The 64494-nt window shown below is 39.7% G+C and overlaps 1 non-coding gene and 2 pseudogenes across 1 annotated transcript; 1 reads left to right on the plus strand and 2 right to left on the minus strand.

The window, feature by feature from the left end:
- Positions 1–2920: 2920 nt before the first annotated feature.
- Positions 2921–49943, minus strand: LOC132625697 (uncharacterized; annotated as a pseudogene).
- On the plus strand, positions 27748–27854 carry LOC132625698 (small nucleolar RNA R71). Its single transcript, XR_009576968.1, has one exon. It is a non-coding gene; the product is annotated as a small nucleolar RNA R71 (small nucleolar RNA).
- A 4951-nt stretch (positions 49944–54894) lies between the features above and the next one.
- Positions 54895–55905, minus strand: LOC132625694 (transcription factor MYB75-like; annotated as a pseudogene).
- Positions 55906–64494: the final 8589 nt, after the last annotated feature.

A 64494-nucleotide genomic window follows, 5' to 3' on the forward strand; every position in this document is an offset into this window, starting at 1 on the left:
GTTGACCTCAAAGACTCTTCTATTGTTTATGTCTTACTTTTCCTTCAAGACATAATTTGAGACATTTTATGTATTATTATTCAGACCAGAGTCATTCGTATTTAGATGCTCTTGTATGACCAGACCAGATACTGGGTGGATTCATTTACTTTCGCATTTATCTATATTTTATTAGGCTAAAATGCGTTGTGACACCTTGTTGCCCAAGTTCATGTGATGGGCATCCACTTTACAATACTCCCCCTTGGATGTCCACTAATTAAATTATGTGCCTCGTTAAAACCTTATTTAGGAAAAAAAAAAACCTGTGGGAAAAAGTCCTACATAAAGGAAAAAGATTACACATATCTAATAATATGCTTTGAGAGTTGCCTCATTAAAAACCTTACCAAGAAAACCTAAATGGGACAAAACCTTGGTTAAGGAGAAAAGATTACAACGCGTATTTAACTCCCCCTGATAATAGTACACATAGTTCTCGAAGATGATGTGTTCCGATCTTGTATATACCAACTTATCATATCTTGAGGTTGGTACTGTGTTTGTGATCAGATCTGTTAAACGACCTGGCTGATAATCTGCATTTTCATTCCTTAGATAGAGTTGCATCATCACCATATAATATTGTTAAAATCACGTCAAGTACATTCTTGACTTGCTTCATAATCTATCTGATGTTACCATTCTATGGTTTGACTGTCATGTATAATAACATGGTTTGACAGTAATCCTTCATGGAAAAAGATAACATATTTGGATCGAACTCTTATGTCGATTAGATGAATGCCCTGAATATCCAAAACACTTGACAATATTTGTTAAGATAAACACATTCATGACATACTTTCATTAGCAGTATGCAATTGATCTTATTTCAATATCTCCATATAGGAGTAAATTATATCATGCTCGTAGTTATAGCAAGATATATAAGTGCATCAATTGCAAAAAGATTTGGTACTTCAAGGCCAATTCAATTTTCTTATTTTAACTTCTTTCAGCAGATAATGTACTGTTTTTGTAAACTCTTCAAGAGCTCCAAAAATATTCATATGAAAGGTTCTGACTATCATAAAGAGACAAGGGTAAACATAGTATATTTGTACCATTCGTCAATGAATATACATTAAGGCGATTTCAGTACATCAACCTTGATTCATTTAATCCATTTAAGGATTATAAACCAGTTTCCCAAGAATATGTATATTCTTCAAGCATTTTGGATCCTTCAGAAATTTTCATATAATTTTTGTCAAGTAAGCCATATAGGTTGTGACAACTTTCATCATTATAAATTGTGACATCTTCTAATGTCTGGACTACAGGTCCCATCGCTTACCAAGATGTATCATATCACTCAGTAATTATTTCTACATCAGCATGCTTTAAGAGACGTAGAACTCATATCCTCACAATCTTATACAATATTGTGCGCCATACTCACAATTCGACATAACTTACTGAGATCTCATCACTTCATTATTTTCAGGTACCTGAACCTCTCATAAGGTTTATGAAGTGTTATGTCATAGCTCTTCAAGAGCACATTGCCTTCTTATTATGATCATTTGCTCCTCCCTTTTTCAAGGATTATTATATTTGGAACCGATTGGTCTATCGTGCTCCGTGCATGCTGTAGACTCTGTCCTTCAGGGACATTAAGAGCATTTTGCGGATGAAATATGAAATAGTTGGGTCAGAAAATTAATGCTTCCAGCATTTGACTTGAATTATCTGAGGATCATACTGATGATAATTCACAACATATTTCTTAGCCGCTTATTGTCTCCCCTCATGTTAGGTAAACTAACATATATCCCCATATCATTTTGGTAATCCATCTTTGTGCACGTGGTAGTTTCATTAATCATATATCGCACATCAAAAGCTATTAGATGGAAATATTTGATTCCTGACCCTGAACCAATTGATAGGGAAGAATTTTGTCATAATCTATTGGTCTAAAGCATACAGTTGTCGTTGTATGCAATATATCATATCTCAGACCATCAGGCCAACATCTGAAGCTCTGTTCTCATAAGCAATGGTTTAGCTATATTATGGAGGCATTCAATGCCAAACCAGCTTAGATATAAACCAGCACTATTAAGATGAATTGTCTTGATTGCATATCTAAAAATTGTGCTTCCAACTCAATTTTGAGCAAACAAATTCGTAAATGTAAAACTTCCAGCTGACAATAAACTTATATGCGACAGTCTTATAGATGCATCTATTTAAGACATCACATTGCAGGTGAATTCAAAATTTTAGGGGATTCAGTCCCGACGCTGGTGTGATCAACATATCATGAGAACAAGCAACACAAAAAAGTTCTTAAAGAATCTTCTAGTTCTTCAATATGTTTAATACTCAATTAGCATGTCAGATTTAAATCAGGACGATCAAAATTGTCTTGTTAACTGATAAAATTATCTGTACCCGTAAACTTCAAGTTTACCATGACAAGTGCTATTTATTTTAATAAACTCCTAGTGCAACAATTGGGACAAGTTCATGGGCGGAGCCACCTTAGGTGAAGGGTGGTCAATTGCACACCCTTTGTCGGAAAATTATGCGGTGTACATAGGTAAAATGTTAGCGATTATGAGTATATATTTAATTTTTCACACCCTTAGCACAAGTGAGAACAAAATTTGCACATCCTTCCCCAAATTCCTGGCTCCGCCACTGGACAAGTTTAAGGGGCTGTGTATGTATTCAGCCTATTAGATAAGATCAAGACGATGCACCTAATCACATAGATAACCTAAAAATCACATGAATAATATCAGGGTGCATGCGCACTTAGTAATTATAGTATTCAAAATTACTTTCCTAACAACCTGTAGTAGGGATACAAAGTATAAACGGCGAATGTATCCCCATTACAAGTTTACAATAATGGCATATCATCTCTTTAATTAAGTAGATCCCAATATGTCAATATCAACAGAAAAGTCATCCCATCCATCACTTTGTCCTTTTAGCATGCAGTTGGCTCTACCATTTCATGGTGGTGATTTTTCTCGTGCAACAATATTGTTGGTGTTTTATCATCAGCTATAACTGCTTCCTCAATTTCACTGCAATTTTCCAATAAACTCGCCTACCATTGAACTCCGTTGTCTGTCGGTCGATGCTTTTGTAGCTAGTTTGCTTCTGATCACTAGTAATAGTCCTTAAATCTTTGTTGTGTTCATCTTTGTCTACTGTGTTTGTGATGCTTTTGTTGGTGCACCAATAAGAAACATTCTTCTTAGTGCTTGAGTAAGTTCCGAGGTTGAGGTCTTATTATTTCATTTTTAGTAATGGCTCTGAATTTTTTGTTAATCTTTTGATGAGGAAGAGGAGCAATAGTATTTAACTTCTTTTGAAAGTGAGTGTTGCAGTAGTTCCTCACGTGGTCTGCTGTTCTTCAATCCATGCACCCTTCCTCACTCCCAACGGTGTACATAATAATGGGTCACACAAATATTAGATTCTGGCAATGACCTAGTTTAAGCAAAGCACGTGACGAAGTAGACAACTATATATCAAATAAAACTAGTATAATGCTCTTTCCACAAATTTGATGTTAGTTTACTACCTTATCAATCTCTCTATATATAATACATGATTGCATTCTAGCAGACGATTTTTGAAATCCACTGACGTAAGTGCGTGGTTGAGTCCAAAATTTTACAAAAAGATGTCAAAACATAAAGAAATAGACTCAGGTAGAAAATAAATAGAGTCAACATATAAAATAATGTCAGTGTTTAACCTAGTTAAATAATGTCATTTTTTCCAGCTAAGGAGGTGTCAATTGACACCCCTTAGCATAAGGTGGCTCAGCCATTGCGTACGTGGAAGGACTCTAACCATGAAGGAGCCTTCCACAGACAGACACCTGCTATAAATTGCACACTCATTTTCAACGAAAACATCCAAATTCGCCACGTCCCCTCTGAGCTATTCTGCCGGCTGGTATCGCTTTTGCTTTTTCCTCTTAAATTTTCTTTTCCCATCATCCTCCACTTGACATGAAGATATTTGACTGAACGCACACAAAATTTTAAAAATTAGCATCGGACATTAAGTTGATGAGAAAAACGTTAAAAGCTGCTTAGTATTTTTTTTTTAAATGCAAAAATGCTTTTAGTAGGGTTTGATCCCACAATCGTAAGGGATTAAACCCAACACTTAACCAGTGCTCCACTCAGTCTAGTTTGATCATGTGTTCGTTCAATTAATATTAGATATATTTTAAGGATTATATACATAATATATCGAGTTTAGTCGAGTAATTATTGACGCGACCCATTTTTTATACATAGATTCGCCGCTGCTTTTAAAGAACTAAAAATAGCATTTCATCACATAAATAATGATGAAAAGCCCAACATGCATGACTTCACCTAAATGAATGTGATAAGAGTTCCAATAAGTCATGTGACACAAGGCGTAGGATGAGTCTAAACTAGTGGAATTATCTGCGCTTCGCGGAGACGAAAATCAAAATACTGCTAAATAGTTATTAATTTCTATAAGAAAAAATAATCTTTACTAATTAATATATCTTCATGATTCTACTCTATATGAAAATAGCTCTCATCTACGATGTAAAAATAGCTAATGTATGTCTTATTTATAGAAAAAATACAGAAATATATATGCCGAAAAGGTGGAATTAAAATGACCAATTTTTGAAATGGAAACGGTTCAAAAAACGCGCGGTTCGAATTTCAGCACAATTAAGATAATTAAAGCATAGCACATTCAATAAAATTAAGAGAATTAAAAGACCGATTTTTTAAGCTTTTTTAACATTACAGATTTTTTTTTTTTTTTTTTTTTATAAAAAGGAGACGCGCTTCATGCGGTCATCAAAAACCTTGGTTAAATTTAAGTAACTTTTTTTACATACTCAAATATTAATAAATAACTAGTTTGATTTTTGAAAAAAATAAAAGTATCTTTTAAATTATCACTCAAAATCAAAACACACATTGATACAAGTTTGCTATTCCAACCCATAGGTAGTCTCTGCAAAACTTAAATTTTCAGAAACTATCCAAAAGTAAAATTAAGCATTACTTATATCTTATTTTGACCAAAGAGCACATGAATGGATTCTGAAATATCTACCAATCAACTACATTTGTTCTAAATAGAAGACATTTTAACCATTCTCATTCCAAAAATCAAAAGTTACCATAAAGATATAATCTGGTACAAAAAAACAAAAAATTTAAAAAACTGAACTAAGTCGCTGACAAAATCAAATTGTAATATTGGACCTGAAAATTCATGAAGAGGTTTAATTAATATGCATTGCTTTTCACTATATAGCAGACCTCATTTTACAAAGAACGCAGGACATCTCTTCAAGCTTCAGCTTCTTCTTTTGCCATCTTATGATGCCAACTTCCTTTGCCACCTTAAGTGAACGTTTGTATGTTTCAACCTTAGAAATTCAGTAATCCTCCCGATAAAGCTTCTACTAAATTTGACTGCTTTATAGTTGTTACTCTTTAATTCTTTCAGTTGTAATTCCACATGCCGTTCTTGAATTTTCTTGAAAAAAGACTAACTTGAATTAAGATAACAAATTCAAAACAACAGTATATGAAAAATAAAGTATATCATTTGGAAATAAGACATGTAAATACATATGAAAATAAGGTACTACGTCTATGCATGTATAGCTGCAAAATCTAAGCAAGAAACCTTGCCATGCCAAAGCAAATGCTCCAAAGACAACTAAACAACCACAGGGCCAAAATATCCTACTCTGAAAAACCTGAACGTAACCTCCATTAGCTAAACATTTCAAATATTGGAGGGGAAGATGGAGAAGCATACACATTTATATGCATTAATTACTCCGTTTAATTAGATAGCAGTAGTTTTTTAGTCCCCCCATATTCCACTGCTTTTGTACTCAAATTCCACCAGAAATTTCATTTCAATTAAGCCTTAGCTGAAACGGTTGATTTTGTGAGAATTGTGAAACGGTGCTGTCTAACATAATTAAGGGAGTTAAATGAGTGTTTTTTATTTTATCTTACATAGCAGATAAATGAGAAAAAATAAGGGAAAAGCCAACAAAAGGAGGAAAAAGATAAGGCCTTTAGTCTTCCCACAGGTGCGGAAGAAGTTCTTCACCCGGCTCCTCAAAGGTCGATTGATTTCGTCGACATTTCAGCTGAGGCTTCCTCCGAAGAGACCCCCCTGCAACGGGCAAGTCGATTTGGGGGGCGGCTGCTGCCGAAGCTGCTCAAAGAACAGAGCCGGCCCCCGAGAGCGAAGCTCCACCGGTCATTGGCCCGTTGCCCGATTATGAGACCGCTGCAACTACGGAGCCCCCTTTCATTGTTGAAGCTGCTGAGGTTGATCCAAGTTCTTCAACCCCGGATCCGAGGCCTTACGAATTTGAGGATATGTTCTCGGTAGGGCTGGGCATAAAATACCGAAAACCGAATTACCGAACCGAACCGGCTATTTCGATATTTCGGTATTCGGGAATTCGGGAATTCGGTTCGGTATTCGGTACTGAACTATAAAATTTAGTATTTCGGGATCGGTATTCGGTATTTACAAATATACCGTTCGGTAATTCGGTAAATACCGAATACCGAAATTAAGTCCACTAGTGAGTAGTCCAGCCCAAATCCGAAATAAAGGCCCATTGTAAAAAAAATTCAAGTGCAGTAGTCCAGCCCAAATCTAATAAAAGTCCCTTTGCTAACACTGTAAATCCCTAATCCATCAGTTTACTACTTCACTTCACAGCTTCACCTTCATTCCTTCAGTACTTCAAATCTCCCCAAGTCTGATATTTTCCCTTATAAAAAAAGGTATCCTAGTTTGTCAAGCACAACCATTTAGAAAAGAATTTTTTTTATTATACAAGATTCATTTGAGTTTGAGTTTATTGCTGTTAATCTCTATTTATCGGACTGCATCTGTGTTTTACAGATACGGTAATGCCAACGTGTGGAAGATTTTCATAGATCTGTTCGATTACTTTCCTCTCACAGCTTTGGTTAGTATGCGTTTTTTGTTTTAGCGTATATTATGGATTTGTGTTTTTCTATATATATGTATATATTTAAAATACTCGTAAGTATTTAGCTGGTGTTAGTGCTTTAACCTCTTGGCTTCAGATATTTAAGTATCATCTCAGCTCCAACTGCGAAGTGTGAAGTCTCTTTTCTCACATTAGGTTTTTCTCATTCCTTCCTCAAGGAGAAAACAATGGTGAGATTCACTAATTTAAGCTTCTTTAATAGCTTCCGTATTGTATTTTTTGGTTTTGTTTTACCCTTCCAATGCTTCGTTGTTGTTGTTTTTGGGAGAGAAATATATGAATGGATAGTATCCATAGCAGTAGTATTTGGGAGAGAAAGAAAGATATTTGTTAAATTTGTCTCTTTCGTTTCTGGGAAATTAAATGGGTTGAAGATTTTTTTTTGTCTATGATGATTGTTATATTTGATTTACTGGACTTGAAATTGTAAAGATCTGTGAACTTCATTTGATTTAACATTAGTTAATTTGACCTTAATACTCCGAATCAAGCCGCATAAATTAAAATAGAGGGAGTATTTTGTTTCTTGTTTACTGTATTGCTTCTGGATTAATCATTCTCTTTCTTTATGAAGTTCTGGTTACTTCCTTTGTTTGATGGTCCAGCTTCACTGCTGGTTCATTTTGGGTAAATTTATTGAACGGTTGTGTCATGAGTAGTTGTGTGAAGCCAAAAGAACAGACGGAGGCCAATCCAGTAATGCTTCTCCATGGTTTTGATAGGTATGCCTCATATTAAGCTAATGTTTTGACTACTTTCTCTTGTTGTGCTATGTGTTTTTCATTATCCCTCATTGTTCAACTCATGTTTAGAGTGGAGGTACACATTTCCGATGCTTGAGGAGGCTGGATTAGAGAATGGGCAGTTGATATCTTAGGATGGGGTTTCTCTGATTTAGGTATTTCTTCTTGATGAGCAAAAAAATGGTATTACCGAATACCGTACCGAACCGAAATTTGATTTACCGATTCCCGAATACCGAACCGAAGTTTGAAAGTTCGGTATTTGGTATATACTTTCAATTACCGAATACCGAATTACCGAACCCGAACTTTAAAAATACTGAACCGAATACCGAGCGCCCAGCCCTAGTTCTCGGGCACCCCTCCCGCTACCGGCGAAGCTGCAGGATTCGGGCATCTCCCGATCACTCGGGCCACGAGGTCGGCCAGCCGGACCTCCGAATCTGGGGCCAGGGACAACTTGGTGCGTATCATTCCGGCCCCAAGCGTGGAGCCGAGGAGAACAAAATCGGTTATGGTCACTGTCCCTGAGGATTGCAGCTTTCTTTCTCGTCCGGTGGGTGTGGCGAGCTATCTGAGGCCTCTTGCCTCGGATTCGGACTAGCGGAAGATGACCGGGGTCTCTTGGCAGTGCCTCATTAACGAGGGTATGCATGCAGGCAACCGGGTAAGATTTTTAGCCGTCCTTGCATAACTTTACCGAGAATTTTAGCCTCGTTTTGTTCAAGTTTTTAACTTGATTTACTTGCAGAGTGTGGTGCTCGTCAACGAAGCCTTCATCCGTGCCCAGCAAGAGATGGACGATCTTAAGGGCCAACTGGATGCCCAGGGCCGGGAAACGGAGAAATAGCTGCACCTTCTTCAGGAGAAGGAGGAGGAGTTGAACCGAGCAGTCGCTCTTTCCAATCTCTGACCCAAGCTTGAAGCAGCGAAGACTGAAAACCGTCAGTTAAAGAGTGAGCTGGCCGCGATGGCCGAATACAATCGGAGTCTCAAAGCTGACAAGATCGGCCTTAGCCGAGACAACGCTCAAATTTCCTCAAGGCTTGGTGAGCTCGAAACTACCTTCTCCCAACTCCGGGAGAAGCTGGATTTGGTGAAGTCGGATGCTGCGAGCTTGGCCGAGAGGAATCGGCTGCTCGAATCTGAGAGTGCCCGATATCAAGAGCGTGCGAGGGTGTTCGAGGAGAAGGCGGAGAGGAGGGCCCAGATGTGTGATGATCTGAAAAACGAGCTTAAGGAGACGGCCGATGCAAATGACACTCTCCAGGCCGAGCTTCAATCCGCCATCCAAATGTAGAATGCTCTTGGAGAGGCTCGGGATGCTCTAGCGACGAAGTTAGCCCAGGCCGAGGCTGATTTGGACGATTCTTTGAAGAGCGTTGAGGCCGCCGAGGCTCATGCTACCATTGCCGCTGAATACGAAAAATGGAAATCTCGGAGGATCACCCTTGAACAAGCCGAGCATGGTTTTACGGATCTGCCGGCCCTTATTCTCGAGGCTAAAAGAATCGAGGAAGAGGCAAAGGGTGCCCTCGGGACCGACTCTGATGACTCCGAGCGGACAATGTCCGAGCACTCCGGCTCCAGCCATTCCGGATAGATTAGGGCCTGTACTTAGCCTTTTGTTATTTTTTGCCTTTGTAGGAGTTTTCAATGTAAAAATCCTTCGTTATAAATGGAACATGTATTTTCCTTGACTCTTCACTTTGCTTGAATGTTTTGTTATGGTTTCCGCCCGAATTGTCGGTTTCGTTTTTAAGGAGTCATTATTTCTACCTGTGCCTATATATCGGCATTTTGCCTCATCCGGTACATTTTGTCCGAGAATTTTATTGAGTTTTTGCCCGTGGGACTTATCTTATGCTTTGTGAATAAGGACATCTCCGAATCACAACGGGCATTTTTAGGGCCGGAATTTTTCCGCTATTTTTACCTTTTAGGGCCGATATTTTTCGGACACCGGAATCTCAGCCTTAGCTGAATTTTGATGTAGAAGTCCCCGTCTGTAGGGTTACCAATTTTGGCTCGGTTCACTATGAGCTTGTTGCCTTTGCAAAATTTCGACCGTAGCGCCCGGTATCGGGTATATAGGAATGAAGTAGTGCCGAAATACAGCAGTAATCCTTGGGGTAAGGTGTTTTACCAGAAAGACATTTCGATAATATTATCCAAACTTTCGATAATTTTTGCATTGCAAATGTTTATATACATGAGAACGAACTTTTTCCTCCTGCCTTTGTCGTAGCAAGTACTAAATGGACACGATTCATTCTGATCGTTTGGTCCTTGCATCGGAACCTAATGCAGAAGGTCCGATTCTTTGTTTTGCCGTAGCAAATATTGCGTGGACACGATTCATTTTGATCGTTTGGTCCTTATATCGGGACCTAACATTTTTGGTCTGATTTTGCTTGTTGAGGGCAGCCTCCGGCTTCGGCTAACCGGGGCAAACTTCGGAATGGGTGTGGTAGTCCCCTATCTCTTAGCCGAGCCGCAAGATCGGGTGAGTGCTATTAAGTCCCCATTCATTGGGTGTGACCCCGAGAATCCGGACGTTTGTCCTTTATCTTTGTCAAGTAACACGTTGTACTTGTTACCTCATTAAAAACCTTGTCAGAAAACCCATTTTGGGACAAAACCGCACTAAGGAAAAGAGTGCAACACGTGTTTTCAGAATTAGGTTCTTCTCTTTGCCCGGTACCCGATTTCCTGCAAAAAGAAAGGGTCAAAACAGAAAAACATGGGGAGTTCATACCTCAGCAGTAGTATCTTTTTAGATGAGCCACGTTCCAATTATTGCGCAACCGTTGCCCGTCCATGGTCTCCAGCTGGTACGATTCTTTACCCGTTACCTCGGTTATCTTGTAAGTTCCTTCCTAGTTCGGACGCAGTTTTCCTTCGTTGGGATTCTTGGTGTTCAAGGTAACTTTTCGGAGCACCAAGTCCCCAACTTGGAAATGACGAAAATTGGCTCTCCGATTGTAGCACCTTTCCACCCTCTGTTTCTGGGCTGCAATACGGACCGACGCGTTTTCTTGGAGTTCGTCCGTGAGGTCGAGTCTTACGACCATGGCCTCCTCGTTTGACTCCTCGGTCGTATATTGGAATCGGAGGGTCGGTTCACCAACTTCTACGGGAATAAGGGCTTCAGCCCCGTAGACCAATGAGAAAGGAGTTTCCCCCGTGCTTGATTTCGATGTAGATCTGTAAGCCCATAACACCTCCGGTAATATTTCTCTCTAATGATGCTTTGATGCTTCAAGTCTTTTCCTCAGATTTTGGATTATTGTCTTGTTCGTGGATTCCGCCTATTTGTTTGCACAACGGTGATACAAAGTTGATACAATTTTTTTGATCTTCAACCCTTCGAGGAATTTGTTGACTTTGCCACCCATGAACTGGGGCCCGTTATCACAAGTATCTCAGCGGGGATGCCGAAACGACAGATGATGTGATCCCATATGAAGTCAATGACTTCTTTTTCTCTGATTTTTTCAAAGGCCTGCGCTTCAACCCATTTGGAGAAATAATCAGTCATAAACAAAATAAAACGGGCTTTACCTGGTGCCCATGGTAATGGACCGACGATGTCCATTCCCCACTTCATGAAAGGCCAGGGTGACACCACCGAATGCAACAACTCCCCGGGCCGATGAATCATCGGAGCATGTCTCTGACACCCGTCGCATTTACGGACAAACTTCTTTGAGTCATCCTCCATCCGGTTCCAATAATAACCGGCCCTGATAATCTTTCGGACCAAAGCATCGGCACCGGAGTGATTGCCGCACGTTCCTTCGTGCACCTCTCTCATCACATACTCCGTCTCTCCGGGACCCAAACATTTGGCCAGGGGTCCGAAGAAAGACCGTCGATACAATTGACCGTCTACTAAGCAAAAACGTGCAGCTTTGGTTGTTAATGACCGTGATTCTTTTGGGTCATTCGGGAGCCTCCCATCACGCAAGTAGTCGACGTACTTGTTGCGCCAATCCCAAGTTAAACCCATTGTGTTTATTTCGGCGTGTCCGTTTTCTATCGCCGTGTTTAACAAGTGCACCGTTGTCCCGGGGTTGATTTCCTCCCTTTCGACCGAGGATCCCAAATTTGCTAATGCATCGGCTTCGCTGTTTTCCTCCCTCGGTATGTGTTGTATGGTCCATTCTTTAAATCGATGTAGTATCACTTGGATTTTTTCAAGATACCTCTGCATCCATTCGTCCTTGACCTCGAAGACGTCGTTCACCTGGTTTACGACCAAAAGCGAATCGCACTTTGCCTCGATTATTTCGGGCCCATAGTTCGGGCCAATTCCAAACCTACAATCACAGCCTCATACTCGGCTTCATTGTTAGTCAATTTAGCAGTTCTAATAGACTGTCGAACGGCATCCCCTGTCGGGGTTCTAAGGATGATTCATAGCCCGGAACCTTTGAGGTTCGAGGCCCCGTCCGTATGTAGCGACCAAATACCCGAGGCTTTCCCCGAGGTCAGCAGAAGTTCTTTCTCAACCTCGGGGACCAGAGCCGGGGTGAAGTCTACCATGAAGTCGGCCAAGATCTGGGACTTGATGGCCGTTTGAGGTTTGTACTCGATATCGTACCCGCTAATTTCTACAGCCCATTTAGTTAGTCTACCCGATAATTCTGGTTTATGCATGATTTTTTTAGGGGGTAAGTAGTTACTACACATATTGGATGGCATTGAAAGTAGGGCTTGAGCTTTCTAGAAGCGCTTACCAATGCCAATGCCAATTTTTCCAAGTGGGGATAACGGGTCTCCACATCCCCCAAAGTTCTACTCATGTAATAGATAGGGAATTGTGTACCTGATTCTTCTCGAACCAAAACGCCACTTACCGCTACCTCGAACACAGCAAGGTAGAGAAAAAGCGGCTCATCCGCCTTCGGTGTGTGCAGTAGCGGGGGGCTAGACAAGTATCTCTTCAATTCTTGTAAAGCTCTTTGGCACTCCGGTGTCCAAGCGAAGTCAGTCTTCTTCCTTAGTAAGGAGAAGAAACGATGACTCTTGTCCGAGCACCTCGATATAAAGTAACTCAACGCCGCTATCCTTCCGGTGAACCTCTGTACTCCTTGACGTTATTCACCACCTCGATAACCTCGATGGCCTTGATCTTGTCCGGGTTGATTTCAATCCCCCGGTTTGAAACCATGAAACCCAAAAATCTGTCGGACCTTGCCCTGAAGGCACATTTTTCCGTGTTGAGCTTCATGTTATACTTGCGGAGCACGTCGAAGGTTTCCTGCAAATGTTTTAAATGGTCCTCTGTTTCCAGGGACTTGACTACTAAGTCGTCAATATAAACTTCTATTATTTTCCCTAGTTGTTCTTCGAACATCTTATTAACTAGACGTTGATAAGTTGCACCGATATTTTTTAATCCAAAAGGCATTACATTATAACAGTAAGTCCCATACCGGGTAATGAAGGACGTTTTCTCTTGATCCTCCGGGTGCATCCGAATTTAGTTATACCCGGAGTAAGCATCGAGAAAACTTAACATCTCATGCCCGGCCGTCGCATCGATCATTCTATCAATGTGAGGTAATGGAAATGAATCCTTCGGGCATGCCTTGTTTAAATCCTTATAATCAACACACATTCGGAATTTATTACCTTTCTTGGGCACCACTACCACGTTAGCTAGCCAGTCTGGGTACTTTACCTTCCGGATAAAACCTATTTTTAAAAGGTTTGTTACCTCGTCTTTTACGAAGGCGTGCATCGCTTCCGCCATGGGCTTTCTCTTCTGTTTTACCGGGGGAAACTTCCCGTCCAAGCTAAGCTTGTTAGTTGCCACTTCTGGTGATATACGTGTTATATCTATATGGGACCATGCGAAACAATCTGCGTTAACTCGAAGAAATTCAATTAACTTGTTCCTGAGCTCCGGGGTTAGCCCCGTGCCCAGGTATACCTTCTTGTCCGGTAGGTACTCAAACAAGATGATCTGCTCCAGCTCCTCTACGGTCGACTTGGTTGCATCCGAGTCATCCGGTACGACGAATGACCTGGGTACATCGAAATCATCCTCTACATACCCCGGATCCGACCGGGTGTGCTTTGATTGCTATTTGGTGTCCTCTCCTCCGGTTAGATCTTCTTCCTTCTGAACCGAATCTTTAGGCCGGGTTATTACTTCCCCGACTGCGAACATCTCCCTTGCAGCGGGTTGCTCACCTCGGATGGTTTTTATCCCTTCCGGGGTGGGGAATTTCAGCAGCTGATGTAGTGTTGAGGGCACGACCCTCATGCTATGCATCCAGGGTTTGCCCACTAATACGTTATACTTTATGTTCCTTCGATCATATGGAACACCATTTTATGGATAGTGCCATCGACGTTTACAAGCAATGAGATCTCCCCCTTTGTGGTTTCGCTCGCCATGTTGAACCCGCTGAGTACCCGGGCTACCGGTACGATCTGATCGAGGAGCCCTAGCTGTTCGACCACTCTCTACCGGATGATGTTGGCCGAGCTACCTAGGTCAATCAAAATACGTTTAACCTTAGTTTTAAAGATAAGTACAGAAATTACCAATGCATCATTGTGCGGTTGAATGATGCCCTCCGCGTCCTCATTGCAGAAAGAGATAGAACCCTCGGATAAATAATCCAGGCTGCGCTTCTCGCGAACAACAGAGACCTTGGCCCGTTTCATCACCGGCCCTCGAGGGGCATCGGTGCCCCCAACTATCATGTTTATTGTATGCTAGGGTTCGACTGGCTCGACCCTTCGTTGCGGCTCCCTTTCCTTATAATGACTTTTGGCTCGTTCACTCAGCAGTTCTCGAAGATGACCATTCTTCAGTAACCGGGCTACCTCCTCTCTCAGCTGGCGACAATCCTCGGTTCTGTGACCTTGGGTTCCATTGGTATTCACACACCATGCTCGAGTCTCGTTGGCCCGGCTCCGACCTTAGAGGTCTTGGTCATCTTACATCCGGGACACGACCAATGGACGAAATGAGGCCCGAGGTACTGACGTTGAAGTTGTACTCCGATATCTTTGGTAAGTCCTTGTTGCCGGCAGAGCTTCCGGCATCGCACCTGAATGAGAGACCCCGGCTTTTCGATGGGCGCTCGACCCGTTTACTACCCCGACCGGAGAAGCGGCTTGGGCTCACCCTTGATTTCTCCGACCTAAAGTTTTGCTTCTCCGAATAGGAGTATGGCCGATACCTTTCCCTCGACAATTCGGCCTTCGCTTCGTAACCCTTCCTTGGTCTCTCAAAACTTTTATTCACATTTATTGGCCCCGGGGGAAGCTCGAATTGATCATCCTTCACCCGAATCTTCGACTCATATCGGTTATGGAAGTTGTTTAAACCCAAAAATCTTATCCCGAAGCTCAGCCTTTTTGCTGGGTGGGAACCATTTTTTTAGAAAGATATTGGCCAGCTCATTCCAGGTATGAATAGTATTGCTCGGGAGCTTCTCATACCATTCCCTAGCTTGGCCAGCTAAGGAATATTTGAAAACCCGCAGTCGCAGTGCATCAGCAGGAACAGCACCTTGAGATTGTTGGGAACTTACATGCACGAAATTCTTTAGGTGTCGAAGTGGACAGTCCTCCGAAGAATTTCGGAAATAGCCTTCAAGTTTCAATAGCTGATAGATAGAACTATCAATTTTGAAATTAGCATTTCCTGTTCTCGGGGGAACTACAGCAGAAGCATAATCAGCTTCGTCGATGAATTCTGCAAATACATTCTCATCCTCCTCTTCTTCTGGTGCAGGATGGTTCACTTCGATCCCCCCTTGGTTCCCTTGATTGCGATGGGGTCTTCCAGCCATGTTCACCTGGTTCACTAAAACAGCAAACGAGGTGTGATGGGATAGAAAAAGTTTTAAACAATAGTACACAACAATTAGTAATTTCTGAACCGTATTCCCCGGCAACGGCGCCAAAATTTGATACGCTCAAATTACACCTATTAATGGCGTAAAGCGGACGTTGTCAAATATAGTAACCCAACAAGGTTGGGTTCGAATCCCACAGGGAATATGGAGAGAAAAGAGTACTATTCGTATGCGGTACCGGTCTTTAAATGCTTTAATCCTATTCCGGATAGTTTGAATTGATTGTTGAATAAAGTAATTTAATACTTTGACTTAAAATGTAATTAATGTGAGAGAGAGAGAGACTAAGGTTGTGTTCCCCAATTTGATTAGATATTATGCTTCAGGTTTCAAAGTGATATACTTCTAATGGTTGTTCTATGAATATGCACTTGGTCTCTTAAAGACTTCTTAATGTTTCCCAACAGTTAAGCAGTATTTCCTCTTTATGATTCTTCCGAATATAAAAGAGTTACAATCGAAGAGCGACCAATGATGCCAATTTAGACTTATTCTTATTCCTACGTTAGTCTATTAAACGAGGGTTAACGCCTCGAGTCATTGTTATTCAATCTTACCAATATTGACTCTCTTTCCCAAGAAAAGTCAATATAATGGCTTCGGCTAATGCTTGCAATCATTACCCAACGTTACAACTCAAAGATAGAATAAATAACAACAACCATTATGCATATATCAATAATAGAAACCCATTCACATAATACCCATCATGGGATTCACAACCTTAGAATTGAAATTAGCTACTCATAATGTTTCTTGATAGAAAGAGCTTAAAGATTAACACAATACACTTACAATACTAATACAAGATGGAATGAGAGTGAAGTTGTTGCCTTAAATGCTCCAACCACTTCAAGATTAAGAACCTATGGTTTATGCCTCTAAAATAAAATCTGAATCTTGAATTAAAACCCTACATTATGTATTTATAGAGCCAAAAATCGCGCCAAGTTTCTGGACAAAAATGCCCTTACGCCGCATTGTTACGGACTGTAACTCAGGTTACGGTCCGTCCTTCATTTCGTCATTTGACCACTTTGACGTTACGGCCACCATGCGACGGACCGTACCCTGTGTTACGGTCCGTCCTTCTGAAGCGTAAGTGGTGACAATTACTTGGCAACTCTCTGGAATTTTGGATGATGTTACGGTGAAGGGTTACGGACCGTAACACTGAACCGTAACACTGAAGGTTTTATTGAAACTCTCTGTAAATTTAGCTCATGTTACGGTGACATGTTACGGACCGTAACATGAGTTACGGACCGTAACACTCCACCGTAACACTGATAGTTTCAATGAAAACTTTCTGGAAATTCAGGCCCTGTTACGGTTCAAAGGTACGGACCGTAACATGAGTTATTGACCCTGTTACGGTCCGTAACATGAGTTACGGTCCGTAACATAAGTTACGGAGCGTCGCTTAGCTCCAATTTGTCCATTTTTTCAGCATTACTTCTCATTTCCAATCCTTAGTTAATCAACCCTATAAAACACAAAAATAACATAAGAAACAATGTAAAAACACTTAAAATCAAGCAACATGTCTAGTTACAAAGGCATAAAATGTGCTAAAATTAACGGCACATCAACACCCCCAACTTAAGCTTTTGCTTGTCCTCAAGCAACTACAACAATACTCGCTACTAACACACGACATCTTAGCAAAATAAGAATGACTACGGTGGGTTTGGCATGTGTTGTTAGCATGGACTCTTCGATCCAAGAAAAATATTTAGGCTCTTATCCATCTCCTGTTTGTGACACAAAACGCACATTTCAGAAAAATTTCAATTAACTATGCAACCTCAATTAATGACACAATCATAGTACGGGGGTCTTTATGCACATGAATTTCAACTTCCGGAAAGCCAGTTACTTTGAAACCTACAATCCTTATGCCCTCACATAGACCAAAGAATTTCCCAACACACATTTACGACATAAATGGGACAGAAGACTAAAGAGACAGAAGAACACTCACACTCACAAAGAAATTTGCATACCATGCGTGCACAAACCATAGGCTTGCCTTTATTTTCCATGCATTCAACTCTGAACAATTTGATTGTGATCACATTAGGACCTTTTGGGCTTGTAACGTTGGCTTAGGGACGGGTAGGATGAATATTTGGGTATCGGTGACTCACTCTCCTCGACACTTCTTTTTGACTTCATTCATCATTCTTCCTATCATTTCCGACCCTCCATCTTTAGCGTGGATTTATTTAGAACTTATATACCTATATATCTATTTTTTTTTTTTTTTTATATATATGCTGAATTATGTCCCTTTATATTCGTGATCACCCCCAACAGGCCTTTGGCCTCATTTTCCGCGTCTTGACTTATCACCCCCAACTTAGGCTTTTAGCCTCATTTTCCACACTTTTGACTTGTCACCCCCAACTTAGGCTTTTAGCCTCATTTGTCATTCTTCCGTGTCAAGGAGGGACTTGGTGCCAAATGGGATTATTCACAGAAGGGAAATAGGTTAGTTCATGGTTAATCGAAGAAAAAGTCTATAGGCTCAAAAATGGGAGACTAGGGATCATTTTCTGTACGGGCCAGGCTCATTTAAGATACTTGGGGGTTAATACAAAGAAATCCTAAGATCACTTCACAATCAAATTCTCCTTAGAATTCACGCACGACCAACCGGGCAAGTTCTACATTGCAAGCATCATATGCAAATAGAAGCTAAAAACTCACCACACAATGGTATAAGGATTGTTTAAATATTCCGACTTCATTTCCGTTTGAAGATTTCATATGCATAAACACCCTTTCTTTGCAATGTCATTAAAAGAACCATACATGTCAATATCAACAACTCATTTTTTATGTGTATCACAAATTATTTTTCGGAGGGATATCATTGAACTTGTAAAAACCATTTATATCTATGCTAGAAACACGGACCACTACCACTTAAGTCATCATTACTTTACTTCTATATTAAACATCCTAAACATGCTAGGTTTAACATACACATAGCATTCTTCGGGAATAGAAACACATAGCAAAGAACAGCCGAAGAACGTCCTAACACATACTTGCTAATAAAAATAATACCAACAAAACAAAACAATAACAATTGTCTTAAACACATGCTTATTATCACAATTTTGGGATAAAATACCCATCAAAACAAAAATACTAAAAACAATCTCCAGTATACTAAAACAGCAATCCCAACAACCAATCAGTAAATACTACACCCCCAACTTAAAAGCATGCATTGCCCTCAAAGCATCAAGATAACGCATTAAAAAATGGAGGGCCTCCCTGGAGCGCACTAGGCACTCAGATCTGTCGCAGCATCATGGGGTGGAGCAGTGGGTTGGGGAGCCAGCTCAATGGGCTGAACTGAGCTAGAAGTAGCTCCTGCGGTGTCGGAACTTAACCGGGACTCCTGGCGGATTCTTTTCAAAGTACGCCGCTCCTCTTCCTCATTCTGTGGGCGCAACTCAGCATATGGATCAAGACTTTGGAGAATGGGCTCGAGATCTGGCGATGCTCTGCTTCGCTTCCCTTTGTCCACAGAGGGGATATCCTCCTCCAACTCCTCGTCGTGCTGTTCCTCAACCGTGTCTTCGTTGTCATCATCCCCTAGTAGGCTCTGAACCGGCTGGTATAGGCTCTGTACCAACTCCGTGTGTACTTTAGGAACCTGGTCTGTCGCCACAGCCACTTCCTGGGCCTTCAATTTCTGCACATCATCCTTGACACACCGCAACTCACTCCGAATAGCGCCCAATTCCAATGTAGGGTGTGTCCTAGTCAGCTCAGTCATCCTGCCCTCAATACCATCTATTCGGGAGTGGATTTGTAGGTGGTCCGCAGCCATTTGTTCTTTTATCGGTCGCAGCGCTGCATCAATAGCCCTTTTTGTGTATAATTTTAGCTCAGTCATGATCTGCTTGACCTGCCTATCTGTCCGATCCGCTTGCAGGACCACTGCCCCAAAATTGTCCCGGTTGAACATCATTTTTCTCGCAAGCTCGGGTGGGACTCCTGGTGTTGCCTGCGGTGGTGCTGGGCTTGCTCCAGTGGAAGAGGTAGGACCACCCGAAGTAGGTGCGGCTGGAGGTGGCATAGGCTGTGTAGCATGATCAGCCGGTGGAGCCTCAGAATCTGTGGGCTGATCCGCAGCAGCTCCCTCTTCACCCATGATAGCCAAGGGTATAACATCTGACCCCGTAGGCCCCTCCGGCACCTCAGAAACCGATGCAGAGGGCAACGAACCCTGGCTGAACACCTCATCTTTCCCTTTTGTGATGTCATAAATATGGCTGGCAATCACACTGTGATCGATATGGGGTAGGGGTTCTGGTTCTGCACGCAAGCATAGTAGCGTAAGCAGGCATGGATGAATGAGGGAAGTGGCCGGCTGGGTGGCTCTCTCTCGGAGGTCTTCGGCTATCAGTCGTCCGAAGTTGATCTTATATCGCGACATTATGGAAGCCACAAGAACAGCCCTGTCTGGAGTCAAATAATTATCTGATTGGGTAGGACGGATGCAAAACAGAACAATTTGCCACCAAAACTTTGCCTCTGGCGTTAGGGTGTTTTTCCAAATCCGCGTGGTGGCTGTCAACTTTGGCACTATGGCCCATTCAGGATCTGTTGTCCGTGCAATAACAGAAGCTACCCATTTTCGGACGGGGATTGTATCCTTCTGTTCAATTTTGTAGGCCAACTCCCCTTCTTCCGCTGTTGTAGGCTCTATATAATCTTCCCCGAATAGTGTTTTATTTATAGCTGATGGAGAGACATCTATCTTCTTTGTCCGGAATACAACCTCATTCATTGCCGGTACTTGAGTTGCTCGCTGCCCTTTCTTCACTACTTTGAATACAGCTGCCCCATATGAAGCGTAGAATTCCCTAACAAAAATCGATATGTAGGACCCAACGGGGTTTTTCAAAAACTCCAACTTGTGGAATCGGATAGTATCACTAATGCCGGGATATCCTTCTATTCCATCGAAGATGACATTCCGTTCCTCGAAAATACTCCGCCTTGGGTCCATTCCCTCACCTTTTACCCGCTCACACCCCTTGTTATACAAATCTTCAGATCCCTCCACATTAAACCGGAGGATCTTCTCAGTCATAGCTTGCAGCCGAATGTCAAGTTTCCTTCTTTCCTGTTCGCGCTCTTTTTCGCGCTCCTCCGCATTAGGCTGTCTAATGGGTGGTTGAGGTCGGTGTGTTGGTGTGATAGCCCGCTGGGGTTCACTTTGGCTCGACGAACTCGACGAGCTCGACTCTCTTAACTCCTCAGTCGAGGAGGAAATTTCTGATTGTGGGTCTGGTTGGCTGGGTGCAACTGGTGGGGGTGGCTTGCTAGGTGCGACCGGCCTCTTTTTAGGCATGGCGTCCTTGATCAGATCATCGTCGCGCAGCCGTGAGGTTACCTTGCTTGCAGCACGACCTTTTCCTTTTTGCGCGACCTTAGGTGAAGCCTTCTTTGATTGTCGTGGTTTACCCATACCTGTGGAAGGAAAAGTTAGATATGATGTACGAGAAATTTTACACCTTATGAATTTAAGCCAAAGACTTTAATTAGGTCAGGTACCGTAACACAGTCGACGGTCCGTATCGTAGGATACGGTTCGTAACGTCTCACCGTAACATGCTCAAAATTTCCAGAAAAGTTACTGGAAATTTGAGAGGTGTTACGGTGTGGTGTTACGGTCCGTAACATAGGATACGGACCGTAACATCCCACCGTAACATCAGCCAAATTTACAGAAAGTTCTCATGGAAATTATTGGTGTTACGGTGCGATGTTACGGTCCGTAACGTACGTTACGGTCCGTAACACATAATGACGGGCAACGGATTAGCAAACAAATGACTTGGCCAAATTTTCTCATTTTAAGCACGAGGCCAAGATTTTCGACTTAATGTCCCATGGGTATGTTGTAAAACAATATTATATCCCCTCACATGCCTCGGGTTACTCAGACTTCACCCGGTTTTATTAAAGTTTTTATTGGGGACTTTTATCGAACAGTTGGTGGGCAAACCGATTTAGTAATTTCACAAATGAAACCTTTAACCGAATTTGCCCTCCAATTCAGTGGGAAGCAATTGCTCGTGCCCAAGAATCTTTTAAACAGCACCAATACCAATCCCAACCCCCAACCATTGTCAAATCCCCCATAACTTATCAATTGAAATTCAAACTCAACCAACACAGCCCAAAACACGAATTTCAACGCATATTATACGAAATTACTCATCAGCATCATAGAACTCGCATTGATTGCAAAAAGAAAAGAGCAAAGACATGTAATACCTGATCGTTGGCGATTTTAAGGATGAAACTCAAACTTACAACAGGGATTGTGATAAGAAGATAGTAAAGAGATTTTTAGAGAAATATGGGGGAGAATGGAAAGATGAAGAGAGGAGGATGTGAAGAAGAGAAGAGAGGATTTATGAGGGAGAGGGAGTTGAAAAACGTTTTAAGAATCCTTTTAATTTGAAATGGGAACCGTCGGTAATGTATTTAAACATTTCCGACAATTACGTTACCTGTTACGGACCGTATCCTGAGATACGGACCGTATCTTGTGTTACGGTCCATCAAACGACCCCGTTTCACTTATGCATTAATGACCTGGCAGTCCAATCGACGGACCGTAACTCGTGTTACGGTCCGTATCACCTGGCGTAACATGGTGAAAATTTCCAGTGAAGCCCAGATTTTGTATCAACGTTACGACCCAGTGTTACGGTCCGTAATACGTACGACGGACCGTAACTTGTACCGTAACACTCTTCCTCATCCTTCAGTGATTTTTTTATTTTTTTCATTTTGCCTGTTACGCTTCATGATACGGACCGTAACATGAGTTACGGGCCGTAACATGGAGCGTCTCGCCTTCGATCATTCAACAGTTATTTGGTCCCTTCAGTTCTCAAAATCCCACCACATTAGCACATCAACAACACAAAATAATACAAGGAAAATACAAACTTTAAACTACTTACAAAGCGGTAAATGTGGGTTGCCTCCCACACAACGCTTGGTTTAACGTCACAGCTCGACGTGGTACCTCATTTTCGAGTTCAGGAGCCATATTTCAAACGATACCTATCCACGACCTTACCATCGTCAATACACCAATGGTAATGCTTCACTCTTTGTGCATTCACCTTAAACGTCCGAGTGCCATCCTCGGATTTCACCTCAATGACGCTTCCATTTGGGGATACACTCACAATTTCAAAAGGGCCGGACCAACGGGACTTTAACTTGCCTGGAAAGAACTTCAGGCGTGAATTGTACAACAAGACCAAGTCTTTTGGCTGAAAATCCCTTTTTAGGATCTTCGAGTCATGATAGTATTTCATCTTTTCCTTGTACAGTGTTGCACTTTCATAGGCATTGTTCCTAAATTCATCCATCTCGTTGATTTGAAACAACCGCAGCTTGGTTGCTTCATGCCAATCCATATTCAGCTTTTTCAATGCCCAAAGGGCTTTATGCTCAAGCTCAATAGGCAAATGACATGCCTTCCCAAATACCAACTTATACGGTGAAGTCCCTATAGGCGTTTTGAATGCCGTGCGATATGCCCATAAAGCATCATCCAACTTTTTAGACCAGTCAGTGCGATTCACATTGACCGTCTTTGCCAAGATGCTTTTTATTTCTCTATTTGAGACCTCAACCTGACCACTCGTCTGAGGATGATATGGAGTGGCAACCCTGTGATGCACGCCATATTTTTCAAGAAGATCAGCAAATGGTTTATTGCAGAAATGAGATCCACCATCGCTAATAATAGCTCTAGGAGTGCCAAATCTAGTAAAGATGTTCTTTTTGAGAAACGCATTGACTCTCCTACCATCATTGTTAGGCAAGGCCACCGCCTCCACCCATTTGGAGACATAATCCACTGCGACAAGAATGTATTTCAGGCCGTAGGAGCTCACCAAGGGCCCCATAAAATCAATTCCCCATACATCAAATAGCTCCACCTCAAGAACAAAGTTCATCGGAGTTTCATGCCTCCGACCTATTGTGCCCTGGCGTTGGCATTTATCACAAGAGCGTGCCAACATATTTGCATCACGATAAATGGCTGGCCAGTAGTAGCCACACTCTAGCACCTTGGCTGCTGTTCGATTTCCACTGTGATGTCCACCAACTGGAGAATCATGGCACGCTTTCAAAATGTCCATCACCTCAGATTCCGACACACATCTCCGGATCATATTGTCAGCACACGTTCTGAATAAGTAAGGCTCATCCCAACAATACTGTCGGCAGTCTCTCAAGAACTTCTTCTTTTGATATGTCTTCAACTCTTCAGGAACGATGCCAGTTACCAAATAATTGGCAATATCGGCATACCATGGTGCCACATCATTGGAAATGACCAAAACTCTTTCATCCGGGAAAGTGTCATCAATATCTAGCACATTACTCGGTCTCCCTGGTGCTTCCAGTCTGGAAAGATGGTCAGCTACTTGATTTTCTGACCCTTTCCGGTCTTTGACTTCAAAGTCAAATTCCTGTAGCAACAACACCCATCTTATCAACCGAGGCTTAGCATCCTTCTTCGCCATCAAATAGCGCAATGCAGCATGGTCAGTGTGAAGCACTACCTTGGCACCCAACAAATAAGCCCGGAACTTTTCAAAAGCATAAACAATAGCAAGTAATTCTTGCTCCGTTACTGTATAGTTCAGCTGGGCTCCATTCAATGTTTTGCTGGCATAATAAATTGGGTGTAGGATTTTGTTTAGCCGCTGACCAAGCACAGCACCAATTTCAAGACCACTGGCGTCACACATTAATTCAAAGGGAAGTGACCAATCTGGGGACACCACAATCGGTGCGGAGGTTAATTTCAGCTTCAACTCGTCAAACGCCTTGATGCACTTCTCATCAAAATTGAATTTGGATTCTTTTTCTAAGAGTTTGCACATGGGATTTGCAATTTTTGAGAAGTCTTTGATAAACCTTCTATAGAATCCGGCGTGCCCCAAGAAACTCCGAACTCCTTTTACTGAAACGGGCGGAGGGAGTTGTGAAATCACATCGATTTTAGCTTGATCAACCTCAATCCCTTTTTCTGAAATCTTATGGCCAAGGACAATGCCCTACTTGACCATAAAATGACACATCTCCCAGTTGAGCACGAGGTTGGTTTCCTCACACCGTTGCAGCACCCGATCAAGATGACCCAAACATTCATCGAATGAATCTCCCACCACAGAGAAATCATCCATGAAAACTTCAAGAAAGTTTTCAACCATATCAGAGAATATGGACATCATGCATCGTTGGAAGGTAGCTGGTGCATTGCAAAGACCAAATGGCATCCGGCTGAAAGCGAATGTCCCATAGGGACAAGTGAAAGTAGTCTTTTCTTGGTCTTCCAACGCAATGTTGATTTGGTTGTATCCTGAGTACCCATCCAAGAAATAGTAATAAGATCTTCCGGCTAGCCGATCAAGCATTTGATCAATAAAAGGCATAGGGTAGTGGTCCTTGCAAGATGCGGTATTCAGCTTCCGATAGTCCATACACACTCTCCAACCGGTGACAGTCCTTGTCGGAATCAACTCATTTTTAGAGTTAGGGACAACAGTGATGCCCCCTTTCTTTGGCACACACTGAACTGGGCTTACCCATGGACTGTTGGCAATCGGGTAAACCACCCCAGCATCTAACCACTTAATTATCTCCTTCTTCACCACCTCTTGCATCGGTGGATTTAATCTTCGCTGATGCTCAACACTCGGCGAACTTTCCTCCTCCAACTGTATTCGGTGCTCACAAATTCCGGCGGGAATCCCCCGGATGTCTGCAATAGCCCATCCCAAAGCTCTTAAATGCTTTCTCAATACTTCGATGAGTCTTTGGATTTGGCCCTCATTCAGAAGTGATGACACAATAACTGGGAGGGAGGCATTCGTTTCAAGAAACACATATTTAAGATGAGCTGGAAGTTGCTTGAGATCCAACTTCGGTGGCTCAATAATTGAGGGTTTTGCTGGAGGAGTTGTTCGCTTCTCTAGATCAAGAGATAGTTTCTTGGGCTCATAAGAGTAAGACCCCAGACCGATGAGTGCATTTATTGTCTCAGTATATCCCTCCATTTGTTCAGCATCAAAATTTACCAAGATGGCCGATAGTGCTTCACTCAAACATTCTTCCTCCATTTTGAATTCCACAACATCATCCACCTCATCAACAGAATTGATGACTGAAATACTTTGATAAGGACTAGGTAATTTCATACCTCTGCTTGCGTGGAAAGTCACCTCCTCATCGTTCACCCGGAACTTTATTTCGTGCTTCTCGGAATCCATAAGAGCTCTCCCTGTGGCAAGGAAAGGTCTTCCCAGAATAATAGGAATTTCTTGATCAATAGCACAATCAAGAATCACGAAATCTGCCGGCAGAAGGAATTTCCCGATTTGAACCAGTACATCATCAACTACCCCCACTGGCCTTTTTATCGATTTGTCAGCCATCTGCAATCTCATGGTAGTTGGCCTCGGCATCGCTAACCCTGATCTCATAAAAATTTCCAGGGGCATAAGATTTATGCTAGCCCCGTTATCACATAAAGCCCTAGCAAAATTTTGCTGCCCTATGGTGCATGGAATTGTGAATGCTCCAGGATCTTCCCTCTTTTGCACTGTGGTCTTGGAAAGAATGGCACTAACGCGGTGAGTGATGCCCACAGTGTCATGCTTCAATGGTTTTTTCTTCTTTGTTAAAAGGTCCTTCAAATACTTAGCAAAGCCAGGCATTTCTTGGACAACATCCATGAACGGAAAATTCATCGTTAACTGCTTGAGTTGATCATAAAATCGCAAGCACTTCTCATCTTCTGTTTTTCACACCAGCCTTTGAGGAAAGGGTGGTGAAGATTTGAACAATTGTTTCAAAGGGCGAAGAGCACCAGAAAGTTTTGCCTTCCCCTTTTCCTGGTTTTCCACCGGTTCCTTTGGTTTATTAAGATTCAGCTCTTCTTCAACTACAATGGGGACTTCCTCCCCTGCTTCTTCCTCGACAATATCATCCAATAAATTAGGTTGCGCTTCTTTTTCAACAATTGGTTCCTGATCAATTGGCTTTTTATTGTCACCCTGAAGTATTTTTCCACTTCTGGTGCTAATGGCAAGTACATTCTCCACAGAGTTCACTCCACTACCTTTTGGATTAGGAATTGTATCACTCGGTAATTGTCCCCGTTGAGGAGTATGCACTTCTCGGGAAAGGTCTCTGAATTGCGCTTCAAGCTTCTGAATGGAAGCTGAATGCGATAGTTGGACCTGGGACATTCCCTTGATTGTGCTCTCTGTTCTGTCTTGATTCATCAGCATTTTCTGCAGAATCATTAGACGTGTTGCCAGCAGAGTTAGTCGCTGAATTATCTTTCCATGGCTGGGAATTTGATGCTTGCCCCCTAGGTGGAATGTAGGGGTTAGAGCTCTTGTTGCCATAATTATTGTTATTGTAATTCCCTTGATTGGGATTACCCTGATCAGTTCTTCCATAATTATTTCCTTGGTAATTTTGTTGAGGCCTTTGCCATGGGTGATTACCGGGACCTTGGTAGTTTTGCCGTTGATAACCCCCTTGTGAGTTATTGACATAATTCGCATCCTCATATTGTGGCTGCCCCTCAAGATAAGTTTCGTCAGAAACTTGATACATTCCGGGAGCATGAGGTGGCATCTCATCGACAACATTTACACATTTGGCCTCTTTCTCCATAAGCCTTTTGGATAATAAATCCACGGTGGTTTGCAATTGAGCGAACGCATGATCTCGCTCATGATTTTCTTTGGCCACCGCGGCCACAGAGGGACTACCATATGATAGGAATTCGCTATCAGTCGAATGCCAGGCTTGATTATGGGTAGTAAGCTTGTCGAGCAACCGGGTGATGTTGACAAAGGATTTGTCCATGAAGCATCCCCCAGCTGCAGTGTTGACAGCTATTTGATTCATTGTATCTAGCCCCTTGTAGAACTTCTCTGTGAGAATTGCATCTGGAAATCCATGAGTCGGAGATTGAGCTAGATAATATTTGAACCTCTCCCATGCAGCATATAGTTGTTCCCCTGGAAGTTGTTTAAACCCAAAAATCTTATCCCGAAGCTCAACCTTTTTGCTGGGTGGGAACCATTTTTTTAGAAAGATATTGGCCAGCTCATTCCAGGTATGAATAGTATTGCTCGGGAGCTTCTCATACCATTCCCTAGCTTGGCCAGCTAAGGAATATTTGAAAACCCGCAGTCGCAGTGCATCAGCAGGAACAGCACCTTGATATTGTTGGGAACATACATGCACGAAATTCTTTAGGTGTCGAAGTGGACAGTCCTCCGAATAATTTCGGAAATAGCCTTCAAGTTTCAATAGCTGATAGATAGAACTATCAATTTTGAAATTAGCATTTCCTGTTCTCGGGGGAACTACAGCAGAAGCATAATCAGCTTCGTCGATGAATTCTGCAAATACATTCTCATCCTCCTCTTCTTATGGTGCAGGATGGTTCACTTGGATCCCCCCTTGGTTCCCTTGATTGCGATGGGGTCTTCCAGCCATGTTCACCTGGTTCACTAAAACAGCAAACGAGGTGTGATGGAATAGAAAAAGTTTTAAACAATAGTACACAACAATTAGTAATTTCTGAACCGTATTCCCCGGCAACGGCGCCAAAATTTGATACGCTCAAATTACACCTATTAATGGCGTAAAGCGGACGTTGTCAAATATAGTAACCCAACAAGGTTGGGGTCGAATCCCACAGGGAATATGGAGAGAAAAGAGTACTATTCGTATGCGATACCGGTCTTTAAATGCTTTAATCCTATTCCGGATAGTTTGAATTGATTGTTGAATAATGTAATTTAATACTTTGACTTAAAATGTAATTAATGTGAGAGAGAGAGAGACTAAGGTTGTGTTCCCCAATTTGATTAGATATTATGCTTCAGGTTTCAAAGTGATATACTTCTAATGGTTGTTCTATGAATATGCACTTGGTCTCTTAAAGACTTCTTAATGTTTCCCAACAGTTAAGCAGTATTTCCTCTTTATGATTCTTCCGAATATAAAAGAGTTACAATCGAAGAGCGACCAATGATGCCAATTTAGACTTATTCTTATTCCTAAGTTAGTCTATTAAACGAGAGTTAACGCCTCGAGTCATTGTTATTCAATCTTACCAATATTGACTCTCTTTCCCAAGAAAAGTCAATATAATGGCTTCGGCTAATGCTTGCAATCATTACCCAACGTTACAACTCAAAGATAGAATAAATAACAACAACCATTATGCATATATCAATAATAGAAACCCATTCACATAATACCCATCATGGGATTCACAACCTTAGAATTGAAATTAGCTACTCATAATGTTTCTTGATAGAAAGAGCTTAAAGATTAACATAATACACTTACAATACTAATACAAGATGGAATGAGAGTGAAGTTGTTGCCTTAAATGCTCCAACCACTTCAAGATTAAGAACCTAGGGTTTATGCCTCTAAAATAAAATCTGAATCTTGAATTAAAACCCTACATTATGTATTTATAGAGCCAAAAATCGCGCCAAGTTTCTGGACAAAAATGCCCTTTCGCCGCATTGTTACGGACCGTAACTCAGGTTACGGTCCGTCCTTCATTTCGTCATTTGACCACTTTGACGTTACGGCCACCATGCGACGGACCGTACCCTGTGTTACGGTCCGTCCTTCTGAAGCGTAAGTGGTGACAATTACTTGGCAACTCTCTGGAATTTTGGATAATGTTACGGTGAAGGGTTACGGACCGTAACATGAGTTACGGACCGTAACACTAAACCGTAACACTGAAGGTTTTATTGAAACTCTCTGGAAATTTAGCTCATGTTACGGTGACATGTTACGGACCTTAACACTCCACCGTAACACTGATTGTTTCAATGAAAACTTTCTGGAAATTCAGGCCCTGTTACGGTTCAAAGGTACGGACCGTAACATGAGTTATTGACCCTGTTACGGTCCGTAACATGAGTTACGGAGCGTCGCTTAGCTCCAATTTGTCCGTTTTTTCAGCATTACTTCTCATTTCCAATCCTTAGTTAATCAACCCTATAAAACACAAAAATAACATAAGAAACAATGTAAAAACACTTAAAATCAAGCAACATGTCTAGTTACAAAGGCATAAAATGTGCTAAAATTCACGGCACATCAGGCATCGGCTATCATTTCGAAAGAGGTGATCGAATGTTCGGGTAGATTGTCGTACCATGTCAATGCTCCTTTTGACAAAGTTTCCCCGAATGTTTTTAGCAACACCGATTCAATTTCGTCCTCCTCCATATCATTGCCTTTTATGGCGCATGTGTATGAGGTCACGTGTTCGTGTGGGTCCGTTGTGCCATCATATTTCTGGATATCCGACATTTTAAACCTCTTCGGGATTAATTTCGGGGCTGCACTCGGAGAAAAAGGCCTTTGGATGTACCTTTTCGAATCAGGCCCCTTCAGTAAAGGCGGAGCCCCCGGTATTTGATCCACCCGAGAGTTATATGTTTCGGCCCTCTTTTCGGTTGAGTCTACCCGCTTTGCCAAAGTTTCGAGCATTTTTAAAACCTCGGTGGAGGAGCCAGCTCCAGATACATTGCTCTCGATAACGCGTGCCTCGTCCCTTCTGGGTTCGGCAACACCGCTTGTCTTCTCCGGGGTCGTTGTATCCCCTCGGGTTTACAACTGGGCAATTGCGATCCCTTGCTCGGCAATCGCTGCTCTCTGTTCCTGCAACATTTCAAAGATTAAACGTAAGTCAATATTGTCATTAGGTGTACCCGGTTCTTTCCGGTCCTGTGCCCGGGACAAAGTAACAGAATTGTGGGTATTTAGAGGATCAGTGGCCGGTAAGGTGGCATTCTCCTGGTCCACAGTGTTTTGACGGTTGAGGCCCTCCCTCGCATTAACGGGGTTAGGATCAGCGGGGTTTGGTGGTCCTCGTGGACCGCTTCCTTCGTTTTCGGCCACGATTTCGTTGTTGTAGACGTGACCAGATTGCCCACTGTCAGCCATTTAGTCCGTTTTTTCAGACACGAACAGAAGGTGTTTTTGATTTAGATGGGTAAGGTAGAGATCAAGATAAAAGACCACTATTATCCTAGCCCCACGGTGGGCGCCAAACTGTTTGTCCCGAATTTGGGTAATCAATTAAAATTGTAGATGAGGTATAGGATATGCAGCTATAACTTGAACTTATTTGATAGAGAAAAGAAATATATGGACGTGCTATAAAGGAGCAATTGATGATCAAAAGTTTGTTGTAGACTCGTGTATCTATTAATACATAAGCGTATTTGATTTAAGTAACGTAAGAAACAAACACAACCAATATGGAACGGATCTGATGTATGAGAGAGAGATTTTGTATATATTTTGCTAATACAAAAATTCTTGACAAAAAGGAGTCAACCCCTTAAGAGGAGGACAATGCCTCTTATTTATAGTAGTGCCCCATGGGCTTCACACAACATGAATAATAAAATAATAATGAAAAAACTTTGAGTTGGGTTAGGTTGGATTAGGTAGACCGTACGGCCTGACACCCGTACGATTGACAGTTGAACATAGCAGGACGTCATCGACGCGTGGCAACCGCGCAACGGATCTCCCGGACCACCGGCCACGATCAAACGGACGTACGACCTCGAACAACCCAGTCATGAAAGAACCAGACCAAATGATGCCCTTCCTTTGCTTCGGTCCAAGCATTCCCCCGGTTCAGAACGGGAGCCTTCATGCACGTTCTCATCCCTTTCTTCCCTCGGCCTTTGGTCTAACCGGTTTAACATATACCCGATTTTTACCGTATACAAAGATATACCTCACGGACCAATAACTCAAATTAGAGGATGTATCGTTAAGATCATCCTCACCCTCTATACTGTCTTTACTTTAAGTTATTTTTTAAAATCCTTCATTTTAGCAACAAAAAAAATATATATGTTAGGCAAAGTCACTATGACCATGAGTCCCAAATCCTCAATAAAAGCTCGTCTCCATGTGGAATTGAGAACTAATGGTTCATATAGATTTCTTGTCCACGTGGGATTGGCCGTGTGTTTTTTTAACTTCAAGAATAGGTAGGACTAAAATTTGAATAGTTGGGAGTTGATTGGGATTAGAATTCTTTTGCCAAAATAAGGTAGTTCTTATATTTTTCTTTTACAAAAAAATAAGGCAGATCTTATTTTACCAAAAATAACGGCTGATTTTTATTGCAGTTTTTATTTTGAAAGAAAAATATATATTATTAGTATTTGTGTATATTACAAGTTTTATTGCAGTTTTAATAATTTGAGGAAAAAAAATACTAAATGACAATTTTATCTATTGCAGAGTCTTTTAGTGAAGGGTAAAAAATTTAATTAATATTTCTAAAATCCTTCGTGCTTTAAATATAGCATAGACTAGTCTCTATGAACATACTTTGTATGTTATCCCTATTCAATCATAACAAAAGATATAAGCTAATTTAGTTCAGTTTTGGCATATCTTAATTTTCTTATAGAAACAAAATTAATCATAATAATTAAGATTTTTTTTTTTGAAAAAATTATTTCCTTCAATGTTAATCAGCTTTTCTCACTTCACACAGGTGTCTTAACATTTCGTGTTTGAGGTTCGACTTTTTAATAGTAGATCCTCCTATATTGTGGATTATAATGATGCAAAGAAATGATTGGCATGTTCTTTTACTCACACTTCAATAAGATGGCAATAATTTCACCGACAGCGACTCAGCGAGTGATTGACTTTTGACAATACATCAATTTCGTTACCCCACAAATTATAGACAGTGACTTCACATTCACAAAAACACCAAAATAGTACAAAACAAATGGAAGGTCCGTAGCTATTCCATTTTCTAATGTCCATTTTTGGATCGGTCCCCTATCGTACATAATCTCTATTTTCTTTTTATTCGGTGATGGACACTCATTTTGAGTTGGATCTACCTACGCCGAAAAGCCCTATACAGGAAAATAAAGCATTTTCTAATAAAGGTAATTTTATATATAAAATTTAACGAAAATTTTTACTAAAAAAAAATAAAATATTTATCATTCCATCTCAATCCTTATTGGTATCGTGCAAAATCTCTTTATTTCCACACATACAATTTTACAATCTTAGCTCATATTTTATTAATAATCTAATGAAAAATGTGTTGGATTAACAAAAAAGCGTAACCATGCTTTGCCGCTCTCACTCTTCTAGTGTCTAAAAAGGATATTTTTCCTTTTCCCGATATCTTTCAAGATTTGAAACCCAAAAAAAAAAAAAAAAAAAAGAAGAAGAAGAAACAACTGAGAAAATTGTCTCATCAATCTGATCCGTCAAATTATTAAGAAGATATATTAAATAATTGTAAGACCCTTCGAGAGGAAATAATGGAGAGACGATGCTTGGGAGGAGAGTTATATAAAACTACTGTAATTTTCCGCGCGTCGCGCGGTTATTGAAATCATTAATAAGTTTACAAAATAATAGTTATCAGTTTATTATTATTTGAGAAGCTAATCAGACTCTTTTACAATCATACATTTTTTTTAGGTATTCTTTACAATTTTAACTATTAATAATGTGCTTTATTTTTTTATTTTGATGCACAAAATAATAGTTGTCAGTTTATTATTATTTGAGAAGCTAATCAGACTCTTTTACAACCATACATTTTTTTAGGTATTCTTTAAAATTTTAACTATTAATAATGTGCTTTATTTTTTTATTTTGATGCACAAAATAATAGTTGTCAGTTTATTATTATTTGAGAAGCTAATCAGAATCTTTTACAATCATACATTTTTTTTAGGTATTCTTTAAAATTTTAACTATTAATAATGTGCTTTATTTTTTTTATGTTGATGCATATTCTAAATATCCGAGGTAGGAGTAATATCCGAGGTAGGGGTAAGGTCTGCGTACACTTTACCCTCTCCAAACCCTCACATTGTGCGATTTCACTGGATATGTTGTTGTTGTTATTGTTGTCGTTGTTTTTGTTGTATGCATATTCTAAATATGTAAGTGTAATTCACAGAAATTAATTAACAACCATGTATGTGCATGAAAGTATAATTTGTTCACTACATGTACTCTTAATCCCACTTCTTTATGGATGTAGGGAGCAATAGAAAAGAATTCTCAAAAAATGTGGTAATAAATATGGGATTTTATTTTAAATAAAAATATGGTACATGTACGCATATGTTCATATTCAAAGAATAACTTAATTTTAATTCTATTTAAATGTATATGCTTGCCTTCAGACACTATACTTTTCATGTAAATAATCCTTTGAAACACAAAAGAATAAAAATAATTTATAAACATATTACTGATACAAGAATTAGAGCTTATAAGCAAACCATTTTTTAATCTTGAATAGAGCTTTCAAATTTAGTATTATCAATAGAAATTTTATCGCTTGGTTGTTCCACATAATTGAAAGTATTATCCTAACTCATGTGCTCATTTCTTTTCCACTTTGTCAGGATCATCTCTGCCAATATTCAAGAAGAAAAGTTAGATAATATTCAGAATGAGAAATTTTGACTGTGTTGGATGCATAAATATGCAAGAAAATTAATGGACAAATAACACCACCTAAGAATCATCATGTTGAATATCAAAATAAAAAAGCACCTCTAAATACTATAAATTTGAAAAAGATTGAAAACCAAAATCATAACTAACCAAGTTTGTTTTAAAATAAAAACATTCAAAATCGATTTTTAATTAACATATATTAAAACAACATCTTCAATAAAAAAAGAAAAATTCGCTGTGCAAGAAAAGAGAAGAGAGTAAAAAATCTGTGAGAAAAAACACATTCTAACCTTTTTGTATATGTCTTTGGAGTTTGGGCAGGGAAGGATTGAAGTCATACTTCGTCTAAATGATTAGAGATCCAAAGGAATATTGGAGACGTCTATGTTTCTCTTTTCTTTATTTGTATATTCAAGTACTTTAATTTGCAATTATTGTTATGTTAAAGCTCAAAATTAAATGTGCACTAAATGATGAAGTAAAGAGTGGAAATGAAAAGTTTAACTCTCCTCACGTGCCTATACGTAAATGAAATAAATAAGAGAAAAGTGTGTTGTTGAATACATACAAAGTAGGGGTGTACAAAGTAAACCGACAAACCGTACTAAATCGATAATCCAAATCAAACCGAGAAAAAAAAACCGACTAGTGGTTTGGTTTTAAAAAGAAAAACCCGAACACTATTGGTTTGATTTGGTTTTAACTAAAAAAAGTCAAACCGAATCAAACCAACCCGACATTACATTTATAAAATTTCAAACACATTTTATACATAGAAATATTTATTTATAATGTAATTTATAAATGTTTCTTTAACTTTTTCATAATTCTTTGTCTTTTAACATATTATTTCAAGCTTGGAATTAGACTTTTGAATGGTTTAATAAGTTTTATAGCCCAATGATATTAGTAACTCAAATGAAACTCAACAAAAATCAAATCAATACTAATGCTAACAAAAGAAATTCATATCTAACACTGGAATGACAATAGTTTTGATATCTATTCTTTAGTTTTATATTAGTTTAGAAAGTGAAAATGCATAACTTAATTTTATTTTTTATTTAATATTTAGTCATGTAATTAATACTTAGTAGCCGTACTTATTTTAGCATGACTTAGTACTTTTAGATTATGATCATTTTTTACATGCCTTATAAATTAGTTGTATTTATTGTAACATGACTTAGTACTTTTAAATTATGATAATTTTATTTTATGTAATTTCATTAATTTTTTTCGTTGAATATTTTAGTACGATGTCATCTCTCATCACGTTTTGTGTTATTTTCTTAATAAATATCTTAATTAGATCGTTGTATCTTACTAGGACTAAAGAAATATTTGAAGTATAAGTTATATGTTTTGTATGAAGACTTTACCGGGAAAAACCCGGGCAACCCGAAAAAACCGAGAAAACCCGAGGTTGAAAAACCCGACTTTTGTTGGTTTGATTTGGTTTATAGATTTAAAAACCCGATGCAATTGGTTTGGTTTGGTCTTTAAAAAACCCGAACCAACCCGGTTCATGTACACCCCTAATACAAAGTGTGTATATATATATATACATAAAATATGAGTAGTGCATCAAAACCACTGCTTAATGCATGAATAGAAATTTACTTAATGCACGAATAGAAATTTAATTATCATTAAGGTTGTTGCTACGTGGGTCGATGCCTTTATTGCAAAGGTTAAAGTGTTAAAGATCAGCCTTTAGTTACTGGTATTACGTGGCTTTGATTTTTGCATTTGTTTTATAGACACAAGCATTTGTTAAATAGAAAATTAGAAGAAAAGTTCAAAAAAGGAGAAAAAAGATAAATACATTTCTTAGCCATACAGAGGTGTCACATCACCTTGTCTATACCTAACTTTATATTATATATAGATTGTCTTTTCATTAGAACCTTAAAAAATCAATCAATCAAAATATAATATAAAACTCGGAATAGACAATCCTATGTGGCACCTCTTTATGGCCTCTATTGGCATTTAACTTTTTTTTTTTTTTTTTTTTGGCTTTTTTCTTTATTTTTTTCCATTTATGTGCTATATTAAAAAGTTCAAAATCATTTATGTGTTATGTAAATGGGTGCTCCAAATCAAATTAGTATTTATTGTTATATATACATATTTTCCCTTCTCTTTTCCCCAGTTATTGCATCGATCCCATTATATCCGTTTCATGTTGGGAACTTTCTACTACATTAATTATATTTTAATAGCTCTTAAATAACCTTTAAGTGGATGGTTCATTTTCTTTCTCCTTGTAAGGTCTTTAGATGTCCCAAATTTCGATCCATTTTGTGTCAGTAACCGATCTTCATAGAAAATAGAAGATGTAACATTTTCACTTTCTCCTTTACTTTATGTTCATCTGAAAATTGAACAAGTCATAAATTTTTAAATCAATTGTGCAGGTGCTGGAAATTTCTTTGTGGATTCTTAATCTAATGCATGACCACAACGTATCACATTTATCTCATCAATGTAGTAAATTTCTGGTAAGAGTTCCATATTCATTTCCCGATTTATTTGTTTTATTCTTTCTCTTCTGTGTTAATCCATGTCCATTTCTACATTTTTGTAATTCTTCTTTTGCCAATTTACTTTTTTTTCTTTATTTTTCTTTGTGTTAACCAATATCTGCATTTGTCGTCTTTATATTAAGTTTGTCAACATGTAACTTACTATTAAGTTTGCAGATTGAAAAATGTGACTCCATAATTGTGGCATATAAAGATATCAAGCGGCAAGAGTTTAATTTGTTATAGAGTACGTTGGAGAAGGTGGAATTCTTCATCCACTTTTTAGTTATATTGAAGCATTATTCATGTATTTGGAATTGTGAACTTCATTCACTAAGGAAATATGCTCACACTGCTGTTATTGATGATAAAAACATTTGAAGTACTCCGAAAAATAAAGTCACAGCGGAGAAAACAATCGGGATATATATGGTGATTGATGCCACTTACAAAGGCAACAAATTCAAATACATTAGTCATAGTTGTTCTCCGAATACTGCGATGCACAAATGTTATACAAATAGCTATATTTGATCGTGCAAGACCTGTGAAGAAGAATTAATGCTATATTTATTTGGAATATGTAAAAGAACTCATTTTCTTTTTCATTTTCAATATTTTTTCCTCTAGCATGTTTGAAAATTTAAGCTTTTGAATATTCAATATTGTTATATCACTTTTTGCTCCTCTTGACAATAATGTCAACTCTAATGGTGTTAGATGGATATTTTTTATTTTTATATCTTAAAAATATGAATAAGAACTAAACTAATTTTTATATGCATATATTTTATCAAATTCAATCTTCATTAAAATTGTAAAAATAAATATAATAGTATTTTTTATAACCGCGCAAAGCGCGGATAAGTTTACTAGTAAAATATTACTAGTAACAAACAATCTTGCTTCCAAACCTTGTACTCACTTCCAAAAATACAGTGAATTTAACCTCATGAAGTGGAAAAAGTCAAAATTTCAACCTCAAGCCCAAGTCGATAAAGGCTTAGTCGTGAGGTCGAAAATACATTTTACCACCCAAATAAGAAAACTAATTTTTTTTATTTAAATATAATTTATTATTTCGACCATATGAGCTAGAAATATTGGATAAATATTATAAAAATTATATTGACCTGACAACAACATTGCTAAATTTCGATCTCATGAGGTTGAGATTATTATTTCTGAGAATAATTTCGACCTCGTGAGGTCGACAATTAGCAATATCTGGGCTGATTTATCTAGATTTGTTTTTCCAGAATTTGGCTGCTTTTACAACAGCCACCTGTCAAACAACCCCAATAGCAAAAACTTCAACAACCAACTTAAATAGCTGCCAACAATCCGACAAAATCAAACATAAACTACATTATACATTCTACAACCAACAGTACATTGAATTCAACCTCAAAGTAGTTCTAATTAGAATAAAAAATACATTCAAACACTTACACATTATTAATTTAAACAATATATACATATCCAACAAAAGATAGAAAAGTTAGAATACAATCAAATAAATAAAAATACACATATCCATAACTATTACAACATAAATTAATACAAAAGGAAGCTTAAATCATTTAGTGAAAAATAATTGGAATTTATGGCCTAAAGCCTACTAAAAATACACTCCGTCTGTCCCAATTTATGTGATACACTTTTCTTTTTAGTTTGTCCAAAAAAGAATGATACATCTCCTTATTTGGCAACAATTTAACTTTAAACTTTACCTTTTACGCTTAATAAGATGATCTATAACCATTTAAACTTTACTTTATCTGCCACTATTTGCCACCCGAGGTCCGCCGAGCTAGAGCGGATAGGTTCTTAAATCTTAAACAAGAAAATATAAGTGCCCGGGAGTATAGCCTTCAGTTTAATTGTTTGGCTAGATATGCCCCGACTATGGTGGCCGATATGGGAGATAGAGTGCACCGATTTGTGAGTGGCTTAGGGCCACATTTGTTCAAGGACTGCTTGACGGCTTCGTTGCAAGATCGTGATGGATATTTCCCGCATTCAAGCCCATGCCTAGAATTTAGAAGGACAACAACATCCGTAAAGGGGTGATCGTGATATTGATAGAGGGCAAAGTAAGAGGGCCAGATCTATGGGGGCAGGTAGTGATCATAGAGGGGGATCAAGGCAGGTATATTCTAGACATTTGGGCTAGTCTGCGACTAGTGCACCTTCATTTCGCTCAGGACAGGGTCAGAGTTCGAGGGCCTCAGATTCTCAGTTTGGGGGAGACTATAGCTAGAGGAGACCCCCAGTACCGCGATGCAGCCAGTGAGGTAGATTACATTCCGAACAGTGTCGCCAAGGTTCAGATTCTTGCTATGCCTGTGGCCAGATTGGGCACATGATGTGAGATTGCCCGTCGATGAGTGGTAGAGGTGGGGTTCAGCCCACATGATCAGCGGCTGGTTCCTCTTCAGTGGGCCCGGTAGGGCAGACTCCCCAGATTTCAGCAGGCCAAGGTAGAGGCAGAGGGGGAACATCTATTTCAGGTACCACTCAGCCCCGTATGTATGCTTTAGCCAGACGACAGGATCTTGAGTCCTCCCCGGAATGTTGTTACAGGTATATTATCTGTATTTTCCCATGATGTGTATGCATTGTTAGATCCGGGTTCTAACCCGATCTTATATTACTCTGTATGTTGCTGGTCGTATTGGGGTGAAACCTGAGCTAATTAAACCTTTTGAGGTATCTACTCCGGTTGGTGATCCCGTGATAGCTAGACAAGTGTACAAAAATTGTGTAATTGTGATATGCAACCGCCAGACTAAAGCTGATTTAGTTGAGCTGGAGATGTTAGATTTCGATGTGATTATGGGTATGGATTGGTTGACCTCATGTTATGCTAATGTTGACTGCCGAATGAAAGTAGTTCGATTTCAATTTCCGGGAGTGCCCGTGTTTGAATTGAAGGGCAATACAGCATCTCCACGAGGTAGGTTTATTTCCTACCTTAAGGCAAGAAAGATGATAGTTAAGGGCTATATTTATCGCTTAGTCCGAGTTCATGATACCGAAGCAAAGTCGCCAACTCTCCAATCCGTTCTGGTAGTGAATGAATTTCAGAATGTATTTCCAGATGAACTTCCATGCCTTCTCCCGGAAAGAGAGATTGATTTTGTTATTGATGTGTTTCCGGACACCAAGCCTATTTCTATTCCTCCTTACCGAATGACTCCGGCAGAATTGAAAGAATTAAAGGTAGAGTTGAAAGATTTACTTGAGAAAGGGTTTATTAGACCCAGTTCATCACCGTGGGGAGCACCATTCTTATTCGTGAGAAAGAAAGATGGTTCCCTACGAATGTGCATTGATTATAGGCGGTTGAATAAGGTGACGATAAAGAACAAATACCCTCTTCCGAGAATTGATGATTTATTTGATCAACTACAGGGTGCCAAGTGGTTTTCCAAAATAGACTTGAGGTCGGGTTATCATCAAGTGAGAGTTAGAGAAGAAGATATTCCCAAAACAGCTTTCAGAACGAGATATGTTCATTATGAATTCCGGGTGCTGTCGTTTGGGTTAACCTAATGCTCCGGCAGTGTTCATGAATTTGATGAATAATGTATTCAGGCCTCTCTTGGATTTATTCGTAATAGTATTCATTGACGATATTCTGGTATACCCTCGCACAGAATTAGAACATGCAGATCATTTATGTATAGTTCTTGGAATTCATCGAACCCGAGAATTGTATACAAAATTTTCAAAGTGCGAGTTTTGGCTGAATTGACATTTCAGGGTCATGTTATTTCAGATGATGGCATTCGAGTTGATACTCAAAAAATTAAAGTTGTGAAGACTTAGGCCAAGGCCTACAACGCCTACAGAAGTCCGTTGTTTTTTGGGATTGGCAGGGTACTATAGAAGGTTCGTAGAAGGATTTTCCTCTATTTCAGTCCCATTGACGAAGCTAACCCAAAAGTCAGCTAACTTTCAGTGAAATGATGCTTGTGAACGCAGCTTCCTAGAGCTGGAGGATAGATTAACCTCAGCCCCAGTCTTGACACTCCCAGAAGGGCCAGATGGTTATGTTGTATATTGTAATGCTTCCGGTGTTGGGTTAGGATGTGCGTTAATGTAGCACGGTAAGGTCATTGCTTATGCCTCGAGACAGCTGCGGAAACATGAAAAGAACTACCCAACTCATGATCTTGAATTGGCTGCAGTTATTCATGCATTAAAGATGTGGAGACATTACTTGTATGGTGTGCATGTTTATATCTATACAGATCACAAGAGTCTTCAATATATTTTCAAACAGAAGGAGTTGAATCTGCGGCAGAGGCGGTGGTTAGAATTATTGAAAGATTAGGATGTGAGTATTTTATACCACCCCGGAAAGGCAAATGTAGTAGCTGATGCGCTTAGCCACCGATTGATGGGCAGCCTATGTGAAGCTCCTCTAAAAAATAAAGAATTAATTCATGAGCTCTACCAACTAGCTAATCTTGGAGTACGTTTAATTGATTCAGGTAGTGCAGGGATTGGTATTAATGATCCCACAGTTTCGCCCCTGAATATGAAAGTAAAAGAACGTCAATATGAAGATCCTCAGTTGAGCCACTATAGAGACACGATTCATGAAAAAGAGAAGTCCCCATTTGAAACTTTTATGGATGGAATTCTTAGATACCGAGGCAGGCTATGTGTTCCGAATGTTGCAGAATTACGTCGCCGAATTCTAGAAGAAGCTCACTATTCTCGGTATTCTATTCACCCAGGTGCAACGAAAATGTATCATGATCTCAAGTTGATATATTGATGGGATGGCATGAAGAGAGACATAGCAGAATTTGTAGCTCAATGTCCAAATTGCCAGCAAGTGAAAATCGAACATCAAAAGCCAGGAGGATTATTGCAGGCAATAGAAATCCCTACTTGGAAATGGGAAGTGATCAATATGGATTTTATTGTAGGATTACCTCATTCCCGAAGCAAGTATGATTTTATATGGGTGATTGTGGATAAATTGACAAAAGCAGCTCATTTTCTTCCAGTTAGAACCACATACTCAGCAGAAGATTATGCAAGGTTGTATCTCAAGGAGATTGTGCGACTCTACGGTATCCCGATATCCATTATCACAGATAGAGTAGCGCAATTTACAGCCAAGTTCTAGAAGTCTTTCCAAGAAGGTCTAGGCACTCAAGTAAAGCTCAGCACGGCATTCCATCCGCAAACTGATGGGTAAGCCGAACGTACCATTCAGACCTTGGAGGATATGCTAAGAGCATGTGTACTAGATTTTGGTGGTGGTTGGGATGACCACTTACCCCTAATCGAGTTTGCATACAACAATAACTACCATTCCAGTATCCAAATGGCTCCGTATTAAGCTTTATATGGAAGGAAGTGTAGATCCCTAATTGGATGGTTTAAAATAGGAGAAGCACAGCTAATAGGCCCTGAGTTGATTCAACAAGCAGTAGAAAAAGTCAAGGTGATCCGAGATCGATTATTGACAGCCCAAAGTCGCCAAAAATCTTATATGGACAATCGTCGGCGAGACTTAGAATTTCAAGTTAATGATTGGGTATTCTTAAAGGTGTCACCAATGAAAGGTGTGATGAGATTTGGCTAGAAAGGAAAGTTAAGTCCTCGATATATTGGACCCTATGAGATTATCCGTAAGGTGGGTCAAGTAGCTTATGTATTGGACTTGCCTCCAGAACTTGAATCAGTCCATCCAGTTTTCCATGTCTCAATGCTCCGCAAGTGTGTTAGAGATCTTACGAGGATTGTTCCAATAGATGATGTCCAAGTGACAGAAAAGCTAGTCTATGAAGAAGTGCCCATTGCCATATTAGACAGGCAAGTACGGAGACTTCAGTAATAAGGAAATGGCCCCAGTTAAAGTCTTATGGCGAAATAACAATCGAGAAGAAATGACTTGGGAAGCAGAAGAGAGTATGAAATCTAAATACCCTGCACTTATTTCAGCCCCCAGAAGTGATCCTCGATGAAATACTAAGATTATGAGGTATGTATAGGTATCGAATTAATGATGGCTTAATGATATTTTAGAGAAGAGTTATAACGGCCCTTAGATGGTTAACGAGGTGTTAAACAAGTATCAAGAAGGTTCCATAAGTATTTGAGATCAAGCGAAGTAACGAGAACAAAATCGGAGAAGAGACAGATTATACGACCAATTATATGGTCTATATAATATTATACAGTCAGTATAATGGTCCGCAGAATTGTCACAGTGAAGGTCCCTCACTGATGGGATTATACGGTCACTTATATGGACCGTATAAAATTATACGGACCGTATAATGTGTCGTATAATGGTCACATAATGAGTTGTTGCTGGGGATGATTTCACGGTCACTTATACGGACCATATAAGTGTCCGTATAATAATGTCGGGACAGATTTTTATTTTATAAAAAGAGCACCCTGATAAGTTAGTATTTTACCAACTTATCTCTTCTTTAATCTTATATTTTTGCTATGTTTGCTTGAGAAAATAGTGCATTTAATATCATTTACATCTATTTTACAGGTTTATGTGATTTAGAAGTGATCGGAAGAAACCAAGTGAAAATAAAGTCAAAAAGAGGTCAAATTGGACAAAACTGCACAGTTTTGCAAAACTGTCAAAAGTGGACAGTTTTGCAAAAAACGGGACAGATTTGCAAAAAACGGGCAGAACTGCAAAAACGAAAATCTGGGGCATATTTTGTCATTTTTTGGACTTGCAAAAATTGGGAAACATAAAAGGAAGACTAGGGGGCAAAATATTTTCATCTTTGGCAGCTTGGAGGCTAGGGTTCCTACAAAAATGTTCTCTCTTCTTTTTAATCCTTGTTGATGGAAATCTCTTGGTGACAATTAAGATTGATACTCTTGTTGTGCTTATTTATTCATTTGCATTGTTCTTAATCAAGTAAGTTTTTGCTATTTTAGTTATTCTTGTTCATGAATGTTTTCAATGGAATAGCTAACCTTTGAACTCGCCCACTTACTTTGTTTGAAACTCGGAAGAGGAAGAACGGGGTTGGGATAGAATAATTAACATAAATTTGGGGCGTTGACATAGGAATAGGCAATACCATTTGTAGCCATATTCGGGTGTTCTTAATGCTCCTAATTGCTTGAGGGATCTTCAATTGGGTAGTCTAGTTAATCTTCGGAAGAAGTTAATTTAGAGTCATTATCCGAGGCTAAATAACATAAACTTGCTATTATTTATAATTCGTGAAATAGATTGGATCGTTACTTGAGAAGTAGTTTCCTTTATTCCATTCTTGTTGCCATTGATCAATTTACTTGCTTTCTAGATTAGAATTTATATTTCCATATTTTATCAAAACCTTATCAAAAACCACCATTGATGCGTTCGGACATAGCTATTGTTAGTGATAATTCCTAATCTGCTTAAATCGCCTACATATTGTTCTCTGTGGGATTCGACCCCAACCTTGTTGGGTTACTATATTTGACAACGTCCGCGTTATACCATTAATAGGTGTAATTTGAGCGTATGACACCCCAAGTTCATTTATTTCATTCTCATTTCTTCTCCACGACCCAAGACTTCTCTAGAAACTTCCACACTCTTCATATACAAGAACCCAAGAGAGATTGGTGATCAACTTCATCAAACCAACAAAATTAAGTGTAAGAAACACATTAAAGTTCATCCAAGCCAAGGAATTCCAATGGAAGTGAACTAGGAATTTTCTGCAAGAGAAATATTTCCACTCAAGGCTTATTCCAACACTATCTAAGGTAAGTTTTATGATCTTGTCATGTTGTCTAAGGTGTTGAAAAGTTGAAACACTTGGGTTGTAGGAGGATATAGGAAATGGGTCATGAATGTGGAAATAGTGTCATTTTTTAGTAGTAGTTTGGAGTGAATCATGAATATTGATATGTTGTGATTGTAATTACGTTATGAACGATGTTAAGAGCATGATAGAAACATTAGATGAGAATGAATGTAATGTTGTATTATGATCATGATTATGGATGACCTTGAGAGCAAATTGTGGGGATCGGATAATGATGAATTTGACAAAAGTTATTGATGATGATATTATGAATGTTAATATTGATGTTTGGGAGTTGATATATGATATGGAGAAAGTAGTAGAAACAAAGGAGATGCTGCTCAATTTTCTCTAGCTTTAGTTCAAACACGCTTATGTTATCGATTATCTAATATGAGTATGAACTCTCTTGAAGGTAGAAACGTGAGCATTGAAGAAGAACAATCAAGCGATAGAATTGTTAAATGAAAGAGGTATCTAAGGCTAATCCTTTCATTCTAAGGCATGAATCTTATGACATGATTTTCCCTCCTTCTCCATGAATTTCCTACATTCCGGAAAACTAAGATTCCTATGTTCATGAATAGCCGTATGAGTTAAGAATAAGAGATATTAAGAATATAATGATGATCAGCTAAAGTCCAAAGATTCTAGAGTTCACAAATATGATGTTAACTACGATCCATTGATGTTGTTCATTGTATACACTCACCTTATATGCTACTTCCTTCAAGGTGAGGCAGAATGCTTATGAATGCTCCATAACGGAATCGGGAGTTCACGACCTTATGTCACCCCGATAAAGTATAGTTGTGTTTGAGTTCCCAGGCATGCATTATGATAATAGTATGATAAGTCTATGAGATGTACATGATGATATCACACCGCGCCTATATGGCCAGGCAGGCACCGCTAAAGCGGGCAGCGTATACACGATGTCTAGATGGCCTCGGCAGACACCACTAGTGGGCGGCATGAGATGGTACCCCGGAACGCGGGAGGCCTGGGCGCGGGCTAATGATTATCACACCGTACCTATATGGTCGGACAGCTTATACATATATGCGTACATGATGTGATGAATGATTATGGAGTAAGCCAGCATGCATTATTTCTTTCATAATTAATAGTCAGTTACAAGTTGCTCCTCATTTGATGCTTCCTTATTTCATTGATGTATTGTTATTGTTGATGCCTTACATACTCAGTACAATGTTCGTACTGACGTCCATTTTCTTTGGACGCTTGTGTTCATGCCCACAGGGAGACGGTGCAGATCCATAGAAGCTATCAGCGAATTTACAGGAGCACTCCATTATTCCGGAGGTGCTATTTGATTTATTATTTTGTGTACATATTTGGGCACGGCGGGGTCTTGTCCCGTCCATATGTCTAGTACTCTAGTAGAGGCTCGTAGATACGTATGTGTGGGTAATATGGTCTCATGTTTTCCTTATTGTATATATATTATTTTGATAGCCGAAGGGCTTATGTATATAAAGGTAAGCATGTTTCAAATGAAAATGGTTTTCCTTACGACTAGAAGTGTGGAGCTATAGGTAAATGCTGAATAAGTATGATAACTAGTAGTATGAGTGGTGCTTCGGTAGTCAGCTCCGGGTACTCGTCGTGACAATTATCTTCTATCTCATCATGATATATAACACCCCAGGTAACAAGAAAAAGTTTACTAAACGCAAAAAGTTAGACTCAATATTCATATTATCAGCATTAGCAATGATAAACTTAAACTATTTTAAAAAATATCCATTTAAAGTAACTAATTCATATATAATAATCTCATCATTAATTAATAATCATTACATAAGAAGTCTTTCATTATTTATCCACACACAAATAGTTTGTATTATAATTCTCGTATAACTAGTATATATGTGAACCAAACAATTCCTTGATGTAACAAATAAGTAAAAACATGGAGAGAGTCGAAAAGTAAAATAAAATAAGACTTATTAAAACTGATGAAAGTAGTTGTACATCGGATTTGATACGATGTAATGTGCAATTTTAGCCAATTCTATCAGTAATTTAAGTTTTTTTTTTTCTCTTTTAAATTGACTTAAACCACGTCTACTAGATGACAACAGCTTCACCAACAGCGAGTGGTATGGCTCTATAAATTGTTTCCAATTTCGTCAACCCCACAAATTATAGTAACATCACATTCACAAAAGCACCAAAAGAGAACACAAAATAACTTTTCTTTTAATCCGGTGTTTAGTCCTTATATTTATTGGCAAAGCTAGCTAGCATTAAAATTATGATTTCGATAAAATTCAATAGTTTTTATTCAAATTCTATATTTATATTTAAAAGTTTATTTAATATGTATAATTAATCGATCTCTATTCAGGATTGTAATGCAGGACTCATAAATTAAAAATACAGGTTCCGACTTTGCTCATATAAGGTCTGAATTAATACCGGCCGAAAAGTTTTACATTTGGAGGATAAAGCTAGCACTCTCTAACAAGTGTAATTCCATATCCAGAACTCGAATCAAAACCCTTACATAAAACATGATTATAATATTAATTAGCACCACTACAACTCTTGATCTCGAACGAAATCTCTTCATTTTGTCAGGTACAATCTTTTGAATTTGGTACTTATCTTTTTAATAATCTAATGAAAAGTATGTTGGACTAACAACAATGAGTTTAATCATTCTTTGTTACTCTCACTCTTCTCGCGTCTAATACAAAGGATATTTTTTCTTTTCCCAATATCTTTGGAAAAAAATGACGAAAGTAACAAGTGAAAAGAATCTTCTCATCACCTAATTTGATCTGTTGGATTATTAAGACTACAAAAGGAAATGAAGAAATGATGCGCTCAAGGAGAATTAAGCATTTTCACTCGAACCTTGAAATTAAAATAAAAAATATTAATAATAAAAAACCTTTCTTTCAAGCCTGGTAATGAAAAGAAAATTGATAAGTTTGAAATATCAAATAATTATACATCACATAAAGAGCTATCTGTGATGAAATAATATTAAAAGTACACGACACAAGAGATATAGCCAAAGAAGTTGGGGGAGAGAGAGATATTTTTATTGTATCCATAATTTCTACAAGTAAACTCCTATTTATAGGAGGAAATAAGGCAACAACTTGATGGCCACACATACTTGGTGGGCAACTATCCTTGTGTAACGACCCGTTTGGTCGTTATAGTTCTTTTGACACTTTCGCTCGCTCCCGAGCATTGATTAGCTCCCTTTTGACCCAAGGGGACTGCTGACACGCTTCCCGAGGTGTCTAGACTGGATTTGGGTAACTTTGGTGAAAATATAGGCTTAAAAGTGAAAGCGGTTGACCCGAAATTGACTTTTGTGCAAACGAATCTTTTTTGGAATTCCGCCAATTTCGAGAGGACCGGATAGTCGTTTAGAACTTGTGTGTACGTTTGATTCGGTTCCCAATGCATTCGGGATGCATTTCGAGACATTGGATGAGAAATGGGAATTAAGGCATCGGTAGTTGGCTCAGTCAACGGGACCTCTGTTGGGAATTCCGAGGCCACAAGAGCGTTCGTACGCGTTTTTATGTGGGTCTAGGTATCTAGTATGTGAGCAGATGGCCTCGGGAGTTAGTCAAAAAATCGGATCGAAAAAAAATATTGGGCTAAGGTTATGGTGTCCAGTGCCCGCTTTGGCAGCACCAGCACCGCTGGGGCGGTAGCCCTGCCGTTAAAGTGGTCCCAACTATTTTGGCTTGATCGCTGAAGTGGTCAGGTGGCTACTAGGGCGGTCCAGTTACCGCTACGGCAGTGACGGGCAGTGACTGTGCATTTATTGAGTCTTCAATGACTCTTAGACCTTCATTATTTCATATCTCGCTATTGGGGCTTGGGAAGGCTGTTCTTGGAGACAAATTAAAGGAAATCTCGGAGGTAAAACCTTGTCTAATCCTTTACTTCTCTTTAATCACAATCATCTTAGACTTTCCCCTTCCCTTTTCAATCCCTTGGAATTGGAATTTGAAGGAGGGTTTTGGGAGATTTTTCTCTAAGAGTATACTTGATAAATTGATGATGTTAATGTTAGAATGTGATGAATCTAAGCTTAGTAATTGATACGCCTAAATTACACCTTAAAAATGTAGGAATAAGCGGTCGTTGTCAAATATAGAACCCAACGAGGTTGGGGTCGAATCCCACAGAGAATACAGTGAAGAAATATACTTATCAAATGTACCGCTCGACTGTTAGTCTAAATTTCAAGGGCGAGGGGGATATAATAATATTGGATTTGATGTTTGGTTACTAACAATTAAATGGTGTTGTTGTGAGATGTAAACTATTAGAGAGAGGGACTAAGGTTGCAGTTCCAATGGAAAGTAATGCGAGTGGGTGCCAATTTAACCTATTCAAATGTTGTGATGCGATTAACAATGGATTGCTTAAGTTTATTAAAAGTCTTTCGACCAAATTAATAAATATCATTACTAAGCTTTCTCAAGCCTTAGAATGTGAACCAAGTAAACATCCAATACGCTACAAGTTATCCATCCTAGCTCTAGCTCAGGCTATTAGATGGGTTTATTGACCCAAATTCTTGCTATCTAACCCTTTTCCTAACTTCCACCTTCTTTCTCAAGCAAGGTGAAAGTAATTAGGCACAAATGATGTTTGCAACCATCAAGAGATGTTAAGGAACGAAGAGTAGATAGAATGCATCATTAACATATAAATGAGGTATGAATATGAAACCCAATCATATAACTAACACATTTTGTCGCACAACCTTAGCTACTGGGATTAGCTAGACATTTGCATTAAGTAAGAAACAAAGATAAATAATGTAGCCATAATGCTTACAAAGCTTTTTGGGGAACAACCACAAAATAAAGTGCAAGACTCTTCTTTAAAGCTTCAACAACCAATCATAAATGTTTCGTCCACAAAAAGACAATGATAAGTGCAGTGAATGTCTTTTTCAGAACCCTAGGTGGGTATTTATATCTCCCAAAAACGTGCACAAAGTTAGACAAAAATAACCCTGCAGATGCAACATGCGTCTCGCATAGTGTGTCGCAAGACAAACATGCGAGACGCAAATCGTGCTCAGCAGCCGCACATTGTGCTCTTCCTTTCAGGCTTCCCAGATTTCTAGCACAGTTTGCGTGATCATTGTTGTTTCGCAAGTTGAACATGCGAGTTGCATGTTGGCCTCGCAGATTGCGCAACCTTTCATCTCTCTTCTTCAGTGGCCTGTCACACTTTGCGATGTAATTATGGAACCGTAGGCATGACATACGGTTCGCATGTTGTGTAGTATGTCCTAGTCCTGTTTTGCCTCATTGTGTTCCGTTCTGCTTTCCCAATATTTTTCCCTAAAAAGTGACAAAAACAAGCTAAAAGTAAAACCAAGAATGCTTGAAGAGCCACAAAAGCTTAAGGAACAAGCATCGAATGTGCCGTAATTCCGCGGCTCATCAGTAATCATATATCTTTTACTTTTAAGGGGTTTTTACTAAAAATCAGATTAGGGGATAATTCTTGAGCTAAATCAACAATTAATGATCGGGTTGTGATTACCTAGGGTTCAATTTGCTATTTTACCTGTGGAAATCCCATTTCGCCCTTGTGGGCCCGTTTCCCTAATTTCTAGGGTTAAAAGTGACCTAGTTGATATCATAACAATATTAGCATCATTATTCATGATTTCTAATTTAGAATTAGATTGTTCTTAGCCTAGTTTGGTTCTGAGCTTCAGAGAAAGGGCAAGGCGATAGAGTGACTTGTTGGTGTTGCAGTTCGGCAGTCCAGATAGGTTATGGTTTACCTTTGGTGAGACATAGTATAGTGATTCACATATTTATATTATGATGTCGGAGACAGCATGTGAACCTTCGGGTGTGAAGTTGGGATGGATATTGCCTTAGGTTGGGCCCTGATGTGTGTTGGGACTAGCCACCCCGTTATATGTGTTCGATTGTTTAATTGTGTTGGCTTGATGCCATGTGTAGTTGGTAGATAGCGAATGTCGCTTGTTGTCCTGATTTGGGATAGGATTGGCATACCCGTTGTTGGTATTTGTACTATGATACATTATTGGCGTACACACTGTTCGTACTTGAGTTATTGATATATATTGGCATGCCCACTGTTGGTACTTGAGTTATTGATATATTGTTAGCGTACCCCGTTGAGGTACTTGTGATATTGAGCTTACTTGTTAATAATTGACATATGCATTGCACGCATCCTCTCATATTATCATGCATGGCCGATATCCTGTGATGATCCGGTACAGTTGATTGAGCAAAACTGATAGTTGATAAACTCTTTTACTTGAGTGATTGTGAAAAAGGCCGATGTCCGAAGATCCATTCCGGAATAGTTGTTTATATGGAAATTATACTTGATAAACTCTTTTACTTGAGTGATTGTGAGGAGGCCGATGTTCGAGGTTTAATTCCGGAATCGTTGATTTATGAAACTACTATTTGACAACTCTTTTGAGTGATTGTGAGGAGGCCGATGTCTGATGGTTATATTCGGGCATCGTTGTGCATGGCCGATTCCGATGTTATCCCAGATTCGATTATAATGCATGGGCACCGCGGGTCCCCCAGAGTGGTGCCGGTGAGACTCCCCCTGTGAGCAATTAGCCAGGATCCCGTCTGTCTGTTTGGTAAAGATTCGGGATAGATGGCACTCAGACTTCGCGAGTCACACTAGGTTGTGCTGCCGAGGCGTCGATATTTCCATCCGGATTACATGCCTACATCTCATTTGTATAGCATGTCATGGCATCACATTCATACTATTATTGCATTGCACTGCATTATGACTTGAGTGAGATGTCGTGATAACTGTATTGTAATAGATTGTGTTGTTGATTCTATTGTGTTGAGTGTTCCAGGATTAGATATACTCAGACTTATTATATTGGGGTTAATTACTTACATAGGTGTTGATGGATACTCGGTTACGATTATATTGTTCCATGCGTGATTGGTTTACTTGTTTATCTGCGTTATTTTTCTGAATTGTGTTAACTATGCTTAGTCGGCCTATGATGCCTGCCAGTACTGTTGTTTGTACTGGCCGGCACTTGCTGCATTCTTTTATGAATGCAGATTTTCAGGCTAGATCTACTTCTCTGACTCGTGGCTGATCGACTCCTCAGCTTCTACTGGAGTTTTCAGGGCGAGCATGGCATTTGTTGACCTCGAAGACTCTTCTATTGTTTATGTCTTACTTTTCCTTCAAGACATAATTTGAGACATTTTATGTATTATTATTCAGACCAGAGTCATTCGTATTTAGATGCTCTTGTATGACCAGACCAGATACTGGGTGGATTCATTTACTTTCGTATTTATCTATATTATATTACATTGTGAGACTTACGTCATTTACTTCTTTCGCTATTTTATTATATTTATCGATTGTGAACATTGAGTTAACGGTTCGCCTACCGAGGTAGGAATGGTAGGTGTCCACATGACCTAGGCTAAAATGGGTCGTGACACCTTGGTGCCCAAGTTCATGTGATGGGCATCCACTTTACAATACTCCCCCTTGGATGTCCACTAAGTAAATTATGTGTCTCGTTAAAACCTTATTTAGGAAAAAAAAAAACTGTGGGAAAAAGTCCTAAATAAAGGAAAAAGATTACACATATCTAATAATATGCTTTGAGAGTTGCCTCATTAAAAACCTTACCAAGAAAACCTAAATGAGACAAAACCTTGGTTAAGGAGAAAAGATTACAACGCGTATTTAACTCCCCATGATAATAGTACACATAATTCTTGAAGATGATGTGTTCCGATCTTGTATATACCAACTTATCATATCTTAAGGTTGGTACTGTGTTTGTGATCAGATCTGTTAAACGACCTGGCTGATAATCTGCATTTTCATTCCTTAGATAGAGTTGCATCATCACCATATAATATTGTTAAAATCACGTCAAGTACATTCTTGACTTGCTTCATAATCTATCTGATGTTATCATTCTATGGTTTGACTGTCATGTATAATAACATGGTTTGACAGTAATCCTTCATGGAAAGAGATAACATATTTGGATCGAACTCTTATGTCGATTAGATGAATGCCCTGAATATCCAAAACACTTGACAATATTTGTTAAGATAAACACATTCATGACATACTTTCATTAGCAGTATGCAATTGATCTTATTTCAATATCTCCATATAGGAGTAAATTATATCATGCTCGTAGTTATAGCAAGATATATAAGTGCATCAATTGCAAAAAGATTTGGTACTTCAGGGCCAATTCAATTTTCTTATTTCAACTTCTTTCAGCAGATAATGTACTGTTTTTGTAAACTCTTCAAGAGCTCCAATAATATTCATATGAAAGGTTCTGACTATCATAAAGAGACAAGGGTAAACATAGTATATTTGTACCATTCCTCAATGAATATACATTAAGGAGATTTCAGTACATCAACCTTGATTCATTTAATCCATTTAAGGATTATAAACCAGTTTCCCAAGAATTTGTATATGCTTCAAGCATTTTGGATTCTTCAAAAATTTTCGTATAATTTTTGTCAAGTAAGCCATATAGGCTGTGACAACTTTCATCATTATAAATTGTGACATCTTCTAATGTCTGGACTACAGGTCCCATCGCTTACCAAGATGCATCATATCACTCAGTAATTATTTCTACATCAGCATGCTTTAAGAGACGTAGAACTCATATCCTCACAATCTTATACAATATTGTGCGCCATACTCGCAATTCGACATAACTTACTGAGATCTCATCACTTCATTATTTTCACGTACCTGAACCTCTCATAAGGTTTATGAAGTGTTATGTCATAGCTCTTCAAGAGCACATTGTCTTCTTATTATGATCATTTGCTCCTCCCTTTTTCAAGGATTATTATATTTGGAACCGATTGGTCTACCATGCTCCGTGCATGCTGTAGACTCTGTCCTTCAGGGACATTAAGAGCATTTTGCGGATGAAATATGAAATAGTTGGGTCAGCAAATGCTTCCAGCATTTGACTTGAATTATCTGAGGATCATACTGATGATAATTCACAACATATTTCTTAGCCGCTTATTGTCTCCCCCTCATGTTAGGTAAACTAACATATATCCCTATATCATTTTGGAAATCCATCTTTGTGCACGTGGTAGTTTCATTAATCATATATCACACATCAAAAGCTATTAGATGGAAATATTTGATTCCTGACCCTGAACCAATTGATAGGGAAGAATTTTGTCATAATCTATTGGTCTAAAGCATACAGTTGCCGTTGTATGCAATATATCATATCTCAGACCATCAGGCCAACATCTGAAGCTTTGTTCTCATAAGCAATGGTTTAGCTATATTATGGAGGCATTCAATGCCAAACCAGCTTAGATATAAACCAACACTATTAAGATGAATTGTCTTGATTGCATATCTAAAAATTGTGCTTCCAACTCAATTTTGAGCAAACAACTTCGTAAATGTAAAACTTCCAGCTGACAATAAACTTATATGCGACAGTCTTATAGATGCATCTATTTAAGACATCACATTGCAGGTGAATTCAAAATTTTAGAGGATTCAGTCCCGACGCTGGTGTGATCAACTTATCATGAGAACAAGCAACACAAAAAAGTTCTTAAAGAATCTTCTAGTTCTTCAATATGTTTAATACTCAATTAGCATGTCAGATTTAAATCAGGACGATCAAAATTGTCTTGTTAACTGATAAAATTATTTGTACCCGTAAACTTCAAGTTTACCATGACAAGTGCTATTTATTTTAATAAACTTCTGGTGCAACAATTGGGACAAGTTCATGGGCGGAGCCACCTTAGGTAAAGGGTGGTCAGGTGCACACCCTTTGTTGGAAAATTATGCGGTGTACATAGGTAAAATGTCAGCGATTATGAGTATATATTTAATTTTGCACACCCTTAGCACAAGTGAGAACAAAATTTGCACATCCTTCCCCAAATTCCTGGCTCCGCCACTGGACAAGTTTAAGGGGCTGTGTATGTATTCAGCCTATTAGATAAGATCAAGACGATGCACCTAATCACATAGATAACCTAAAAATCACATGAATAATATCGGGGTGCATGCGCACTTAGTAATTATAGTATTCGAAATTACTTTCCTAACAACCTGTAGTAGGGATACAAAGTATAAACGGCGAATGTATCCCCATTACAAGTTTACAATAATGGCATATCATCTCTTTAATTAAGTGGATCCCAATATGTCAATATCAACAGAAAAGTCATCCCATCCATCACTTTGTCCTTTTAGCATGCAGTTGGCTCCACCATTTCATGGTGGTGATTTTTCTCGTGCAACAATATTGTTGGTGTTTTATCATCAGCTATAACTGCTTCCTCAATTTCACTGCAATTTTCCAATAAACTCGCCTACCATTGAACTCCGTTGTCTGTCGGTCGATGCTTTTGTAGCTAGTTTGCTTCTGATCACTAGTAATAGTCCTTAAATCTTTGTTGTGTTCATCTTTGTCTACTGTGTTTGTGATGCTTTTGTTGGTGCACCAATAAGAAACATTCTTCTTAGTGCTTGAGTAAGTTCCGAGGTTGAGGTCTTATTATTTCATTTTTAGTAATGGCTCTGCATTTATTGTTAATCTTTTGATGAGGAAGAGGAGCAATAGTATTTAACTTCTTTTGAAAGTGAGTGTTGCAGTAGTTCCTCACGTGGTCTGCTGTTCTTCAATCCATGCACCCTTCCTCACTCCCAACGGTGTACATAATAATGGGTCACACAAATATTAGATTCTGGCAATGACCTAGTTTAAGCAAAGCACGTGACGAAGTAGACAACTATATATCAAATAAAACTAGTATAATGCTCTTTCCACAAATTTGATGTTAGTTTACTACCTTATCAATCTCTCTATATATAATACATGATTGCATTCTAGCAGACGACTTTTGAAATCCTCAGTGCGTGGTTGAGTCCGAAATTTTACAAAAGGATGTCAAAACATAAAGAAATAGACTCAGGTAGAAAATAAATAGAGTCAACATATAAAATAATGTCAGTGTTTGACCTAGTTAAATAATGTCATTTTTTCCAGCTTAGGAGGTGTCAATTGACACCCCTTAGCATAAGGTGGCTCAGCCATTCCGTACGTGGAAGGACTCTAACCATGAAGGAGCCTTCCACAGAGAGACACCTGCTATAAATTGCACACTCATTTTCAACGAAAACATCCAAATTCGCCATGTCCCCTCTTAGCTATTCTGCCGGCTGGTATCGCTTTTGCTTTTTCCTCTTAAATTTTCTTTTCCCATCATCCTCCATTTGACATGAAGATATTTGACTGAACGCACACAAAATTTTAAAAATTAGCGTCGGACATCAAGTTGATGAGCAAAACGTTAAAAGATGCTTAGTATTTTTTTTTTTTAAATGCAAAAATGCTTTTAGTAGGGTTTGATCCCACAGCCGTAAGGAATTAAACCCAACACTTAACCAGTGCTCCACTCGGTCTAGTTTGACCATGTGTTCGTTCAATTAATATTAGATATATTTTAAGGATTATATACATAATATACCGAGTTTAGTCGAGTAATTATTGACGCGACCCATTTTTTATACATAGATTCACCGCTGCTTTTAAAGAACTAAAAATATCATTTCATCACATAAATAATGATGAAAAGCCCAACATGCATGACTTCACTTAAATGAATGTGATAAGAGTTCCAATAAGTCATGTGACACAAGGCGTAGGATGAGTCTAAACTAGTGGAATTATCTGCGCTTCGCGCAGTTAGAGACGAAAATCAAAATACTGCTAAATAGTTATTAATTTCTATAAGAAAAAATAATCTTTACTAATTAATATATCTTCATGATTCTACTCTATATGAAAATAGCTCTCATCTACGATGTAAAAATAGCTAATGTATGTCTTATTTATAGAAAAAATACAGAAATATATATGCCGAAAAGGTGGAATTAAAATGACCAATTTTTGAAATGGAAACGGTTCAAAAAACGCGCGGTTCGAATTTCAGCACAATTAAGATAATTAAAGCATAGCACATTCAATAAAATTAAGAGAATTAAAAGACCGATTTTTTAAGCTTTTTTAACATTACAGATTTTTTTTTTTTTTTTTTTATAAAAAGGAGACGCGCTTCATGCGGTCATCAAAAACCTTGGTTAAATTTAAGTAACTTTTTTTACATACTCAAATATTAATAAATAACTAGTTTGATTTTTGAAAAAAATAAAAGTATCTTTTAAATTATCACTCAAAATCAAAACACACATTGATACAAGTTTGCTATTCCAACCCATAGGTAGTCTCTGCAAAACTTAAATTTTCAGAAACTATCCAAAAGTAAAATTAAGCATTACTTATATCTTATTTTGACCAAAGAGCACATGAATGGATTCTGAAATATCTACCAATCAACTACATTTGTTCTAAATAGAAGACATTTTAACCATTCTCATTCCAAAAATCAAAAGTTACCATAAAGATATAATCTGGTACAAAAAAACAAAAAATTAAAAAAACTGAACTAAGTCGCTGACAAAATCAAATTGCAATATTGGACCTGAAAATTCATGAAGAGGTTTAATTAATATGCATTGCTTTTCACTATATAGCAGACCTCATCTTATGATGCCAACTTCCTTTGCCACCTTAAGTGAACGTTTGTATGTTTCAACCTTAGAAATTCAGTAATCCTCCCGATAAAGCTTCTACTAAATTTGACTGCTTTATAGTTGTTACTCTTTAATTCTTTCAGTTGTAATTCCACTTGCCGTTCTTGAATTTTCTTGAAAAAAGACTAACTTGAATTAAGATAACAAATTCAAAACAACAGTATATGAAAAATAAAGTATATCATTTGGAAATAAGACATGTAAATACATATGAAAATAAGGTACTACGTCTATGCATGTATAGCTGCAAAATCTAAGCAAGAAACCTTGCCATGCCAAAACAAATGCTCCAAAGACAACTAAGCAACCACAGGGCCAAAATATCCTACTCTGAAAAAACTGAACGTAACCTCCATTAGCTAAACATTTCAAATATAACATTTGTGTTAATACTGCATAATTTATTGGAGGGGAAGATGGAGAAGCATACACATTTATATGCATTAATTACTCCGTTTAATTAGAGAGCAGTAGTTTTTTAGTCCCCCCATATGCCACTGCTTTTGTACCCAAATTCCACCAGAAATTTCATTTCAATTAAGCCTTAGCTGAAACGGTTGATTTTGTGAGAATTGTGAAACGGTGCTGTCTAACATAATTAAGGGAGTTAAATGAGTGTTTTTTATTTTATCTTACATAGCAGATAAATGAGAAAAAATAAGGGAAAAGCCAACAAAAGGAGGAAAAAGATAAGGCCTTTAGTCTTCCCACAGGTGCGGAAGAAGTTCTTCACCCGGCTCCTCTAAGGTCGATTGATTTCGTCGACATTTCAGGTGAGGCTTCCTCCGAAGAGACCCCCCTGCAACGGGCAAGTAGATCTGGGGGGGCAGCTGTTGCCGAAGCTGCTCAAAGAACAGAGCCGGCCCCCGAGAGCGAAACTCCACCGGTCATTGGCCCACTGCCCGATTATGAGACCGCTGCAACTACGGAGCCCCCTTTCATTGTTGAAGCTGCTGAGGCTGATCCAAGTTCTTCAACCTCGGCTCCGAGGCCTTACGAATTTGAGGATATGTTCTCGGGCACCCCTCCCGCTACCGGCGAAGCTGCAGGATTCAGGCATCTCCCGATCACTCGGGCCACGAGGTCGGCCAGCCGGACCTCCGAATCTGGGGCCAGGGACAACTTGGTGCGTATCTTTCCGGCCCCAAGCGTGGAGCCGAGGAGAACAAAATCGGTTATGGTCACTGTCCTTGAGGACTGCAGCTTTCTTTCTCGCCCGGTGGGTGTGGCGAGCTATCTGAGGCCTCTTGTCTCGGATTCGGACAAGCGGAAGATGACCGGGGTGTCTTGGCAGTGCCTTATTAACGAGGGTATGCATGCGGGCAACCGGGTAAGATTTTTAGTCGTCCTTGCATAATTTTACCGAGAATTTTAGCCTCGTTTTGTTCAAGTTTTTAACTTGATTTACTTGCAGAGTGTGGTGCTCGTCAACGAAGCCTTCATCCGTGCCCAGCAAGAGATGGACGATCTTAAGGGCCAACTGGATGCCCAGGGCAGGGAAACAGAGAAATATCTGCACCTTCTTCAGGAGAAGGAGGAGGAGTTGAACCGAGCAGTCGCTCTTTCCTATCTCTGACCCAAGCTTGAAGCAGCGAAGGCTGAAAACCGTCAGTTAAAGAGTGAGCTGGCCGCGATGGCCGAATACAATCGGAGTCTCAAAGTTGACAAGATCGGCCTTAGCCGAGACAACGCTCAAATTTTCTCGAGGCTTGGTGAGCTCGAAACTACCTTCTCCCAACTCCGGGGGGAGCTGGATTTGGTGAAGTAGGATGCTGCGAGCTTGGCCGAGAGGAATCGGCTGCTTGAATCTGAGAGTGCCCGATATCAAGAGCGTGCGAGGGTGTTCGAGGAGAAGGCGGAGAGGAGGGCCCAGATGTGTGATGATCTGAAAAACGAGCTTAAGGAGATGGCCGATGCAAATGACACTCTCCAGGCCGAGCTTCAATCCGCCATCCAAATGTAGAATGCTCTAGGAGAGGCTCGGGATGCTCTAGTGGCGAAGTTAGCCCAGGCCGAGGCTGATTTGGATGATTCTTTGAAGAGCGTCGAGGCCGCCGAGGCTCATGCTACCATTGCCGCTGAATACGAAAAATGGAAATCTCGGAGGATCACCCTTGAACAAGCCGAGCATGGTTTTACGGATCTGCCGGCCCTTATTCTCGAGGCTAAAAGAATCGAGGAAGAGGCAAAGGGTGCCCTCGGGACCGACTCTGATGACTCCGAGCGGACAATGTCCGAGCACTCCGGCTCCAGCCATTCCGGATAGATTAGGGCCTATACTTAGCCTTTTGTTATTTTTTGCCTTTTTAGGAGTTTTCAATGTAAAAATCCTTCGTTATAAATGGAACATGTATTTTCCTTGACTCTTCACTTTGCTTGAATGCTTTGTTATGGTTTCCGCCCGAATTGTCGGTTTCGTTTTTAAGGAGTCATTATTTCTACCTGTGCCTATATATCGACATTTTGCCTCATCCGGTACATTTTGTCCGAGAATTTTATTGAATTTTTGCCCGTGGTACTTATCTTATGCTTTGTGAATAAGGACGTCTCCGAATCACAACGGGCATTTTTAGGGCCGGAATTTTTCGGCTATTTTTACCTTTTAGGGCCGGTATTTTTCGGACACCTAAATCTCAGCCTTAGCTGAATTTTGATGTAGAAGTCCCCGTCTGTGGGGTTACCAATTTTGGCTCGATTCACTATGACCTTGTTGCCTTTGCCGAATTTTGACCGTAGCGCCCGGTATCGGGTATATACGAATGAAGTAGTGCCGAAATACAGCAGTAATCCTCGGGGTAAGGTGTTTTACTAGAAAGACATTTCGAGAATATTATCCAAACTTTCAATAATTTTTGCATTGCAAGTGTTTATATACATGAGAACGAACTTTTTCCTCCTATCTTTGTCGTAGCAAGTACTAAATGGACATGATTCATTCTGATCGTTTGGTCCTCGCATCGGAACCTAATGCAGAAGGTCCGATTCTTTGTTTTGCCGTAGCAAATATTGCGTGGACACGATTCATTTTGATCGTTTGGTCCTTATATCGGGACCTAACATTTTTGGTCCGATTTTGCTTGTTGAGGGCAGCCTCCGGCTTCGGCTAACCGGGGCAAACTCCGGAATGGGTGTGATAGTCCCCTATCTCTTAGCCGAGCCGCAAGATCGGGTGAGTGCTATTAAGTCCCCATTCGTTGGGTGTGACCCCGAGAATCCGGACGTTTGTCCTTTATCTTTGTCAAGTAACACGTTGTACTTGTTACCTCATTAAAAACCTTGTCGGAAAACCCATTTTGGGACAAAATCGCACTAAGGAAAAGAGTGCAACACGTGTTTTCAGAATTAGGTTCTTTTCTTTGCCCGGTACCCGGTTTCCTGCAAAAAGAAAGGGTCAAAACAGAAAAACATGGGGAGTTCATACCTCAGCAGTAGTATCTTTTCAGATGAGCCACGTTCCAATTATTGCAACCGTTGCTCGTCCATGGTCTCCAGCTGGTACGATCTTTTACCCGTTACCTCGGTTATCTTGTAAGGTCCTTCCCAGTTCGGACCCAGTTTTCCTTCGTTGGGATTCTTGGTGTTCAAGGTAACTTTTCGGAGCACCAAGTCTCCAACTTGGAAATGACGAAAATTGGCTCTCCGATTGTAGCACCTTTCCACCCTCTGTTTCTGGGCTGCAATACGGACCGACGCGTTTTCTTGGAGTTCGTCCGTAAGGTTGAGTCTTACGACCATGGCCTCCTCGTTTGACTCCTCGGTCGTATATCGGAATCGGAGGGTCGGTTCACCAACTTCTACGGGAATAAGGGCTTCAGCCCCGTAGACCAATGAGAAAGGAGTTTCCCCCGTGCTTGATTTCGATGTGGTTCTGTAAGCCCATAACACCTCCGGTAATATTTCTCTCCAATGATGCTTTGATGCTTCAAGTCTTTTCCTCAGATTTTGGATTATTGTCTTGTTCGTGGATTCTGCCTATTTGTTCGCACAAGGGTGATACAGAGTTGATACAATTTTTTTGATCTTCAACCCTTCGAGGAATTTGTTGACTTTGCCACCCATGAACTGGGGCCCGTTATCACAAGTATCTCAGCGGAGATGCCGAAACGACAGATGATGTGATCCCATATGAAGTCAATGACTTCTTTTTCTCTGATTTTTTCAAAGGCCTGCGCTTCAACCCATTTGGAGAAATAATCAGTCATAAACAAATTAAAACGGGCTTTACCTGGTGCCCATGGTAATGGACCGACGATGCCCATTCCCCACTTCATGAAAGGCCAGGGTGAGACCACCGAATGCAACAACTCCCCGGGCCGATGAATCATCGGAGCATGTCTCTGACACCCGTCGCATTTACGGACAAAATTCTTTGAGTCTTCCTCTATCCGGTTCCAATAATAACCGGCCCTGATAATCTTTCGGACCAAAGCATCGGCACCGGAGTGATTGCCGCAGATTCCTTCGTGCACCTCTCTCATCACATACTCCGTCTCTCCGGGACCCAAACATTTGGCCAGGGGTCCGAAGAAAGACCGTCGATACAATTGACCGTCTACTAAGCAAAAACGTGCAGCTTTGGTCCTTAATGACCGTGATTCTTTTGGGTCATTCGGGAGCCTCCCATCACGCAAGTAGTCGACGTACTTGTTGCGCCAATCCCAAGTTAAACCCATTGTGTTTATTTCGGCGTGTCCGTTTTCTATCGCCGTGTTTAACAAGTGCACTGTTGTCCCGGGGTTGATTTCCTCCCCTTCGACCGAGGATCCCAAATTTGCTAATGCATCGGCTTCGCTGTTTTCCTCCCTCGGTATGTGTTGTACGGTCCATTCTTTAAATCGATGTAGTATCACTTGGATTTTTTCAAGATACCTCTGCATCCATTCGTGCTTGACCTCGAAGACGCCGTTCACCTGGTTTACGACCAAAATTGAATCGCACTTTGCCTCGATTATTTCGGCCCCCATACTTCGGGCCAATTCCAAACCTGCAATCACAGCCTCATACTCGGCTTCATTGTTAGTCAATTTAGCAGTTCTAATAGACTGTCGAACGGCATCCCCTGTCGGGGTTCTAAGGATGATTCCTAGCCCGGAACCTTTGAGGTTTGAGGCCCCGTCCGTATGTAGCGACCAAATACCCGAGGCTTTCCCCGAGGTCAGCAGAAGTTCTTTCTCGACCTCGGGGACCATAGCCGGGGTGAAGTCTGCCACGAAGTCGGCCAAGATCTGGGACTTGATGGCCGTTCGAGGTTTGTACTCGATATCATACCCGCTAATTTCTACAGCCCATTTAGTTAGTCTACCTGATAATTCCGGTTTATGTATGATTGTTTTAGGGGGTAAGTAGTTACTACACATATCGGATGGCATTGAAAGTAGGGCTTGATCTTTCTAGAAGCGCTTACCAATGCCAATGCCAATTTTTCCAAGTGGGGATAACGGGTCTCCACATCCCCCAAAGTTCTACTCACGTAATAGATAGGGAATTGTGTACTTGATTCTTCTCAAACCAAAACGCCACTTACCGCTACCTCGAACACAGCAAGGTAGAGAAAAAATGGCTCATCCGCCTTCGGTGTGTGCAGCAGCGGGGGGCTAGATAAGTATCTCTTCAATTCTTGTAAAGCTCTTTGGCACTCCGGTGTCCAAGCGAAGTCAGTCTTCTTCCTTAGTAAGGAGAAGAAACGATGACTCTTGTCCGAGCACCTCGATATGAAGTAACTCAACGCCGCTATCCTTCCGGTGAGCCTCTGTACTCCTCTGACGTTATTCACCACCTCGATAACCTCGATGGCCTTGATCTTGTCCGGGTTGATTTCAATCCCCCGGTTTTACACCATGAAACCCAAAAATCTGTCGGACCTTGCCCTGAAGGCACATTTTTCCGGGTTGAGCTTCATGTTATACTTGCGGAGCACGTCGAAGGTTTCCTGCAAATGTTTTAAATGGTCCTTTGCTTCCAGGGACTTGACTACCAAGTCGTCAATATAAACTTCTATTGTTTTCCCTATTTGTTCTTCGAACATCTCATTAACTAGGCGTTGATAAGTTGCACCGACATTTTTTAATCCAAAAGGCATTACATTATAACAGTAAGTCCCATACCGGGTAATGAAGGACGTTTTCTCTTGATCCTCCGGGTGCATCCGAATTTAGTTATACCCGGAGTAAGCATCGAGAAAACTTAACATCTCATGCCCGACCGTCGCATCGATCATTCTATCAATGTGAGGTAATGGAAATGAATCCTTCGGGCATGCCTTGTTTAAATCCTTATAATCAACACACATTCGGAATTTATTACCTTTCTTGGGCACCACTACCACGTTAGCTAGCCAGTCCGGGTACTTTACCTTCCGGATAAAACCTATTTTTAAAAGCTTTGTTACCTCGTCTTTTACGAAGGCGTGCATTTCTTCCGCCATGGGCCTTCTCTTCTGCTTTACCGGGGGAAACTTCCCGTCCAAGCTAAGCTTGTGAGTTGCCACTTCTGGTGATATACGTGTTATATATATATGGGACAATGCGAAACAATCTGCGTAAGCTCGAAGAAATTCAATTAACTTGTTCCTGACCACCGGGGTTAGCCCCGTGCCCAGGTATACCTTTCTGTCTGGTAGGTACTCAAACAAGATGATCTGCTCCAGCTCCTCTACGGTCGACTTGGTTGCATCCTAGTCATCCGGTACGACGAATGACCTGGGTACATCGAAATCATCCTCTACATACCCCGGATCCGACCGGGTGTGTTTTGATTGCTATTTGGTGTCCTCTCCTCCTGTTAGATCTTTTTCCTTCTGAACCGAATCTTTAGGTCGGGGTATTACTTCCCCAACTGCGAACATCTCCCTTGCAGCGGGTTGCTCACCTCGGATGGTTTTTATCCCTTCCGGGGTGGGGAATTTCAGCAGCTGATGTAGTGTTGAGGGCACGACCCTCATGCTATGCATCCAGGGTTTGCCCAATAATACGTTATACTTCATGTCCCCTTCGATCACATGGAACACCGTTTGCTGGATAGTGCCATCGACGTTTACAAGCAATGAGATCTCCCCCTTTGTGGTTTCGCTCGCCATGTTGAACCCGCTGAGTACCCAGGCTACCGGTACGATCTGATCGAGGAGCCTAGCTG

This window comes from Lycium barbarum, unplaced genomic scaffold (genome assembly GCF_019175385.1).
Source record: "Lycium barbarum isolate Lr01 unplaced genomic scaffold, ASM1917538v2 unchr_scaffold_32, whole genome shotgun sequence".
Classification (NCBI taxonomy): domain Eukaryota; kingdom Viridiplantae; phylum Streptophyta; class Magnoliopsida; order Solanales; family Solanaceae; genus Lycium; species Lycium barbarum.